The following is a 72,089-nucleotide window of genomic DNA, read 5'->3' as shown; positions in this document are numbered from 1 at the left end:
AGAAAGCTGTGTTTGTGGGAAAAAAAAATGATAAAAGTTTGGTTTGGGTAGAGCGTAGCATGACTAATTGTCATTCAAAGTGTGAGAGCGCTGAAAGCTAAAAATTGGTCTGGTAAGGAAGGGTGTATAAAAGCCTGTATTGAAGTGGTTAATGTGTTCATAAACGACCTGGAGGATGGGGATGTGGTAAACAGTTCAATCTCTGTATTTGCGGAAGATACTAAGCTAAGCAGGGCAATAACTTCTCCGCAGGATGTGGAAACCTTTCAAAAAGATCTGAACAAATTAATGGGGTGGCAACTACATGGCAAATGAGGTTCAATGTAGAAAAATGTAAAATAATGCATTTGGGTGGCATAAATCTGAATGCAATCTATACACTGGGGGGAGAACCTCTGGGGGAATCTAGGATGGAAAAGGACCTGGGGGTCCTAGTAGATGACAGGCTCAGCAAATGGCATGCAATACGAAGCTGCTGCTAACAAAGCACACAGAATATTGGCATTAAAAAGGGGATCAACTCCAGAGATAAAACGATAATTCTCCCGCTCTACAAGACTCTGGTCCGGCTACACCTGGAGTATGTTGGCCAGTTTCTGGGCACCAGTCCTCAGGAAGGATGTACTGGAAATGGAGCAGAGAAGGGCAACAAAGCCAATAAAGGGTCTGGAGGATATTAGTTATGAGGAAAGGTTGCGAGCACTGAACTTATTCTCTCTGGAGAAGAGACGCTTGAGAGATGATATGATTTCAAATACAAATACCGTACTGGTGACCCCACAATAGGGAAAAAAACATTTTTCGCAGAAGGGAGCTTAACAAGACCCGTGGGCCACTCATTTATAATTAGAATAAAAGAGGTTTAACCTTAAACTACGTAGAAGGTTCTTTACTGGATGTGGAATTCCCCTTCCACAGGTAGTGGTCTCAGCGGGGATCATCGATCGTTTCAAGAAACAATTAGATAAGCACCTGAACGTCCGCAACCATACAGGGATATACAATGTAATACTGACATATAATCACACACATAGGTTGTTGATGGACTTTTTTCAACCTCACCTACTATGCAGATTGCAGTTTGCATATTCCAGGTGCATTTTGTGTTTTTCTATACAGGTTTTTGATCCATTGAAGGCTTTGGAACCAAAAACCAGAAAAAAAGGTCCCTAGCCCTTTCCATAAAATGCATTTCTGTAAAACTGAAAATGCATGAAAAAATGCATAGGCGTAAACCAGGCCTTAACCGGATCTATAAACAGTCATATATTTGCGGTCACCAATTGTGAAATATTTGGGCCAAACTTTGCATTTGTAGGATTCCTTCTAGACTAGTTGGAAGATTTGCAGAGACTGTGAAAGAAGGCCATGCCAGCGCTGTAAGCAGGATGACGGAACGCGACCTCTCCACAATCTTTCGGCAATGAATTTGGCAAGTGGTGGTGCCTTCTTCTCCGTTTTGAGATGACCCATAACTTTGCTGCCCACAAAATCATGTTGATCCTTTCCTAAAGAGACATGAGATAGTGTTAATTGCTTTGAACACATTCACGCCTTGAATTAAATTAAAAGTATTTATCATACCCTTCATGGCTGAAGTTGACTAATTATTTGTAGAATGTTGAACTGCTTATAAATTCGTCTGACTCAACATCATGTATTTAATGGCAAATTTGTTACAAAAGCAAAACAACACCTACTTGTGAGCCTGCTGTTCTTATATCACCTAGGAGTACTTATGAAGGTTGACAACAGAAGAAACTAAAATATCATCTTTATTACAGTGGAACTCCAACTAAAACATTGAGTGCCACCATTGAGGTATGGGCAGGGCTGCCATTAGAAACCTTCAGGAGACCTTTCGCCCTTACCGAGACGAACTTATCATGGCTCTCTAGCTATGCACATGCTCAACACGGCTAAACAGTGCATCCCTGTTCACTGGGGCTCATCCAGAGCTCCCTCCATTAAAGAGTGGTTCACCAGAATCAACAAAACAGCTGAAATGGAGGAGCTGATTCATATATCCAGGGATACCCCCTCTAAATTCAGCACAAAATGGGCCTGTTGGAAACACTTCCAGACCACTGCCGATTACTTGGACGCATATAGATAGGGACATTTTGAATTGAAGATTTGCTGCTATGATCTACATACCCTGGTACTCATTGGCATTGGAGATCACCAGACTCGAAAGGCGAACGAGAAGATCAGCTATGTATCAGTTTGCATGCTCCGGGGGGGGGGGGGGGTCCTGGGGAAGGGGACCCCAGACAGCTTCAGTCTCTCCTGTACCTTTGCTTCCCCCATCTGCCTTCCTTCCCTACCGCCCCCCCCCCTCCCTTTCTTTCTTCCTCCTTTTCTCTCTCTTCTCCATCCACCCCCTTATGCCCCTTTCCTTTGACCGATTCCTCATCCCTGACATCCCAGCCTAGGCACATACACATACCACTACATCCCAACGACACAGATTCCCAACAACCCATCACTACCACCATTATCCAAGGCACTCTTTCAGGTAACTACATGACGCGACCTGGAAAATCTGTTACCTAATTTTTCCTATCATTTACCCCTAGACCTCTCTGGAGCGGATCCACCCCCTCGTACTTTTAGCTCCTTCCCTATCCCCCAGATGGACCCCTTATCTGACTGAGATGGATATCTCTATATCTCCATGTTGCGGACCATACCAAGCCCTTCTTAAGCCCTTCTTAATCTCTACTTTCCTTCTCTCTCACTCTTGGTAGTTGACCTGAACCTAGCAGACTGTACCTGTATGTCTCACACACCTTTATGGTCTTGTCAGTTTAAGAATGTTTATATGCACAGCCTCACCAAACTCATTGCATGTTTAATTTGAAATTTTGTTGGCATCTTTCTCCTCCAGTTGTTGGAGATCTCTCTGTACATCTGTACTTGTGTGCCTATTATTTCTTTTCAATAAAAATTGTCTTTAAAAAAAAAAAAAAAAAAAGAAACATTCAGGAGCCCTGTACTGCCTACATGACAGGCCCCCACCCCAATATTTCCATTTGATGAGTCTGGACAGTGACATGGATCTCTGCTTCCCCTCCCCTGGTAGTGCACAGTTGCTGTGCATCAGTCATTGCAGTAATTTATTGTCCTTGCCATGCAGCCCAACCTGAGCAGAAGCTTCAAATTCCACAGTCCTACTTGGTGGCTATGAAAGGTGTGTGGGGGGGGGGGGGGGGTGAGGGCTAGCTGAGGCTTCAGACTGAGCCATTGATGCTTCACTGGGAGCACCCAAATGTAGCCTCTGACTTGCCCAGCTCCCATGTTAACCCAATAGGGACTGGGCCCAGTGTGGAAGTACCAGGGGCGGACTGACCATTGGGCCACTCTGAGTTTTTACATTATACTTAGCGGCGTTCTTCCTTAACTTTTTTTTAAGCAGAGCTCCGAAGAAATCAGAAATGTTCAATGGGTCTGTTTGTATAGATTACATTTTTATGTTTTTACAGCAGAACAAATATTTTATTCATTTCTCTTAGTACATTGTGGGGAAGGGATTTCCGGATAATAGAATTCAGGTAATACTCAGTAGGCTCAGGCCTGATTTAGCGCCTCCAGCCGCAGGTACTTTTAGATGACAGCCCAAGGATGAGACACTCTTGTGGCTGTGGTGACAACCCCTCTTTTCTTGCTGCAGGCTACTATTACAGAGAGAAATCCTCACAGATGGGTGCTGCAGAACAACCCCTACAGTCTGATAGGAAATCCACAAAAGCATCACTTAAAACCAGAAGTGACAGTCCCTGCGGTGTCCAGGGTGAGGAGCTACAGAGTCAACAGAATCAGTGTTGCCAGGCAGCGGCAACACTGATTCCCAACACCGTTCTGGCCCCCAGAGATCCAATCATTCCCAGGTAACAAGAATCGCTCTCCATCTGACCTTATAGTGTTGCTTTCAGTAGCTTTAGAAATACATTGGCCTCTGAGAACACATCTTTTCTCTTAAGGTGCAGCTGAACTAAAAAAAAAAAAAAAAAATCAAGATTTGCTATGTTATAGGGAATATAAAAGTGTTAATTGTGCCTAAGCAGTACCCTGAAAGATACGCTCACCGGTCACTTTATTAGGTACATCTGTTAAATTGCCTGGTAACACAAAGTGATAATCAGCGAATCACATGGCAGCATCTTAATGCATTTGGGCATCTAGACATGGTGAAGACGACTTGCTGAAGTTCAAACGGAGCATCAGAATGGGGAATAAAGGGAATGTGTGGGACTTTGAAAGTGTAGTGGTTGTTGGTGCCAGACGGGCTTGTCTGAGTATTTAAAAAACTGCAGAGTTCAGGAGTGTGCTAGGCACAGAGTACAGGGGTCAGGAGTGTGTTAGGCACAAAGGGCAGGGTTCAGGAGTGAGCTACACACAAAATGCAGGATTCAGGAGTGAGCTACACACAAAGTCCTGGGTTCAGGAAACCACTATGTACAGAATGCAGGGTTCACAAGTGTACTGCACACAAATTGCAGGGTTCAGTTGTGCATTATGCACAGAGTGCAGAGTCAAGAGTATGCTGTGCACAGAGTGCAGGATTCGGGAGTGTGTTATGCACAGGGTGCAGGGTTCAGGATGCACTAATTACAGTGTGCAGGGTTCAGGGTGAACTATTTAAAGCGTGCAGGGTTCAGGAGTGTGCTATGCACAGAGTGCAGGGTTCAGGCAGGCATGTACTGGCCATTGGGACTACCGGGAGTTTCCCGGTGGGCCGATGGCTCAGTGGGCCACTCTGATGTAAGGGGGCTGGTGATGGGACACTCTGATGTAAGGGGTGCTGATGGGACACTCTGATGTAAGGGGGCGCTGATGGGACACTCTGATGTAAGGGGGCGCTGATGGGACACTCTGATGTAAGGGGGCGCTGATGGGACACTGTGATGTAAGGGGGCGCTGATGGGACACTGTGATGTAAGGGGGCGCTGATGGGACACTGTGATGTAAGGGGGCGCTGATGGGACACTCTGATGTAAGGGGGCGCTGATGGGACACTCTGATGTAAGGGGGATGCTGATGGGACACTCTGATGTAAGGGGTCTGGTGATGGGACACTCTGATGTAAGGGGGTGCTGATGGGACACTCTGATGTAAGGGGGATGCTGATGGGACACTCTGATGTAAGGGGGCTGGTGATGGGACACTCTGATGTAAGGGGGCTGGCGATGGGACACTCTGATGTAAGGGGGCTGGTGATGGGACACTCTGATGTAAGGGGGCGCTGATGGGACACTCTGATGTAAGGGAGTGCTGATGGGACACTCAAAATGTAAGTGGGCCAGTCTGGATGAAGTCCAGAGCCAAATTTCTGTCCCAGTCCAGCCCTGGGTTCAGGGGTGCGCTTTGCACAGAGTGCAGGGTTCAGGGGTGCGCTTTACACAGAGTGCAGGGTTCAGGAGTGCGCTATATGCAGGGTTCAGGGGTGCGCTATATGCAGGGTTCAGGGGTGCACTATATGTAGAGTGCAGGGTTCAGGGGTGCGCTACGCGCAGAGTGCAGGGTTCAGGGGTGCGCTACGCGCAGAGTGCAGGGTTCAGGGGTGCGCTACGCGCAGAGTGCAGGGTTCAGGGGTGCGCTACGCGCAGAGTGCAGAGTTCAAGGGTGCACTACGCACAGAGTGCAGGGTCCAGGAGTGCGCTACCCACAGAGTGCAGGGCTCAGGAGTGCGATACGCACAGAGTGCAGGATTCGGGAGTGTGTTATGCGCAGGGTGCAGGGTTCAGGATGCGCTAATTACAGTGCGCAGGGTTCAGGGCGAGGTATTTAAAGCGTGCAGGGTTCTGGAGTGTGCTATGCACAGAGTGCAATGTTCAGGAGTGTGCTATGCACAGAGTGCAATGTTCAGGAGTGTGCTATGCACAGAGTGCAATGTTCAGGAGTGTGCTATGCACAGAGTGCAGGGTTCAGGGGTGCGCTTTGCACAGAGTGCAGGGTTCAGGGGTGCACTATATGCAGGGTTCAGGGGTGCGCTTTGCACAGAGTGCAGGGTTCAGGAGTGCGCTACGCACAGAGTGCAGGGTTCAGGAGTGCGCTATGCACAGAGTGCAGGGTTCAAGATTTTCTGGTGTCCACATAACCTCTTAAAAGTGACGGAAGCTGATAGCAGAGGAAGGAGACAGCAGAAATGACACTTAGTGCTCTGGAGTGAGTCAGGTACACACTATAGAGGGATATGCTTTGTTCATATTTCATATTTGAGGGTTACTGATACATATATCTTTTACCAATACGTGTGCTCAGGGCTCATGTGAAGTGGGACTTTTGATAACTGATTTATGTTCTTTTGTTTTTGGGTCCTCAATGCATCCATTTACATTGCACTGAGTGCCGTTTTTCTTTTTTTCCTTTTCATTTTCAGAGAAGCGAAAAACCTTGAAAATCACAACTTTTATCCAATTTTCTGTTCCTGAGAACACCTGGATTTTCTTTGACTCGCTAATTACGCCGCGCGCACATCTTCCTCCTGCTTCTGAATGATCACATCATGCACAGCTGAAGGTTGAATGGGCGGCTTTTACTCACCTAGTCAGCTCTGTATTTTCACACCAAGGCTGAGCTGATGGATATTTTAAGGTGTAAAGCCATTTTGCCATGCGGTGCCGTTATATTATAAATATAGTAAATATAGGCTTTTTACGGGTTTTTTTTCAAGCTATATATAACAGCGCAATCAAACCGATTTCCAGGCACACAGCTGAATGCGCAGGTGAAATACATCACTTAGAGATGTTTTTTTTTTCTGTCAAAGGATTGTAATCACTGTCCAACCAGTGCTGAAATATACACAGCTCTGCCACACAATACTGGCAGGACAGATGACCTGGTTTTTCTCTGCTGCAGTTCAGTAACACCTACAGGTCTTGTCCCTTCCCTTAGCTTGTGATGGTACAGCGAAAGAAGAAGCAGCAGACTGATTAGATAATTTTTCTGTCGGCCTGCTGTCAGCATGCCCCTTGAGCTGCTTCTCCCTCTGCTTCTCATGGCCAGCATCATTGAAGGAATGAATCAATGAATGATTTGTATAGCGCTGCAAATGTGAACTTAATCGCCTCAAGGCGCTTGGTCCATCCTATGTTGTCCTGCTTCTTAGCCCTTGTACACACGGTCGGAGAATCCGTCGGAATGTGTCCTATCGGACTGTGTTGTCGGATAATCCGACTGTGTGTGGTATGCATCGGACTGATTCCGTCGGAATATCCGACGGACCCAATTTTCCAACTTGTTGGAAATATTTCCCGATCAACTGGTCCGATCGGACATACTCCGATCATGTGTAGAGAATTCCGATCGGACAAAGTGCCACGCATGCTCAGATCAAATTCCTACATCAAAGCTATTGGCTACTAGCCTGAACGTAGTCCCATCGTAACGAAATTCCGTCATCATGTTCTGAATGATCGGATTTTTCGACAACTTAGCCCGACCGTGTGTATGCAACAGTTTCGGACAAAATCCGACGGATTTGGTTGTCGAAATCTCCGACCGTGTGTACAGGGGCTTAGAAGAGGTGGGTCTTGAGTTTTTTTCTGAAGGCACGATGGTTTCCATGCGGATGTTGATGGGTAGAACGTTCCATAGCCGTAGTCCTTGGACTGTGAATCTTCATTCTCCCTTAGATTTGTAGTGGGACTTGGGGATTCAAACCACTTTCTATAAGCACAAGCTGCCATGGACCTGCCCTCAGCCTGGACAGTGAAAGGAGAAGCAGCACCATGAGCTCATGTATCTCACACTTTACTCCCTCCACCTATCAGCATGCTCCTTGAGCTGCTTCCCCCTCTGCTTTTCTTGGCCAGCATTATTCAAACCACTTCTGATAAGCACAGGTTGTCATGGACATGGCCTGACCTGACCTGTAACTGGACAGTGAAAGGAGAAGCAGCAGACTGATTATCTCATCTCTCTGGCATTATGGACCTATCAGTGTCCATCTTGAATTGCCCTCTCCCTTTCTGTTAGCCAGCATCATTCAAACCACTTCCTCTAAGCACAGGTTGTTATGGACCTGCCCTCGGCCTGTGACTGGCCAGTGAAAGAAGCAGCACCATGATGAGCTCATGTCTCTCTCACTCTACTCTCTCCACCTATCAGCATACTTCTTGAGCTGCTCCCCCCTCTGCTTTTCTTGGCTAGCATCATTAAAAACACTTCTTATAAGCACAGGTTGTCATGGACCTGGTCTGACCTGTAACTGGACAGTAAAAGGAGAAGCAGCAGATTTATTAGCTCATCTATCTGGCACTATGCACCTATCAGCATCCAACTTGAGCTGCCCCCCCCCCCCCCCCCTGTTAGCCAGCATCATTCAAGCCACTTCCTGTAAGCACATGTTGTTATGAACCTGTCCTCAGCCTGTGACTGGGCAGTGAAAGGAAAAGCAGCACCATGATGAGCTGATCTCTCTGTCACTCTACTCTCTGCTTCTCATGGCCAGCATAATTCAAACCACTTCCTATAAGCATAGGTTGTTATGGACCTGCTCTCAGCCTGTGACTGGACAGTGAAAGGAAAAGCAGCACCATGATGAGCTGATCTCTCTCTGTCACTCTACTCTCTGCTTCTCGTGGCCAGCATAATTCAAACCACTTCCTATAAGCACAGGTTGTCATGGACCTGGCCTGACCTGACCTGTAACTGGACAGTGAAAGGAGAAGCAGCAGACTGATTAGCTCATCTCTCTGGCACTGTGGACCTATCAGTGTCCATCTTGAACTGCCCCCCCCCTTCTGTTAGCCAGCATCATTCAAACCACTTACTATAAGCACAGGTTGTCATGGACCTGTCCCTGACCTGCAACTGGACAGTTAAAGGTGAAGCAGCAGACTGTTTAGCTCATCTATCTGTCACTCTGCTCTCTACTCCTATCATCATCCACCTTGAGCTGCTTCTCCCTCCCTTTATGTTGGCCTGCATCAGTTAAACCACTTCCAATAAGCACAGGCTGCCATGGACCTTCCCCCCCAGCCTGTGACTAGACAGCAAAAAAAGAAGCAGTACCATGATGCGCTCATGTCGCTGTCATTCTTCTCTCTCCATCTATCAGCAAGCTCCTTGAGCATCTTCTCTTGCTGATTCTTTAATGAGACATCCAGGGTCAGCTCCCCCCTCTACCTGTCAGCACCCACCAAGCCAGTCCCGGGTCTGCAAAATGGAAACCAGATCCCGGGATACATGGTGGGGGCACATGCATGGGGGGGGGGGGGGGACCCAGAGGTCGGACGACTACTTCCATCTAACAGCCAGAAGTCAGCTTGTCAGATATACACGCACTCCCGATGGCTGCAGCCACCAGGAGTGTGTGTAACCCCCTCCACTGTCTGGTCCGTACGGTGCATGAAGTAATTAAGCTCTCCTGGACAAATGCTCTTAAAGCGGGAGTCCGCCGGGACTCCGCGTTTTTTTTTTTTTAAAGCCAGCAGCTACAAATACTGCAGCTGCTGACTTTTAAAATAGTGACACTTACCTGCCCAGCGCGCCTGCGATGTCGGCACCCGAAGCCGATCTCTAGATCGTCTGTCGGGTGCTGCCGCCGCCATCTTGGTATGGGAATCAGGAAATGGAGCCTTTCGGCTTCATTTCCCGGTTCCCTACTGCGCATGCGCGAGCCGCGGTGCGCAATAAGGACGCTCCCCGCTGCCTCTGGGATCTGTGTGTTTCCCCAGCAGGCAGCGGGGCACTTGCGGAAAGGGGCGGGCACTTGCGGAAAGGGGCGTAATCTACGCCCCTTTCCGCAGAGAGCTATCCCGGAAGTGGGTGCAGAATACCTGTACTGTACAGGTATCTGCACCCCCCTCCCCCCTGAAAGGTGCCAATTGTGGCGCCGGAGGGGGGGAGGGTTCCGATGAGCGGAAGGTCCACTTTAGGGTGGATCTCCGCTTTAAGGCTATTTTCTCTTAGGATCGAATGTTAAGGAATGTTGTATTCAACCTGCAAAAGACAACAGGTAGACACTGAAATTTCACACACATTACAAACATTATGGCCATTATTTGTGACTTTTGAGTGAATGCCGAGACATTCACATTACAATTTTTGTTTTTGTTTTGTAGTGATGCTTTCATTGACTTTGTTTACAAGCAATAAAAACCTAGCTGGGGTTCCAACCCTTCTACACACCATCCAAAATCAATAATTGATGGCACAGAAAAAAAAGAAAATCCTTTATTTTAGCCAAACACTGACCATCCTAATGTGTTTTTTGGTGTAGCGTTCTACTTTAAACAAGCCGCCTGGATACTTTTCCCGTTTTAATGAAAGTTTTTTTGTCAAATCAATTTTTGACTTATTATAATTCATATTAGCCAGATAATGTCTTGCTTATCCTTGATACTTCAATTAGTGGCAATGTCGGAGAGGACTCGTTAATTGCAAGTGATGAAGTGCCAGTCAATAAGGAAATATATTGGCAAACGGTGACATAATTCAATAATAAGTATGAGATCCGGAATCTTCCGCTGTCAGATCTGTAATTAAAAACTAGCGGTGGATGCCGGGGATTTCAGTCCGTCCTGCAAATCATTTCACTTTTTATGAACACATCAGTGAGCTCCTAGTTATTAAGGAATATTCCGATGAGTGTTACGGTTGCAGACAAATGGTGAAGCCCCCTAACGTAAGCTCACTATTACCTGACGATCTGCGACAGTTGGGGGACTGAGGTCTAAAGCAGTCTACAAACTCTTGGGTATGAGGGCCACACTGTAAATTTTACAAAAATTTGCAGGCCAAACCCCCCCCCCCCCAAAAAAAACAATTTTAATATGTAAGCCAGGGGTAGGCAACCTCTGCCCTCCAGCTGTGGTGAAACTCAGTGGCGTAACTAGAACCAGGGCCCCGATGCAAGAAACTATGAAGGGCCCCCCTGAACCCCAGCCAGGGCCCTTCCCTCCGAGTCCGGCGGTGGAACTTCAGGGCGTGGTCACAGGTATGACCTTTGTGAGCCCTGTAGTTCCACCACTGGTATCAGTAGTTTTTATTTATTTATTTTTTTACATTTTTAGGTGCCCCATTGGGGGACTGTCCCTAGGCAGGATGGGGTCCCCGTCCCCAGAAGAGATGAGGTCCTTTTCTCCAGGGCAGATGAAGTTACTGCCCCCAGGTGAGAAGGGGTCCCTGTCCCCAGGGGAGGTGGGGGTCCCTGTCCTCACGTGAGAAGGGGTTCCTGTCCCCAGGGGGATATGGAAGGGGTATGTAATAGTGTGTGCTAGCTGCCTATGCTGCTGCCGGCCATATGTAGAGGGGGCTGTATGGGCCCCCTGCATCACAGGGCCCAGTTGCGGTCGCGACTGCTGCACCCCCTATAGTTACGCCCCTGGTGAAACTACAAATACATCATGCCTTTGCCTCTAGGAGTCATGCCTGTGAGTGTCAGGGTCTTGCAACGTCTCATGGGACTTGTAGTTTCAAAACAGCTGGAGGGCTGAGGTTGCCTACCCCTTATGTAAGTTCTTCTTTACATTTAGGAGTGCCAGTCAGAGTCCCCCCTTTTATCTAGTTTAGGAGCACCCATCAAAATACTTCTTAGACCCAGCAATGCCCATCAAAGTCCATTTTACATCCAGGAGAACCTGGTGGCATCCAAGTATATGAAGGTAACCTAGGAATGACAGTTAAGGTGAACAGCTCTTCTTTGTTCTGGTACCTGGTGGCCTCCAAGTATATGAAGTGTATCTGAAAGTGACAGCTAAAAGTGAAGAGCTCTTCTCTGTTCCAGAATCTGGTGGCCCCCAAATTTATAAAGGGTACCTAAAGTGACACCTAAAGCTAAAGAGCTCTTCTTAATCCGAGAATCTGTTGGCCTCCAAGTATATGAAGAGTACCTAAAAGCCGCCACTTAAAGTGAAGAACTCTTCTCTGTTTGAGAACCTGGTGGCCTCCAAGTTTATGAAGGTTACCTATGAGTGATGCCGTGTACACACGATCAGACTATCTGGCGGACTTAGTACGGTGGACCACCCTCCGGGCTTTGCAGCTGAGGTCCGCCGGACTTTCCGAACGAAGGACCTGCCCACACACAACCGGACTTTTCCGGCGGGCTAAGTCCGGCAGACATGACTTTTGAAATGAACGGAGAAAAGTCCGTTCATTTTGAACGCGGCTCCAGGTAGACTGGACTAGCGAAGGAAGTCAATGTCGCCACCGAGTCCGGCGGACAATCAGGCCGTCTATGTGCTAGTCCGCCGGACTTTTGAAATGAACGGACTTGCCCACACATGGAGGAAAGTATGTTCATTTTGAACGCGGCTCCAGGTAGACGGGACTAGCGAAGGAAGTCAATGTCGCCACCTTCGGCAGCAAGAATGACACCTCGCTAGCCCCGTCACCTGGTATGGACTTAAAGGGGAAGCCCTACGGCGAAAAAACGGCGTAGGGACCCCCCAAAGCCCATATCGGACCCTTATCCGAGCACGCAGCCCGGCCGGTCAGGAAAGGGGGTGGGGACGAGCGAGCGTCCCCCCCTCCTGAGCAATACCAGGCCGCCTGCCCTCAACATGGGGGGTGCTTTGGGTAAGGGGGGCCCCCCACCCCAAAGCACCTTATCCCCATGTTGCTGAGGACAAGGACCTCTTCCCGACAGCCCTGGTCGTTGGTTGTCGGGGTCTGTGGGCGGGGGGCTTATTGGATTCCGGGAGACCCCTTTAATAAGGGGGCCCCCAGATACCTGCCCCCCACCCTATGTGAATGAGTATGGGGTACAATGTTCCCCTACCCATTCACCTGGTGAAATTTTTTTTAATAAAACACAACACAAAGTTTTAAAATAATTTATTACACAGCTCCGGGGCTTTTCTTCCGTCTTGGTGGGTCTTCTCTCCGAACTCCTCCACTATCTTCTGCTAGCTCTTTTACTAGCGGAGGAGCCCGGCTTTTTTCTTCTTCGCCGCCACCATCCGGGGGTCTTCTTCCGGCTTCGGGGGTCTTGTCCCCCTCTTCAGTTCTTCTTGCCGGGCCTCCGCTCCTTCTTCCAGCTCTTTTACTAGCGGTGGCCCAGTCTTCTGTTGTCGCCGCCACCACTGCCTTCTCTTCTTATTCTCTTCTTCCTTGAGATGTTGACTCAACGCTGTCTCTGGCCGTAATGACAGGGACGCGTTGTGCAGCGACTTATATAGGGACAATGGGCGGGGTCACCGGGTGATGTCCCCGCCCCTTATGATGTCACTGTCCCAGCATCCTCCAATTTTTGAGTCAAAACTTCTTTCTATGTCCGCCGGAGCCCACACACGGGTGCATTGTCTGGGCCGCCGGACCAAGTCCGCTGGATAGTCTGATCGTGTGTATGCGGCATGACACTAAAGGTGAAAGCTCTTCTCTGTTTGAGAACCTGGTGGCTTTCAGGTATATGAAGGGATCCTAATAGTGAAAGCTAAAGGGGAAGAGCTCTTCTTTGAGAACCTGGTGGCTTCCAAGTGTATGAAGGGTACTGTCAGGAAGGGCATGCCAGCAGACAAGATGACTGTCAGGCAATTTTCTGTTCAGGGCTCTTCACAGGGAAATGTGCACAAGCACAAGGTATGGATATTAAGGGGAACCCCGCGTCAAATAATTTTTTTTTTTTAAGTGGGGGTCCCCCTAAAAATCCATAATCCAAAATCCATCTGGATCAGATCAGCCATCGCTGGACCCCGGAGCGTCGCTGGATAGCAAGAGTGGATTACCACCGCTGGTATCTTTTTTTTTTTTTTTAATAAAGGAATTTTTCAAAAGTGTGTTTGTCTTATTTAACTATTTTTTACACTTTCTTTGTGAAATGGTAGGGGTACTTTTGTACCCCCTTACCATTTCAAACGGGGGGGGCGGGATCTGGGGGTCCCCTTGTTAAAGGGAGCATCCAGATTCAGATAAGCCCCCCGCCCGCAGACCCCCCCAACCACCGGCCAGGGTTGTGGGGATGAGGCCCTTGTCCTCATCAACATGGGGACAAGGTGCTTTGAGGGGTCACAGACCCCCAAAGCATCCTCCCAATGTTGAGGGCATGTGGCCTGGTACAGTTCAGGAGGGAGGGGGGGGCGCTCTCTCTCCCCCCCCTCTTTTCCTGTGGCCTGCCAGGTTGCATGCTCAGATAAAGGGTCTGGTATGGATTTTTAGGGGGACCCCACGTCAATTTTTTTTAATTTGACACGGGGTTCCCCTTAATATCCATACCAGACCTGAAGGGCCTGGTAATTGAATTTGGGGGACCCCCACGTGCTTTATTTTTTTTATTTTTATTAATGACTTTCAATGAGTGTTCTCTGTATTACAGAGCCGACAATTCATAATAGCTGCGAGTGATTTTAAAGGACTTTTTTTCCTGCATAAATGACACTTTGTGCAGGGACAGTTCTAAGCACGGGAAACATGCGCCCCTTCACAGGCATACTATAGACACCCCCCAGGTATGACATTTAAAGGAATATTACACTTTTATTGTTTCACTTTAATCATTATTAAAATCACTGCTCCCGAAAAAATGGCCGTTTTTAAAACTTTTTTTTGCATTGATCCATGTCCCCTGGGGCAGGACACAGGTCCCCAAACACTTTTTACGACAGTACCTTGCATATTAGCCTTTAAAATTAGCACTTTAGATTTTGAACGTTGGAGTCCCATAGACTTTAATAGGGTTCTAAAGTTCACACGAAGTTTGCTATATACTAGCTCAGTCAAATCTTCTTTATACATTCGACAGACACCATAAGCCTTCAAAGACAGGATTTTCGGACGAATGCAATTTTTGAACGAAAAACTAAATAAATAAAAACGAATTTCGGGAGTAACTAAATAAATTAATTTTTCGGACGAAAACGAAATTCCGAAACAAAATATTTTACTCTGCACATGTCTATTACTTCTAAACTCCACCTGCATCGACCCCGGCTTGTCCCTGTCCTTGTTTCTACCTGCGCCTATTACTGCTGCTCTGATGATTTGTTACTGACCTGGCCTGTACCGTGACTTCGCTCCTGCTTCCACATCTGTGACTAATCTGCCTGCCTGGGTATGACCCGGCTCATCTGACCCTAGGTTCCAGTCATTACTGGATTTACAAGCTGCAAGCATCTGTTACCCACTGGTCCCTGTTCCTTATCTGCCTGCTACCTGCCTGTGGTTCACCTGCTTGCTGCCTCCAGTGCCAGCCTGTTCCTTCTTTCTTACTGTTCATGGGCTGCTAACTGGCATTTCTGCTAGCTGACGACCATCTGCTGCTTTACCAGAAGAGCGTATCCAGTGCTGTATCTAGCAAGACCATCAGGCACTCATGCCACTCTGCACTCCTGCATTACCTGTCTACTTTATTAGGAGCCCCGAGTCAGAGGGGTAAGATAGGCCTTTCTCATCATATCAGGCTCTTCTACCAGATACGTGACAGGTACCTAATAGTGACAGCTAAATGTGAAGAGCTCTTCTCTGAGAACATGGTGGCCTCCAAGTATATGAAGGTTACCTAAGAGCGACATCTAAAGGTGAAGAGCTCTTCTTTGTTTGAGCACATGGGCGGCACAGTGGTGTAGTGGTTAGCACTCTCACCTAGCAGTAAGAAGGGTTGCTGGTTCAAATCCCATCCACGACACTACCTGGGAGAAGTTTGCATGTTCTCCCTGTGCCTGTGTGAGTTTCCTCCAGGTACTCCAGTTTCCTCCCACACTCCAAAGACGTAGGTTAATTGGCTTCTGTCCAAAATTGGCCCTAGTATATGAATGGGGACCTTGGATTGTGGGCTCCTTGAGGGTAGGTACTGATGTGAGTGTGCAATGTAAAGGGATAGGGACAATTGTAGACATTCTCTCAGGTTGAACTGGATGGACTGGTGTCTTTATTCAACCTTACTAACTATGAAACTATGAGAACCTGGAGGGCTCCAAGTATATGAAGAGTACATAAAAGCAGTGGCGTAACTAGAACCTTCAGGGCCCCAATGCAAGAAACCATGAAGGGCCCCCCTGAACCCCAGCCAGGGCCCTTCCCTCCGAGTCCGGCGGTGGAACTCCAGGGCGTGGTCACAGGTATGACCTTTGTGAGCCCTGTAGTTCCCCACTGGTATCAGTAGTTTTTTTTTATTATTTTATTTTTTATTTTTAGGTGCCCTATTGGAGGACTGTCCCTAGGCAGGATGGGGTCCCCGTCCCCAGAAGAGATGAGGTCCTTTTCTCCAGGGCAGATGAAGTTACTGCCCCCAGGTGAGTCCTTGTTGGCCTGGGCTCCATCCAGTGTGCTGGACGGGTGATCAGCATATCTCCCAGAAAGACCTTTCATCATCTGTGTATGACGGGGGAGGACGGGGGCTGGCAGACAAGCCTGCAGTGTCCTCCGGGGGGCTCTCATAGGGCTGTACTGCATCTGTGTGCTTAAAGTTTGTTTACCCCGGAGAAGTATGCAGTGCAGTGTGGGCCGGACTCAGGGGAGGCTGGACTCTGGCTGGGGAGAACAGACATCGGACTGAGCGGCAATGCATGGAGCAGGAGAGGGGTACTCTGAGGAGCCGGCCGAGGACACAGGTCATGTGGGGAATGCACAACAAAAGAGCAGCCAGTGCGATAGTCGAGCATGGAGCTCTGCTAGTCACCCTCCACCTCCAGCCACCCGTGTGCATGGTGCACTGGTACCCCTAGCTGCCTATGCTGCTGCCGGCCATATGTAGAGGGGGCTGCATGGGCCCCCTGCGACCCAGGGCCCGGTTGCGGTCGCAACTGCTGCACCCCCTATAGTTACGCCCCTGCATAAAAGGGACAGCTAAAGCTGAAGAGTTCTTCTCTGTTTCAGAACCTGGTGTCCTCCAAGTATATGAGGAGTACCTAAAAGTGACAGCTAAAGCTGAAGAGCTCTACTGTATTCCAGAACTAGACATGTTCAATTAGTTTCATACAAAGCGGAAATTCGTACAAATCCAAAATACAAATTTTTATGAATTCGAATTCTGTGCGAAATACGAAATTTCGTTTACGAATTTCGGATCCAAATTCATAACAAAAATTCGTAATTAACGAACAGTTAGGGCCGGTTCACACAGCAGGCAAGGCGAGGCGTCTCCGACTTGCCTCGCCGCGACCTGCGGCGACCTCAGCGGCGACTTGCAGATGACTTCTGTATAGAAGTCAATGCAAGTCGCCCCGAGGTCGCCCAAAAGTAGTACAGGAACCTTTTTTCTGAGTCGGAGCGACTCGAGTCGCTCCTCTCAGAACGGTTCCATTGTACAGAACGGGGGCGACTTGCGGGAGCGAGGCGAGGCGAGTCGTGTCGCCTCGCATCGCCCGCTGTGTGAACCGGCCCTTAACGAACCTAAAAGTTAAAAACCCAGGAAGTCAGCACAGCACAGGGATGGTGGGAGCCCCTCATAATGATAAATTCATCATAACGAACTTTCGTAATTGTTACGAGAAGTTAATGAACCTAAAAGCCAAAACCCCAGGAAAAGTCAAAACCCCAGGAAGGGATGGTGGGAACCCTATGGGAATTTCTCTGCTTACGAATTTAATACGAAATTTCGTTAATGAATTTCGGAATTTCAAATCCAAGTTAACAGAACAGAAACATGACTGGTGTTTCGTTCACCAATCAGAGGAAGTCAGCACAGCACAGGGATGGTGGGAACCCCTCATAATGGGCACAGCAGGTGTACACTCAGACCCGGAAACTCAGCACAGGGATGGTGGGAGCCCCTCATAATGGACACAGCCGGTGTACAGAGCTGGGAACTCAGCACAGGGATGGTGGGAACCCTATGGGAATTTCTATGCTTACAAATTTCATACAAAATATACGAAATTTCGTTAACGAATTTTGGATCCAAATTAACAGAAACATGCTGGTGTTTTGTTCACCAATCGGAGGAAGTCAGCACCGCAGAGGGATGGTGGGAACCTCTCATAATGATAAATTCATCATAACGAACATTCGTAATTGTTTTACGAAACGTTAACAAACCTAAAATTTAAAAACCCAGGAAGTCAGCACAGCACAGGGATGGTGGGAGCCCCTCATAATGATAAATTCATCATAACGAACTTTCGTAATTGTTACGAGAAGATAATGAACCTAAAAGTCAAAACCCCAGGAAGGGATGGTGGGAACCCTATGGGAATTTCTATGCTTACGAATTTAATACGAAATTTCGTTAATGAATTTCGGAATTTCAAATCCAAGTTAACAGAACAGAAACATGACTGGTGTTTCGTTCACCAATCAGAGGAAGTCAGCACAGCACAGGGATGGTGGGAACCCCTCATAATGGGCACAGCAGGTGTACACTCAGACCCGGAAACTCAGCACAGGGATGGTGGGAGCCCCTCATAATGGACGCAGCAGCTGTACAGAGCTGGGAACTCAGCACAGGGATGGTGGGAACCCTATGGGAATTTCTATGCTTACAAATTTCATACAAAATACGAAATTTCGTTAACGAATTTTGGATCCAAATTAACAGAAACATGCTGGTGTTTTGTTCACCAATCGGAGGAAGTCAGCACCGCAGAGGGATGGTGGGAACCTCTCATAATGATAAATTCATCATAACGAACATTCGTAATTGTTTTACGAAAAGTTAACAAACCTAAAATTTAAAAACCCAGGAAGTCAGCACAGCACAGGGATGGTGGGAGCCCCTCATAATGATAAATTCATCATAACGAACTTTCGTTATTTTAATGAAAAGGTTACGAATCTAACGAAAATTCGTATTTCGTACACAAATTACGAAAAACTATTTTTTTTCCGTACCGAACGAAACAAAACACATTTTTTTTACGGCGCCCATGTCTATCCAGAACCTGGTGGCATCCAAGTATATTAGGAGTGCCTAAAAGGGACCACTAAAGGTGAAGAGCTCTTCTCTGTTCTACAACCTGGTGGACTCCAAGTATATGAAGGTTACATAGGAGTGACAGCTAAAGGTAAAGAGCTCTTCTCTGTTCGAGAACCTGGTGGCTTCCAAGTATATGAAAGGTACCTAAGAGTGACAGCTAAAGGAGAAAAGCTCTTCTCTCTTCCAGAGCCTGATGGCCTCCAAGTATATAAAAATTACCCAAAAGTAAAAGCTAAAGGTGAAGGGCTCTTCTCTGTCCCTGAATCTGGTGGCCTCAAAGTATATGAAGGGTACCTAAGAATGACAGCTAAAGTTTTTAAAAGGTCTTCTCTGTTCCAGAGCCTGATGGCCTCTGAATAATTACAGTGCCATGAAAAAGTTTTCATACCCCTTTAAATTTTCCTCATTTTGTCATGTTACAACCAACAACATGTATTTTATTGGGATTTTATATGATAGAGCACCACAAAGTGGCACATAATTGTGTAGTGGAAGAAAAATGATAAATGGTTTTCACCTAATTAGTAAACAGAGTTCACCTGTGTGTAATTTAATCTTGGTATAAATACAGCTGTTCTGTGAAATGCTCAGAGGTTTGCTAGAGAACCTTAGTGAACAAACAGTATCATGAAGGCCAAGGAACACACCAGGCAGGTCAGGGACAAAGTTGTGAAGACATTTAAAGCAGGGTTAGGTTATAAAAATATATCCTAAACTTTGAACATCTCACAGAGTTCTGTTCAATCCATCATCTGTAAATGGAAAGAGTATGACACAACTGCAAACCTACCAAGACATGGCCGTCCACCTAAACTGACCGGCCAGGCAAGGAGAGCATTCATCAGAGAAGCAGCCAAGAGGGTATCAATGGTAACTCTGGAGGAGCTGCAGAGATCCACAGCTCAGGGGGGAGAATCTGTCCACAGGACAACTATTAGTCGTCTCTCCACAAATCTGCCCTTTTTGGAAGAGTGACAAGAAGAAAGACATTGGTGAAAGAAAGTCATAAGAAGTCCCATTTGCAGTTTTGCAGAAGCCATGTGGGGGACACAGCAAACATGTGGAAGAAGGTGCTCTGATCAGATGAGACCAAAATTTAACATTCTTGGTCTAAAAGCAAAACGGTTTGTGTGGTGGAAAATTAACACTGCACATCACCTTAAACACAACATACACAGCATGAAACACGGTAGTAGCAGCATCATGTTGTGGGGATGCTTTTCTTCAGCAGGGACAGGGAAGCTGGTCAGAGTTTATGGGAAGATGGATAGAGCCAAATACAGGGCAATCTTAAGCCCCATACACACAATCAGATTTTCTGCTGATTTTTGTCTTCAGATTTACCAAAACCATGTAGTAGAAGGGCCTGCCTGTTTGCATACACATTGAAACTCCTAAGGTTTGACCTCATATTATATGGTTTTGTCAAATCTGAAGGAAAAAATCAGCAGAAAATCTGATAGTGTGTATTGGGCTTTAGGCTGGATTCACACCTATGCATTTTTTTTTGTGCATTTTTCAGATTTGCACTACAGAACATGCTCCATAGGGAACCATGTTAAATGGACTGTAGTGCAAATCTGCAAAATGCAAAAAGCACTAAAAATGCATAGGTGTGAATCCAGCCTAATGCCGCGTACACACGGGCGGATTGTATGGCGTACTTAGTCCGTCGAAACACATTTCAGCGGACAGTCCGCTCGTGTGTGGGCTTCAGCGGACTTTTTCAGCGTGCAGTCTGGCGTACTAAGTATTTCGTTTTTTCGAAATTCTGTCCGTCGTACTTTGGTTTCAGTGGACAATACGATCGTCAGTAGGCTAGTTCGACGGACTAAGAATGGCGCATGCCCAGAAAGGATTTACACGGCGGAAGGGTGCTTTGCTGTGTCTTGGACTTCCTATTTCTAGTCCCGTCGTACGTGCTGTACACGTCATCGCGCAAACTTTCGACGGACTGTTTGTGTATCCGTGTGTGGTCAAGTCCGTTCAGTGGAAAGTACAACGGACTGTCCGTCGGATTGTATGACGGACTAAGTACGCCATACAATCCGCTCGTGTGTATGCGGCATTAGAGTATGCAAAAGACTTGAGATGGTGTGGAGGTTCACCTTCCATCAGGGCATTGACCTTAAACATACAGTCAGACTTACAATGGAATGGTTTAGATCAAAGCATATTCATGTGCTAGAATGGCCCAGTCAAAGTCCAGACCTAAAGCCAATTGAGAATCTGTGGCAAATCTAGAAAAAAAAAAAAAAATTAAATATGTCTAATTAAAAAAATTACACACTAACAGCGCTCAAATTATTTCTACTAAGCATACAGGTAGTGTAGACTACTCATACATCTTTCTACATAAGACAGCAACTTAATATTAATGCATTAATTAATACTTAAAAAGGCATCAAAACAAATCCTTAGAATAAAAAACAGTTCAAATGTCCATTCACAGATACATGGCAGCTGCTAATCCATTAATTATTATTATTATTATTATTATACAGGATTTATATAGAGCCGACAGTTTACGCAGCGCTTTACAACATTGGGGCAGACAGTAAAATTACAATACAATTCAATACAGGGGGGAATGAAAGGGCCCTGCTCGTTAGAGCTTACAATCTCATTCCGGCATTAAAGCGGAGGTCCACCCTAAAGTGGACCTTCCGCTCATCAGAACCCTCCCCCCCTCCGGCGCCACAATTGGCACCTTTCAGGGGGGAGGGGGGTGCACATACCTGTACAGTACAGGTATCTGCACCCACTTCCGGGATAGCTCTCTGCGGAAAGGGGCGTAGATTACGCCCCTTTCCGCAAGTGCCCGCCCCTTTCCGCAAGTGCCCCGCTGCCTGCTGGGAAACACACAGATCCCAGAGGCAGCGGGGACCGTCCTTATTGCGCAGCGTGACTCGCGCATGCGCAGTAGGGAACCGGGAAATGAAGCCGAAAGGCTCCATTTCCTGATTCCCATACCCAAGATGGCGGCGGCAGCACCCGAGAGACGATCTAGAGATCGGCTTCGGGTGCCGACATCGCGGGCGCGCTGGGCGGGCAAGTGTCACTATTTTAAAAGTCAGCAGCTGCAGTATTTGTAGCTGCTGGCTTAAAAAAAAAAAAAAACGCGGAGTCCCGGTGGACTCCCGCTTTAAATAAACACCATCACCGTTCAGCCCGATCAGTCCAGAGCACACTAGTGCAGTGAAGTACAATATTTAGCTGTGAGACTCCCCCAGTGATGATATTCACTAGCTCGTCTAATTGCTATGCTTCCACCATTCCACCGCGTGCAGTTCCTCTTTGTGCTTCTGCTTACCGGCAGTTTACATCGAAGGCGCCTTTCGCATGCCTTTCAGCAGGTTTCTGGTCACCGTGAATATTCCACAACTCCGTATCAGTGCCCCGGCAGTGTTATATTAGTTGTAATTAATAGGTAACATGTAGAAATACAAAAGGGATGCTCCACATAGTATAATACCTTTATTGCTTAAAATTCCCTTCCCCCATAAAATACAGCTTACATATATAGAGAAAAAGTCAGCATATTACCGTTAGACGTCCGCTCAACACCAGTCCAAATTCCTCCAATCAGGCTGCCGTGAGTCCCGGGATGGACACCAAGTCGTGTCGCTCAACACCGGTCCAAATTCGTCCAATCACGAAACGCGTCAGGTCATTGACCGCGCGACACGGCATTGACCGCGCGACACGACTTGGCGTCCATCCCGGGACTCACGGCGGCCTGATTGGAGGAATTTGGACTGGTGTTGAACGGACGTCTAAGCCCTTGTACACACGGTCGGAGAATCTGTCGGAATGAGTCTTATCGGACCGCGTTGTCAGATAATCCAACTGTGTGTGGTATGCATCGGACTGATTCCGTCCGAATCTCCGTCCGATCCAAATTTCCAACATGTTGGAAAGATTTCCCGACCAACTGGGCCGGACGGACCTAATCCGATTATGTGTAGAGCATTTTCATCGGACCAAGAGCCACGCATGCTCAGATCAAATTCCTACATCAAAGCTATTGGCTACTAGCCTGAATGTAGTCCCATCGTAACGAAATTACGTCTTCACGTTCTGAAAGATCGGATTTTTCGCCAACTTGGCCCGACCGTGTGTATGCAACAGTTTCGGGCACAATCCGTCGGACTCAATCCGACGGGCAAAATCCGACGGATTTGGTTGCCAAAATCTCCGACCGTGTGTACGTGGGCTAACGGTAATATACTGACTTTTTCTCTATATATGTAAGCTGTATTTTATGGGGGAAGGGAATTTTAAGCAATACAGGTATTATACTATGTGGAGCATTCTCTTTGTATTTCTACATGTTACCCATTAATTACAACTAATATGGTGGGCTCACTTTTTGAATGCTTGTCATTGTATGGGCATGCCTGTTTTTAAATACAAGTTTTTAATATGAATATGTTGTAAACCTGCTTTTATGAATACGTAGATACCTTTACATATGCTTTTATCATTTTTTATGTGAATAAACTGTATACATCTTTTTATCAAAGGGTCAGGCCGCGTACACACGCACGGACTGTTTGCCCAACCTTGTTCGTCAAACAGTTTCGGCAAACAGTCCGCTCAAAATTTGCATGAGCGGACTTGCCCACACACGAGCGGACTGTTTGACGAACAAGGTTGGGCAAACAGTTCGCTCAACTTTTGAAATGAACGGACTCGCCCACGTAAGGAGGAGGCAAATCCGCCCATTTCGAGCGCGTGTACAGGTAGGCGGGGCCCGCGAAGGAGACGTCGCGGGCTCCGCCGCCTGGAATGGGCTTAAAGGGGAACCCCAACGCCGAAAAAAATCGGCGTGGGGGTTCCCCCAAAGTCCACACCAGACCCTTGTCCGAGCACGCTACCCGGCCGGCCAGGAAAGGGGGGCGAGCGAGCGCGCCCCCCCTCCTGAGCCGTACCAGGCCGCGTGCCCTCAACATGGGGGGGTGCCTTGGGGAAGGGGGGGCCGCGCGGCCCCCCCACCCCAAAGCACCTTGTCCCCATGTTGATGAGGACAAGGGCCTCTTCCCGACAACCCTGGCCGTTGGTTGTCGGGGTCTGCGGGCGGGGGGCTTATCGGAATCCGGGAGCCCCCTTTAAGAAGGGGGCCCCCGGATACCGGCCCCCCACCCTATGTGAATGAGTATGGGGTACAATGTACCCCTACCCATTCACCTGTGAAATAAAGTACAAAAAAAAACACAACACAGGGAAAAAATATTTTATTGCACAGCTCCGGGGGGTCTTCCGTCTTCGGGGGTCTTCTCGCCGGACTCCTCCGCTATCTGTGTGTAGCTCTTTTACTAGCGGAGGAGTCCGGCTTTCTTCCTCCCCGCCGCCGGCCTCTTCTCCCGACTTCGGGGGTCTTGTCCCCCTCTTCGGTTCTTCTGCCGGGCCACCGCGCCTTCTTGTAGCTCTTTTACAGGCGGTGGCCCGGTCTTCTGTCGCCGCTGTCGTCGCCGCCGCCGCCTTCCGTTCTTGTTCTTCTTCTTGTTCTTCTTCTTCTTCTTCTCCTGGAGATGTTGACTCGACGAGCTCTCCGGCCGGAATGCCAGGGACACGCTCCGCTGCCACTTATATAGTGACAATGGGGCGGTGTCACATGGTATATGTCACATGGGTTGGTCACATGGTGACCCCGCCCCCTTACGATGTCATAGTCCCCATGTGACATCAACCCATGTGACCAACCCATGTGACATATACCATGTGACACCGCCCCATTGTCACTATATAAGTGACCGCACAGCGCGGCTCTGGCATTCCGGCCGGAGAGCTCGTCGAGTCAACATCTCCAGGAGAAGAAGAAGAAGAAGAAGAACAAGAACGGAAGGCGGCGGCGGCGGCGACGGCGGCGACGACAGCGGCGACAGAAGACCGGGCCACCGCCTGTAAAAGAGCTACAAGAAGGCGCGGTGGCCCGGCAGAAGAACCGAAGGCGGCGACAGAAGACCGGGCCACCGCCTGTAAAAGAGCTACAAGAAGGCGCGGTGGCCCGGCAGAAGAACTGAAGAGGGGGACAAGACCCCCGAAGTCGGGAGAAGAGGCCGGCGGCGGGGAGGAAGAAAGCCGGACTCCTCCGCTAGTAAAAGAGCTACACACAGATAGCGGAGGAGTCCGGCGAAAAGACCCCCGAAGACGGAAGACCCCCGGAGCTGTGCAATAAAATATTTTTTCTCTGTGTTGTGTTTTTTTTTGTACTTTATTTCACAGGTGAATGGGTAGGGGTACATTGTACCCCATACTCATTCACATAGGGTGGGGGGCCGGTATCCGGGGGCCCCCTTCTTAAAGGGGGCTCCCGGATTCCGATAAGCCCCCCGCCCGCAGACCCCGACAACCAACGGCCAGGGTTGTCGGGAAGAGGCCCTTGTCCTCATCAACATGGGGACAAGGTGCTTTGGGGTGGGGGGGCCGCGCGCCCCCCCCTTCCCCAAGGCACCCCCCCATGTTGAGGGCACGCGGCCTGGTACGGCTCAGGAGGGGGGGCGCGCTCGCTCGCCCCCCTTTCCTGGCCGGCCGGGTAGCGTGCTCGGACAAGGGTCTGGTGTGGACTTTGGGGGAACCCCCACGCCGATTTTTTTCGGCGTTGGGGTTCCCCTTTAAGCCCATTCCAGGCGGCGGAGCCCGCGACGTCTCCTTCGCGGGCCCCGCCTACCTGTACACGCGCTCGAAATGGGCGGACTTTCCGAGCGGGAACAGTCCGCTCATTTCGAAAGTACAGCGGACAGGCCCACACACGGGCGGACTGTTCGCTCAAACACAGTTTCAGCGGACAGTTTTTCGGAATTTCCGAAAGACTTTGTCCGTCCAACTGTCCGCTGAAACTGTCCGCTGAAAGCCCACACACGAGCGGACTGTCCGCCCAAACACTGTTCAGCGGACAAGGTTGGGCGAACAGTCCGCCCGTGTGTACGCGGCCTCAGATCACGCGCCTTCTATCTTTTCTCCTTCACCTGGCTCTTTTCGGACCACCCCTTGTAGAGTCTAGGCAGCGGGAGACACACGATCATTTGTTAAATTCACTGCCTTTGAAAGTACTACCACCCTATACCAGCAGTACCTTCACAAATGCAGGAGCAATTCATTCTTTCTTTGTTTATATCAAAAAATTTCACTCTAGATGTGTAAAGCTGGTAGAGATATCCCCAAAAAGACTTGCGGATGTAATTGCAGTGAAAGGTGGTTCTACAAAGTATTGACTTAGGGGGGCGCCATACAAATGCCCCCCACACTTTTCACATATTTATTTGTAAAAAAAAAATGTTTAAAACTATCATTTACCTTCCACTTCACAATTATGAGTCACTTTGTGTTGGTCTATCACATAAAATCCAAATAAAATACATTTGTTTGTATATTTTTGGTTGTAAAATGACAAAATGTGGAAAATTTCAAGGGGTAGGAATACTTTTTCAAGGCACTTGAAAACGATAGCTAAAGTGGAAAAGCTCTTCTTTGGTCCAGAGGCCGATGGCCTCCAAGTATATGAAGGATACCTAAAAGTGACCTCCAAAGGTGAAGGTCTTTTCCCCATTAGCTGTCACTTTTAGGTACCCTTCATACACTTGGAGGTCACCCGGTTCTCAGAGTGGCAGCTAGCCAACGGAAGTCAAGCAAGACACCTATTGGAAGTTCATACAGGCCTAGTTTACCCAGAATGGGCAGAGCAGTAGCAGAAGTTATCATTTCTGATCTACTACCGTAGAAGTCTCTGTATAAAGAAGGTTGTTGGGTGGATAAACCTAAAAGCAAAGTCCAGCTCCAATTACCTAAAAACGATAGCTAAAGTGGAAAAGCTCTTTTTTGGTCCAGAGGCCGATGGCCTCCAAGTAGATGAAGGATACCTAAAAGTGACCTCCAAAGGTGAAGGTCTTTTCCCCATTAGCTGTCACTTTTTAGGTACCCTTCATACACTTGGAGGTCACCCGGTTCTCAGAGTGGCAGCACGCCAATGGAAATCAAGCAAGACACCTATTGGAAGTTCATACAGGCCTACTTTACCCAGAATGGGCAGAGCAGTAGCAGAAGTTATCATTTCTGATCTACTACCGTAGAAGTCTCTGTATAAAAAAGGGTGTTGGGTGGATAAACCTAAAAGCAAAGTCCAGCTCCAATTACCTAAAAACGATAGCTAAAGTGGAAAAGCTCTTCTTTGGTCCAGAGGCCGATGGCCTCCAAGTATATGAAGGATACCTAAAAGTGACCTCCAAAGGTGAAGGTCTTTTCCCCATTAGCTGTCACTTTTTAGGTACCCTTCATACACTTGGAGGTCACCCGGTTCTCAGAGTGGCAGCACGCCAATGGAAGTCAAGCAAGACACCTATTGGAAGTTCATACAGGCCTACTTTACCCAGAATGGGCAGAGCAGTAGCAGAAGTTATCATTTCTGATCTACTACCGTAGAAGTCTCTGTATAAAGAAGGTTGTTGGGTGGATAAACCTAAAAGCAAAGTCCAGCTCCAATTACCTAAAAACGATAGCTAAAGTGGAAAAGCTCTTCTTTGGTCCAGAGGCCGATGGCCTCCAAGTATATGAAGGATACCTAAAAGTGACCTCCAAAGGTGAAGGTCTGTTCACCATCAGCTGTCACTTTTAGGTACCCTTCATACACTTGGAGGTCACCCGGTTCCCAGAGTGGCAGCACACCAACGGAAGTCAAGCAAGACACCTATTGGAAGTTCATACAGGCCTAGTTTGCCCAGAATGGACAGAACAGTAGCAGAAGTTATCATTTCTGATCTACTACCGTAGAAGTCTCTGTATAAAGAAGGTTGTTGGGTGGATAAACCTAAAAGCAAAGTCCAGCTCCAAATTGAATTTCAGTTAATTCAATGTAAATGCCATTGGACGTGCCTTACTTTACAATAATTGCTTATCCTTGCTAGATGCCTTATTTTTTTTTACCTTCCTGCTTCATGCAGCAAATTCATCTTGCTGTGAAATTTTCCTTCCTGTACACATAAGCATAACCGAACCTGCAAATAAAGATCTTCCCTCTTCGGTGATTCACAACAGGCAGCAGTACATCTCACTCTTACTAATGGCAATTTATTATTGGGATCAAAGGCCTTGGATGAAGTGGAGGGACTTTTATGTTACTGTATAATATTCCTGACTATTATTGTTATTATTCTTATTTAGCTCTGGCTTTAATCCAGCTTATGAAGAATTCCGACAAACCCTCCCGATTTTCAGAGGCTCGTGACAACAAGCATTTTTTTTACTCAGAGTAAGAATCTGGCAAAGCAGACATCTAAACATATTGTAATGAATCAGCGCTGTGATAACACGAGTGGCTCTTGGCAAACACTATTTGATACCCAAACCTAAAGACTTCCAATATAGTGTATATTCAAATAAAAAAGATCTTCCACCATGCAGCAGATCCTTATAATGTAACCACCCAGTGGCGGTGCGTCCATAGAAGGTGCAGGAGCACCGCCCCCTCTCTCCTGCACCGCTCTATCACCAATAGATAGATTCATGCATTGCATGAATCTATCTATTGTCACAGCTGCCGCCCCCTATTCAGGTGCCCGGCCCCTTGTCGGGCATCGGGCATCTGAATTACAGCGGAGGGGTTTACTTTGGAAGTGCCTAATAGGCGTCCTGATTAGAGCCGTGGGCTCTAACAGGCTTCCAAAATGGTAAACAGCGGGCACATTGCTGTGCGTTCGCTGTTTACACAGTGTTGTGTTAAAGAAGTGAATACATCTCTTCCCTAACACTGACCTGCCTCTCAGGTTGCCGGGTCTGTGTTACCTGTCACCTTATTGACTGAAATCAGGGCGCTGTGATTGGACGCCTACCAGGTGTCCAATCATTGCAGAAGACGAGAGGAGGAGCACGGGAGAAGACATCATGATCGGATTTGGAGGACACTGGACACGCTCGCCGCCTGCCGCCATCACCCGCTGCACATTAGAGACAAGGTAAGGCCCGGGCAGATGGTGGGTGGGGGGCACAGTGGCAGCACTTAATGGGCACAGTGGCAGCACTTGGGGCACAGTGGCAGCATTTAATGGGCACAGTGGCAGCACTTGGGGCACAGTGGCAGCACTTAGGGCACAGTGGCAGTATTTAATGGGCACAGTGGCAGCAATTGGGGCACAGTGGCAGCGTTTGATGGGTAAAGTGGCTGCGTTTGATGGCACAGTGAGGCTGCAATTGATGTTTTTTTTTTTCTGAATTCTTCAGTTTGTTTGTGCCCCCCCAAAAATTTTGAGCACCAGCCGCCACTGGTGGCACCACCGTAATCAAAAGAACACTCACCAAACTATAGCCAGTTCAGCTCTTTCGACGTACTACGTACATCCAAAAAGTGAACCTTTAATCACAAGTTGATGGCTGCAGTAGCGGGTTTTGTTTACCCGGCTTGAAAGTGAAAGTAATGCGCCCCCCCCATGGCTCCCGGGTCTCTTGCTTTGCAATGCATACTAGCCCATTATGCTTTTAATTTGCTGGGATTACTTCCTCTTTAAGTAAAAACAAATAAAAAATAAAATTATAATAAAATATATAAAAATAATAATAAAAAAGTGCAGAAACCCCAGTTGCCCCACACACCTGAGCAAAGGCAAACTCAAGCCAAGGGCGGGCACATGTATGTAAATCGAGGTTGCGCTGCTCGTGTGAACGCCAGAGTGAGGACAATAATTCTAGCGCAAGAGCTCCTAATCTGATGAGCTGTAAAGGCTTTTAAAGCATTACCTACAGTGATTTTTGGGCACCATTATTTTTGGTAATAACACGGGCGCACGTAAAAGTGTAGCCATGCCCCCTTGGGGGTTGCTGAATGTTGTGCTTCACCTGTCACCCTGCCCAGCCCAACATCCATCTCCCAGACACTCAGAGACACAGACCAGTCCATAAGCTTTGTTTTTTGATTGATGGGATTGAACATGGATAGGAATGGGAAATTATGGGATGCCCAGGAATTCAGCACAACTTGCTCGGGACTTCTATATATACTCTAGTATATACACTCCGGTCTTCTCTCCAGCACAAACTCTTGCTGAATATCATTACTCCTCCAGCACTTCCACTGCTGAAGATTGTTACTCCTCCAGCACTTCACTTGCTGCAGACTGTTACTCCTCCAGACTAGCTAGTTAGGGGATAACAATAACTCAGCTAGGCCTCAATGAACTGCCTTTTGATGGTAGGGACCTCAGGCCCCTGTGGTGTAGAAAGTGTATCCTCTGCACAGCTACCAATCCCAGATAGCTCTCTTCATGCCCTGCCAGCCAGCCTGGCAGCAATGATCTCTCTCCACTGCTCTTCCCACAGTCCTCTCTTCTGGTTCTGCACCAACCTCAAACTGCAATCTCCCAGTTCTCTCAGGCGTCCCTCCCCAGTCCCCCCGACTGTGCTTCACTCACCTGGAGTCTCTTAGAAGTGTTCTCTCCCACTGTCATCTACTTGCTTTCTCATGTGCCTCACCTTCCAGAATCTCTTCACTCCTCCTGGATGCACCCGAGCCCTGGCCCAGGGTCACCACCCCCTAGGCTGGGGAGTTCCCTCACTCTAGCTCTTCCACCTGACAACTCCTCCCCAGCTGGGCTGACCCCAGGTATTTAAGGAGTCCTGCCCCTTGCCAATCCAAGTTGGGGATTGGTCAAGGCTCCTTAGAATACACCAGGAAGCTCCACCTTTCCTCTCCTCCTTTCTTTCTAGCACCATCTAGAAAGAAGAGGGAGATGGCAGTGATGCTACTTGTGAGTCACCCAACCCTGCCCTGAACCACTCCCAGCCCAGAATGAAAACAAACAAGCCTAGCCACCAGCTAGGCCTGCCAAAATCTCCTACTCTGTTAAAATCCTCTCTCTAACGCCTACCTAGCTAGAGGATGTTACATAAGACATGGAATGTTTGGTATCTATTTACTCGATGCAACCTCATCTTTATAGTTTAACCAAAAACGGGTATTATATGGTGTGTTTTTACACTTAAATTCATTTTATTATATTTTGTTTCCTGAAAATTTGTGTTTAATAAACAGTTGCACAAATATCATGACATTTGTATTGTCTGACACTTCCTCCCCCCCCCACCTTTTGCCACATACCCCTCAACTCCCCCCTTTCCTCCAAACCCCCTCACACCCCATTAAACCAGACCAGACTGCGTTTGGAATAAAGGGCCAAAGGCCTTGATTTATTAACCAAAATATGTAAAATATAAAATATAAACTTTCAATAAACAACTTTTAATAATAATAACTTGTAAACTTTTCCTTTAACACTGGAACATGGGTCATTAGCATATCCAAGACCCTTCTGGTCACTGCACCATATATTTGACCTCTTGACCTCCAGACGGCAGACCCTGTCTCGGAGGCTAAACCCAAACGAATGCAGTGACCTACCCCTTTTCTCCTCCGGTTACCCCCTTGTAACCAGGAAGTACATCACCAACCATCCCCATCCCCATGGATGGGTACAACCTAATTACCACCTGCACCACTTACCCTTTTAAACTGACCCCCCAAACAACCAGCACACCCTGCCAACACCCCCTCAAAACAAAATCCTACCAACCACAGGGGAGGGTGGGTGGGAATCTCTTCCTCCTCCGCTCTCCAAGTGACCTAGCTTCCGCTCGGCTTCCCGGCCAAACGTGCTAGCTCCGCCCCCTTAGCTCCGCCTACCTGGCTTCTTAAAGCGGCCAACCTATATTGTCCCTAAAGCGGCGACAGTGCATACAAACAACTGTCATGCCGTCCCTGCGCTTACTCTCTTGTGACATAAATAATTGCAACTATCACCTTTCTATTCTACAGGGCCTCTGCTTTTAGAAAATAAATAATGTTCTGGGGGTTTAAGTCCTTTTATTGCCCAAAACTAAGATTTTTACATGTATGTGAAAATAGTAAATAAAAATTGCCCTGGACCCAGACTGGATAAGCTGTAACAGGTACAGCATACACAGCATTGTTTCTCAGGCATAATTCCTCCCCGGGTGTACATACTTCCACAGCACCCGCTGGGTAATAATGCTCTTTCATAAAAGATTGATCTGCATTTTTGAATGGTTGAAAATATAATGAGAAGGCTCAAAGTGGGGGAGGGGATGCAGAAAGCTGCCAACCTGCAGGAAAATTGCCAGCTAACAAATAGTTGAAACTTTTATATCTGAGCTTACCATCTAACTTTTTGTATTGATATTTTTGTCAGGGCTGGGCTCAGTCCTTCCTTCTCTGAACTGGCCACTCAGCTGTTGGCTAATTGCCAACTCCCATCTCTCTCCACAGTTACTCAGCTGTTGATGATATCCTGCTCATCAATCTTGCCTACTTAAGCCGTCCAGCCCAGCGGATCTCTGCCTTCGCTTGGTCAACATCACAGAGATGCTCTCCTGCATTCCTGTTAACCTCTTGAGATCCAGGCTATAGCCGAATGACGGCTACAGCGCGGACCTCCTTTGCCGCGAGGAGAGAAAAAAAAAGCTGATCACCCGCGGCCGTGATCGGGACATCAGTCCCGATCACGGCCAGTGTATCGGTGCCCAAATGCCCCCTGCCAGTAACCCCCAGAGCATTAAAAAAGTGCCACCCAGCAGTGCCACCCATCAGTGGCCATAATGCCACCCAGCAGGTCCATACATCAGTGCCCACAGTGCCATACATCAGTGCCCACAGTGCCATACATCAGTGCCCACAGTGCCACCTATCAGTGCCCACAATCTGCCTCAACAACATTGCTGCACCTCAGTGCCACATATCCGTGCCCATCAGTGTCATCTACCAGTGCCCATCAGTGCCGCCCATCAGTGCCCAGCAGAGCCACCTATCAGAGCCACCTATCAGTGCCCATCAGTCCCATCTATCAGTGGTACCTATCAGTGCCCCTTAGTGCCACCCATCCGTGCCACCTATCAGTCCCCATCAGTGCCACCTTATCTGTGCCCATCAGTACTGCCTTATCTGTGCCTATCGGTGCCACCTTATCTGTGCCTATTAGTGTCGCCTTAACTGTGCCTATTAGTGCCCACCAGTGCCGCCCATCAGTGCCCACCAGTGCCGCCTCATCAGCTCATTTCAATGAAGGAGAAAAATGCCCCGTTTGCAAAATGTTATAACAAACTATTAAACATGATTTAAAATTTTTTTTTATTTTGCATCTTTTTTTGTTTGTTTAGCAAAAAATAAAACTCCCAGCTGTAATTAAATACCACCAAAATAAAGCTCTATTTGTGGGAAAAAAATGATAAAAATTTCATTTGGGTACAGTGTTGTATGCCCGCGCAATTGTCATTCAAAGTGCATCAGCGCTGAAAGCTGAAAATTGGTCTGGGCAGGAGGGGGGTTTAAGTGCCCAGTAAGCAAGTGGTTAAAAGACTTGGTTGGCTGACATCCCTTTTGGCTCTAGAATCCTGCTTGCTGTTTTACTGTGCTCATCTCCGGCTCCCTGGCGTTTGGCTTGTCTGACTATCCGTTCCGGTTGAACATTATGTGTGGCCCCTTGGTGATGTCAAGGCCCCCTTTGAAGCCCTCTTTAGCTCATACGTTGACAACCACTTATATAACCAGTGATGCGACGGGTCCTCAGGTAATACACAGAAATGGAACAAATCATCCTACATAAGTTGTATCTGTTTATCTCCCCTACAGCCATTCAATGTTCAGAATCTAGACAGAATTTCCCAGCTACAGAAGCCAGGGGGTGGGCATCTGATGTCAAACACTGAACAGCATAGAGCAGGGAGCTGAGTGTAATCTGAGACCTGAGTGGAAGGAATAGACACATCACCTTCTACACAGCCTCACAGGGTAACATGCACAGCTGAGGCTGTCATTCATAGACTGTGTGCTGTAAACGCTCAACTGGTTAGGGTTAGGGTTATACTGAATTAACCTTCATGCCCTGTACACACGGTCAGACTTTCCGTCGGAAAATGTGCGATCGGAGCATGTTGACAGAAATTTCCGATCGTGTGTAGGCTCCATCTGACTTTTTCCATCGGAATTTCCGACACACAAAGTTTGAGAGCTGGATTTAAAATTTTCCGACAACAAAATCCGATCGTTTAAATTCCGATCGCGCGTAGACAATTCCGACGCACAAAGTGCCACGCATGCTCAGAATAAATTACGGGAGGAAATCTATTGGCTACTGGCCCGTTTATAGTTCCAACTTACGTGTTGTACGTCACCTCGTTCCGACAACTTTGTGCGACCGTGTGTATGCAAGACAAGTTTGGGCCAAAATCCGCGTGTACAGGGCATAAGTCAGCATAACTTTTCAGAAGAGACTCATGCAGAGGACTGACAGAACAGACAAAAAAAAAAAACACACTAAGAGCTTTGGATTGAGGCAAGTACAAACTATAGAAGGATTTGCTTTGCTCATTTTTTTTTTTTTTTCATTTCAGAAGTTTACAACCACTTTAACTACACTTTTAGATAAAGTAAAAAAAATTAAATAAAAATATTGGTCTCTTTAAGAAGCTAGAGGAGAAAAACAAATGGGCCGAGGCTGATAGTTATAAACATTTTAAGATGCAAATTATTCAGGTTAGACACAAAGTCTGCCTCTCATTAAACTGTCTGCGCATCACAACCTGCTTTAAATTCAGGTAACGACTCTGATTAATAAATTACCGTAACTTATTTATTCATGGGTAAATCAATTCCAAATTTTGCCTCCCTGAAGTATCCTGCCAGGGGGTATTTTAAGCAATAATCAAATATATTTTAAGCTGTTACACTCGAATATTAATAGGAGTGGCTCTGACCACTCTGCTCCTACTTTACTTGAAAAACTAGCAGAAAAAAAATAATAATAATTAATTGTTGGAGTAGAAGGCACTTCAAGGTGATGGAGGAAAATCGCGCGTCTTATGCCGCGTATACACAATCGGACTTTCCGGCAGAAAAGATCCGACGGACTTCCTGATGGACTTCCAACCGAACTGACTTGCCCACACACGGAAGGACCAAAGTCCGTTCGTTTTGAACGTGATGACGTATGACGGGACTATAAAAGGAAGTTCAATAGCCAGTAGCCAATAGCTGCCCTTGCGTGGTATTTGGTCCGTCGGACTAGAATACAGACAAACGGTTTTCCCGATAGAAATTGAGTCTGTCGGACAGATTTGAAACAAGTTCTATTTCTAAGTCAGTTGGAATTTTTTTAAGAAAAAAAAAGTCAGATGAAACCCACACACGATCATAATATACAACGGAATTAAATTCCGTCTGACCTTTTCTGCCAGAAAAAGTCCGGTTGTATGTACGCAGCATTGGTATACACGAGAATTGAGTTAAACTTCGGTTAAAAAATTTTTTTTTTAAAGTGGTTGTAAACCTTTACAAACCACTTTGACCTACAGGTAAGCCTAGATTAAGGCTCACCTGTAGGTCCAAGAAATATCTCCTAAACCTATACAGTTTAGGAGATATTTGCCCCCAAAACAGGCACCGTAGACAGCGGCGCGCAGGCGCACTGAGCGCGGCATTCTCAACGACGGAGCTGCCGCGCGTGTCGGCTCCCGTGCGCATGCGCGGGAGTGACGTCATCGCGGCTTCGCCGAATGACAGCGGCGGAGCTGCGAGACCCCACCAAGAAGATGGATGCGGCGGACTACAGGGGACAGCGGTGACTTCGCTGGCTCCTGTGTCAGGTAAGTGACACATAATGGACTACTATGCGATGCGATGCGATGTATAGTAGTCCATTATGCTTTGCCTTTGCAGTGAATGAAAGAGGAAGTAAACTCATCAGGGTTTACTTCCTCTTTAAAGAGGGATTCCGCCCAAAAAAATAATATTAAAAGCCAGCAGCTATAAATACTACAGCTGCTGACTTTTAATAAATGGACACTCACCTGTCCCGGGTTCCAGCGATGCCGAGGCCGATCGATCATTCTAGGTGAGGGAATCAGGAAGTGAAGCAAATCGGCTTCACTTCCCAGTTTCCTACTGCGCATGCGCGAGCCGCGCAGCGCAATAGGAATTCTCCGCGCTGTCACTGGGACCCGTGTGTGTCCCAGCAGACAGCGCGGCAGGGCAGGAAATGGCATAGACTCCCATGGGAGTCTATGCCCGGAAGTGGGTGAAAATACCTGTTTTTGACAGGTATCTCCACCCCCCTCCCCCCTGAAAGATGTCAATTGTGACACCGGAGGGGGGGAGGGGGGGTTCCGATCAGCGGAGGTTCCACTTTAGGGTGGAATCCCGCTTTAAGTACATTCAATGGCCTCTTTAGCAAAGCCAGGCTACTGTTGTTTTGACTCACTGATTTCCAATGTGTAGCATCCTTATAGATAGATGCTAGATCAGGTAAATTTAGTTCTGGCTCACTGTAATCAGTTGAGCTGCATGTGATTGTTTTGGTCTGTTCTCTATTTCTTTGTCTGCAGGGTTAACTGCTTCCCCCCCCCCCCCCCCCCCCCCCGTTTGTCTGGAAAGGTTCTGGAAGCTAGTGGGTTGGGAGAGTCAAATATGCAGCCCTGGCTAATCCCTGGGGAGAGGTGCCTAGACGGTGGCTAGGAGTATTCATAAATACTCTGAGACTTGGAGCAGAGGGGTTCAGAGAAGACACAGGCATGGCCGCATAGTGGTAGGCGAGCGGCGGGCGGTGCCTGTGTTAACCCTGTTCGGACTGCGGTCACCTCTTACCTCTCGCTGTGCGGCCAACAACATGCCAAGGAGCGGGCGGCCCTGGCCCACCGGGAAAATGCCCGGTTTGCCCTATGTCCAGTTCGGGCCTGACTATAGGCTTACCTGTAGACAAAAGTGATTATAAAGGGTTTACAACCACTTTAACAACTGATGATTCCCTGCTGACAGCTGAATGTAAAAAAAAAAAAAAAAAAAAAAAAAAACTGCAGCCAAAGAAAAATAATAAGAAAAATAAACAGTGTTGCCCCCCCTCCCCAAACCATACCAGGTCATCAACATTTAAGCGCTTGGCGACCAGGTTGGCACGGCTGCGCGAATCACCGTAGCTGTACGGCTGTTTTAAGAGCTCTAGGGGGCATGGCCGGTGGCTGCGATGTCCGCCGGCAACCCATGATCGCTCCACAGAGCCAGAATGGGGATCTATCAATGTAAACAGACAGATCTCCGTTCTGTAAGGGAAGTAGAGAGAGATCTGCTGTTTCCTAGTGATCAGGAACAGCGATCTCTCTCTACTCCCTGTCAGTCCCCTCCCCCCCACAGTTAAAAGTCCTACGGAACAGTTAACCCCTTTATTGCCCCCTAGTGTTAACCCCTTCCCTGCCAGTGTCATTTATACAGTAATCAGTGGCTATTTTTTAGCTCTGATCACTGTATCAATGAAAAGTATTGGTACTTGTAAAAAAAAAAAAATGGCATCGGAGCATGCCTTTGATAAATGTTTGCTTTTGGGTTTAACCAGATGTGGACCGTCCCACGTACATTCACTGCGTCGGGGGGCGACCGCTCTGTGCAAGTTCACATACCTGTACGTGATTCTGCACTCCTGGGTCTGGGGCGCACATGCGTGCCGCCAGCGATTGGACACAGCAGGAGCCAATCAGCCGGTCAAAGAGCAGGCAGAACGGCGATCTGTAAACAAGGCAGATCGCTGTTCTGTGACAAGGTATGGCTGTGATCGTGTCTTTCTGCTAAGAAACACAGATCTTTGCATTTCCACAAGCACCTCACTCCCTCCCCCCCCCCCCCCCCCCACAGTTAGCAAGTTCTCCTTAGGCACACAGTTAGCCCTTTGATAACCCCTTCCCAGCCAGTGTCATTAGTACAGTGACAGTGTATATTTTTTAGCACTGATCACTGTATTAGTGTCACAGGTCCCCGAAAAAGTGTCAAAAGTTTCAGTTAGGTGTCCGAATCGTCCGACGCAATATCACAGTCCCGCTATAAATCACTGATCGCCGCCATTACTAGGAAAAATAAATAAATATTCCTAAATATATCCCATAGCTTGTAAACGCTATACCTTTTGCGAAAACCAACCAATATACGCTTATTGGGATTTTTTTTCTTTTTTTTTTTTTTTTTTTTTACCAAAAACATGAAGCAGAATACATATTGGCCTAAATTTATGAAGACATTTTATTTTTTATTTTTCAATATGTTTTATAGCAGAAAGTAAAAATATATATACATTTTTAAAATGTATTGCTCTGTTTTTGTTTATAGCACAAAAAATAAAAACGTCAGATGTAATTAAATACCACCAAAATAAAGTTCTATTTGTGGGAAAAATAGGGCGTTAATTTTGGTACAGCGTCACTCGACCGCGCAATTGTCAGTTAAATCATTGCAGTGCTGTATCGCAAAAAATAACCTGGTCATTGAAGGGGGGGGTAAATCTTCTGAAGCTGAAGTGGTTAATACCCTGATGTATAAGAACGTACCTGGATATGAGATAGTACATACAGCAATAGCTATTTCTGGGCAATATGTGGGTATAACTTCTGCGACTCCCCTGTGCAATATAATCACATTGGGCACAGAGTCGGCACATTCATTGAAAAGCTTTTACCCTCCGGGTCAAATACTACATTTTTCAATTTTTCTGGATGGTGCCTTTTAATTTTTCTAAACTGCAATTCTGAGCATCGTCCTACCAGATAGACAATCATTTAATAAAATATTTAAACAAAACGAAAATCCAAATGAGACACCGGGGGTGGGGTGTCGTCTCCCGGACGAGAGCTCCAGCAGTTGCAGCGAACACAAGCGGCGTTATATTATGGCTTTATTAACAGAAGAGCCGGGAGTAGGAGAAGTCATTGACCCAAGGACAGGAGACGCAGGGAGAGGGTGACACCGATTCTTGCTTACGACCCACACTGAGTAATAATAAATGATCTAATAGGTAGTTGTGGCATTAAGGCGTTCCACCTCAATGAAAACATATCCATTTAATAACGAGGGAGTAGAGCGGCTCTGTTGACAATGCTTAGGAAAATCTGCCGCGCAAGCTGCCGACTTTTAAGCGGCCAAGGACACGTTCTGTGGTGACTGCGGCCTCCGGAGTCTGATCGATCTGGGAACTGCCGTTGTCTACATTGTAATCTGTATACAATGTATACAGCAATTATTAATGTTTATAACTGTATAACTTTTGGTTTGCAGACATTTTGACCCCGTTCATTATTATTATTATTATACAGTTTACGTAGCGATTTACAACATGAGGGTAGACAGTACAAATACAATACACTTTAACCACTCTCTGAACGTCCTTCAGAAGGAGAGGGGATCGTGCGCACGCGTGCCCGCACAGCGGCGCGATCACGATGTACTCGTGTCACCCTGACACGGCGCATCTCGGATCGGCAGGAGGGCTCTGTGATTGGCCCTCCTGATCACATGATGACCGTGTCCAATCACGGCCGTCATGTGATGTAAACAAACAGCCGGTTGCTAGGCAATCGGCTCCTCCTCTCCTCACACAGAAGTCATCGCTGAGGAGAGGAGAGCAGATCGCTGCAGCTGGCTGATGATCAGTGAGTATGAGCTGTTTTTACAGCTTTTTACTAAGGCCCCTTTCACACTGGGGCGGTTTTCAGGCGTTACAGCGCTAAAAATAGCGCCTGTGTAGCGCCTGAAAAAAAACGCCCCCTTTCACTCCAGTGTAAAAGCCGGAGGGCTTTCACACTGGTGCGGTGCGCTGGCAGGACAGTGAAAAAAGTCCTGCTAGCCGCATCTTTGGTGCGGTGAAGGAGCGGTGTATTCACCGCTCCTAAACCGCTCCTACCCATTGAAATCAATGGGACAGCGCGGCAATACCGCCGGCAAAGCGCCGCTGCAGCGGCGCTTTGCGGGCGGTTTTAACCCTTTTTCGGCCGCTAGCGGGGGTTAAAACCACCCCGCTAGCGCCCACAGACCGCCGCTAAACGACGGCGGCGCTTTACCGCCGACACCCGCACCGCCACAGTGTGAAAGGGGCCTAACTGATCACCAGTCTAGTGTAAACACACAACACACCAGACAGTGTAAACACACATGTCACCACAATACACATGTCGCCACACATGTCCCCAAAACACACATGTCCCCAAATAATAAAAAGACATGTCCCCAAATAAAAAAAAACACATGTCCCCCACATATGTCCCACTAAAATCACATGTTCCAATGATTATCTGCACACATATGTACGTGATCACCTGCACACATCTGTACATGATCATTTGCGTACATATGTCCGTGATCACACAAACCAATTATTATACACTTAACGGAATTTTTTTTACCAAAAACATGTAGCGTCAGTTTGTAAGGTGGATGAGTCTGGCAGCAGTGTCCATGATGGACTGAAGTGGGGATAGTCTATTTAGAGGTGAGCCAATGAGGAGGGAGTTGCAGTAGTCGCGGCGAAAGATGACCAGGGAGTGGATTAGAAGCTTTGTGGTGACATTGGTTAGGAAGGGGCATATCTTGGAGATGTTGCTGAGATTGAGGCGGCAAATTTTGGATAGTGATAGGATGTGGGGCTGAAAGGTTAGTTCAGAGTCCAGGATTACACCGAAGATCTTGGTGTGGGGGGACAAGTTGATAGCTGAGCCATTGATATTGACAGAGAAATCAGGGGAAGCGGCACCTGGGGGAGGAAACACCATGAGCTCGGTTTTGGATAGGTTGAGATGGAGGAAGGGATGCCACATCCAGGCTGATACAGAGTTTAACGACAATACGATATACATATATGTACACCTTTTTCAGATATAGTGTCAACCCCTATTGGATGTTTCAGTTAACTGCTTATACTGTCACACTATAGAAGATGGAACTTGGACAGCCTAAACGCTATTCTAGGAAGGGAGAGCGGGTTTAGGAAGGAGTAATATAGGGGCCTTTCTGTAAGTGATGGCAATAAAGTCCTCATGACAGATCTGATGCTCTTCACCGGCTAGTTGGAGCTCGTTAACTGTAATCTGTTTGGGTATAATGAAAATTGTGGATTCCTTGCAATAAAGAAAGCTAAAGGTGTCTGAGCACAGTGTTCAAGTAATGCAATAAAGTGTTCTTGAAGCAAAGATGTCTGTGCAAAGTGTCTCAATATGATGGTGTAAAGAATGGATAAAGCTCGAGCAATTTGCCCTCTCACCAAAGACCAGACCGTTCTGATGTCCTCCAAACAGGAACTAGCGTAGCCACAGACGTGCAGTGGATCCTTTGTCTCGATCTCCTGACGTGGAGCTGCCACACACACCCAACAGGCAGGCGACCGGAGTGGTGCTGGAAAGGATGTCCGACAGCAGACAACAGAGCTAGACCCCTCAGGCCAGGGCTTGACAAATTTGCTTGGAATCTAGGAGCCAGCTAAAAAAGTTAGGAGCCGGGTCGGTAACCGCAATCCGGACCTGCCCCTGGCCTGACATGGAGACGAGTGAGGGGAAGTCTGCAAGTCATTGCCCATAGCTCTTAAAGGGACATTTTTATTTATTTATTTTTTTTTTTCAAATGACAATTTAAAAAAAAAAATTTAAATTGCATTTTAGTGTAAATATGAGATGTGAGGTCTCTCTGACCCCAGATCTCATATATAAGAGGACCTGTCATGCTTTTTTCTTTTACAAGGGATTTTGACATTCCTTGTAATAGGAATAAAAGTGACAATTTTTTTTTTTAAAGAACCGTGAAAAAATAAAAAGTTAAAATAAGAAAAAAAAAATGTTTTAAATGCGCCCTGTCCCGCCAAGCTTACGTGTAGATGCGAACGTGAGTAGCGCCCGCATAGGAAAGCGGTGTTCAAACCACACATGTGAGGTATCGCTGCGTTTGGTAGAGCGAGAGCAATAATTCTAGCCCCAGACCTCCTCTGTAACCCTAAACGTGCAATCTGTAGAATATTTTAAACGTCGCCTATGGAGATTTTAAAGGCTAAAAGTTTGTCGTCATTCCACGAGCGGACGCAATTTTGAAGCGTGACATGTTGGGTATCAATTTACTCGGCGTAACATTATTTTTCACAATGTAAAAAAAACTGGGCTAACTTTACTGTTGTCTTATTTTTTTAATGAAATAAATATTTTTTCCCCAAAAATGCGCTTGTAAGTCCGCTGCACAAATACGGTGTGACAGACAGTATTGCAACGACCACCATTTTATTAGGTTGTTAGAACTCCTAAACATTATATATATTTTTTTATTCTAAGTAAAGGTGAGGAGATGGGCGGACAGTGAAAGCTCCATTAACATTGCTGGCTGTCATACCAACAGCCACCACTAGATGGCGCCAGATTACAGAAGGAAACATAGGACCGCAGAAGGCCTCAAAGCCGCGGCCTCAATTACCGGCCGGCGGCGGCGCGGCCCGACGCGATCACGCCGGGGGGGGGGGTGAAGGAGACAGGATAACCCCCGCTGTGCTGCCCCAGGCTCGAGGTCGCTAATTCTAGTCGCAAATGCGACCTGGCGCCTGGGGTTTGTCGAGCCCTGCCTCAGGCCATGGGTTGGAAGTGCGGCTCTGCATGGTAGGCCGTGACCTCTCTCTCTTTTGCACAGAGAGATCCATCTTGCGTCAGGCCCAGGAGGAAGAGAGTGCCCATGCGGGCTTTAGTTGCTTTTATAAGTTCTCCCAGCAATCTTCAGATGGAAGCAAAGAACTCTGGGATATGTAGTCCTGGCACACAATCATGCAGAGAAATTATCTGATGGCGGAACTATTCGTCCCACAATCCTTTTATTGGTCACACAAGTATAATGTCACTGGATACATTGAGCACTAGAGGGACAGGCAATACCCAGCAATGCTAGAAGGTACGGTGCTTTATGTTTGTAGTCCATACTGCTACATCTACAGTGGTGTGAAAAAGTGTTTGCCCCCTTCCTCATTTCCTGTTCCTTTGCATGTTTGTCACACTTAAGTGTTTCGGAACATCAAACCAATTTAAACAATAGTCAAGGACAACACAAGTAAACACAAAATGCAATTTGTAAATGAAGGTGTTTATTATTAAAGGTGAAAAAAAATCCAAACCATCATGGCCCTGTGTGAAAAAGTGATTGCCCCCTAAACCTAATAACTGGTTGGGCCACCCTTAGCAGCAACAACTGCAACCAAGCGTTTGCGATAACGTGCAATGAGGCTTTTACAGCGTCCTGGAGGAATTTTGGCCCACTCATCTTTGCAGAATTGTCCTAATTCAGTTACATTAGAGGGTTTTCGAGCATGAACGGCCTTTTTAAGGTCATACCACAACATCTCAATAGGATTCAGGTCAGGACTTTGGCTAGGCCACTCCAAAGTCTTCATTTTGTTTTTCTTCAGCCATTCGGTGGTGGACTTGCTGGTGTGTTTAGGATCATTGTCCTGCTGCAGAACCCAAGTTCGTTTCAGCTTGAGTACACGAACAGATGGTCGGACATTCTCCTTCAGGATCTCTTGGTAGACAGCAGAATTCCTAGTTCCTTTTATCACGGCAAGTCTTCCAGGTCCTGAAGCAGCAAAACAGCCCCAGACCATCACACTACCACCACCATATTTTACTGTTGGTATAATGTTCTTTTTATGAAATGCAGTGTTCCTTCTACGCCAGATATACTTGGACACACACCTTCCAAAGAGTTCCACTTTTGTCTCATCGGTCCACAGAATGTTGTCCCAAAAGTCTTGGGGATCATCAAGATGTGTTGTGGAGAAATTGAGACGAGCTTTGATGTTCTTTTTGCTCAGCAGTGGTTTTCTCCTTGGAACTCTGCCATGCAGGCCATTTTTGCCCAGTCTTTTCCTGATGGTGGAGGCATGAACGCTGACCTTAACTGAGGCAAGTGAGGCCTGCAGTTCCTTGGACGTTGTTGTGGGGTCTTTTGTGACCTCTTGGGTGAGTCGTCGCTGCGCTCTTGGGGTAATTTTGGGCGGCCGGCCACTCCTGGGAAGGTTCACCACTGTTCCATGTCTTCGCCATTTGTGGATAATGGCTCTCACTGTGGTTCGCTGGATTCCCAAAGCTTTGGAAATGGCTTTATAACCCTTTCCAGACTGATAGATCTCAATTACTTTCTTTCTCAATTGTTCCTGAATTTCTTTGGGTCTCGGCATGATGTGTAGCTTTTAAGGATCTTCTGGTGGACCTTACTGTGTCAAGCAGCTCCTATTTAAGTGATGCCTTGATTGTGAACAGGTGTGGCAATAATCAGGCCTGGGTGTGGCTAGAGAAATTGAACTCAGGTGTGGACAACCACAGTTATAGTTTTAACAAGGGGGGTAATCACTTTTTCACACAGGGCCATGATGGTTTGGATTTTTTTTCACCTTTAATAATAAACACCTTCATTTACAAATTACATTTTGTGTTTACTTGTGTTGTCCTTGACTATTGTTTAAATTGGTTTGATGTTCCGAAACACTTAAGTGTGACAAACATGCAAAGGAACAGGAAATGAGGAAGGGGGCAAACACTTTTTCACACCACTGTATATATTATAAAATCATCATTACCCTGTTTCTGTTTCCCTGAGCTTCTCCTGTTACATGGAGGAGTTCAGCCTCGGCTTCGCCATCCACTGGTGAAATAACACATCAGTCCTAATTATTACATCCCGAACCCTTCCTTTCCATATTTTTCTTGTGCATTTCCCGTTTATCTTGCTACGTTTAGAATGATTTTGAACGCTGCGATGGGATTCTCATTTGGCATGGAGTTTCGAAAGCCAATAAACAGATGTTCACTTCTTCAACTAAATACGAGAGGAAGATCGTTAGCTGTGGAAATTTCACCCGACTATGAAGGCAAGGTCAACAAATTATTCAAAGAGGAAAAAAAAATATATGGTTGATAAAGCAGCTATGAGGAGCTTATTCATTGGGGCATAAGTTCATAATGTGTGCTCCGTAATGATGACGGCAAAATGGCGATGCCAAATTAAAGCTACCTAACAACAGACTATGTGCCATCAACATCGCTGCGCCATCTGTCACCTATCCATAGCGCTCGTTTTTTTATTTCTAAAACAACCATTGTCTATCGCTTAACATTTATAGGAGAACTCAACGCAGCTGTTACTATTCCATTTACTAAAAAACATGCAAACATGAAAGCCTCAAAGTGGAGCTCTCACCGAGTTTGTCTCGTCTTGTGACATTCATTTTTTTTTTTTTGGCAGTTGAGTCCCGTTAAATTGGAAACTAGCTCCGCGGTTTGTGTTTTTCCACTTGGATTGTAGGGTGTGAGTCTTCGGTCCGACCCTGAAGTCTAGAGCAGTGGACTCCAAACTGCAGCTGGATGTGGCCCTTTGCTTGCTTTTATCTGCCCTTTGGCGCATTATTCCACCCCACTGTAACAACAGTGGAGCATAGTTCCTGCCACTCTGTTCCACCCACTGACACCAATGATAGCGCACTATTCCTCCCACTGACACCAATGATGGGCCACTATTCCTCCCACTGACACCAATGATGGGGCACTATTCCTCCCACTGACACCAATGATGGGCCACTATTCCTCCCACTGATACCAATGATGGGGCACTATTCCTCCCACTGACACCAATGATGGGCCACTATTCCTCCCACTGACACCAATGATGGGGCACTATTCCTCCCACTGACACCAATGATGGGCCACTATTCCTCCCACTGACACCAATGATGGGGCACTATTCCTCCCACTGACTCCAACAATGGTACACTATTCCTCCCACTAACACCTTCTATGGCAGTGGTTCTCAACTCCTGTCTTCAGGAGCAACTAGCAGGCCAGGTTTGCAAAATAACTGAAATACATCACAGTAGTTAGCTGCTAATTAGCTGCACACTAACTAGCTGCTCAGTGATTGCAGTATTCTAGTCTGCATCTCCCCCAAGGTAATACTTAAAATCTGGCCTGTTAGTGGGTCCTGGGGACAGGAGTTGAGAACCACTGGTATATGGGGCATTGTTCCTTCCACTGACACCAACGATGACGTGCTATTCCTTTTACAGACATTTTCTCTGGGACACAATTCCTCCTACTGACACCAACAATTACATGCTATTCTTCTCACTGACACCAACAATGGCCCACTATTCCTCACACTGACACCAATTATGGGGCACTATTCCTAACACTAATGATGGGGCACTATTCACTCCCACTGACACCAATGATGGGGCAATATTCCTCCCACTGACACTAACGATGGGGCGCTATTCCTTCCACTGACACCAGTTATGGGGCACTATTCCTCCCACTAACACTAATGATGGGACACTATTCACTCCCACTGACACCAATGATGGGGCACTATTCACTCCCACTGACACCAATGATGGGGCACTATTCCTTTCACTGACACTAACGATGGGGCACTATTCCTTTCACTGACACTAACGATGGGACACTATTCACTCCCACTGACACCAATGATGGGGCACTATTCCTTTCACTGACACTAACGATGGGGCACTATTCCTTCCACTGACACCAATGATGGGGCACTATTTCTTTCACTGGCACCAATGATAGGGCACTATTCCGCCGCCTAATACCAAAGACGGGGCACTGTTTACTCTCACTGACACCAGGACGTTTTCTACTCCCACTGGCCCCCTAATGTTTGAAGGACAGTACTGGCCCTTTGTTTAGAAAGTTTGGAGTACCCTGGTAAAGAGATAGAATGTGTGGCTCTTAGGTTTCTTCCTACACCGGGCTACAAGACTCCTGACTGGAGCAAGGCACATTCAGGTCCACATAACCATAAGGGCTGGCAGACTCCACTCCTCATGATCAGCCAAAGCCAACCAATGAGTACTAGATGATGGTCTTTCTCGAAGAGAGTACTCACCTAGTACTCGTTGGTTGGCTTTGGCTGATCATGAAGAGTGGAGCCTGCTGGGCCTTATGGCTAGGTGGACCTGAAGGTGCCTTGCTCCCGTCAAGTATCTTGCCTTCCTTACATAGTTAGATAGTTACATAGTAGGTGAAGTTGAAAAAAGACACAAGTCCATCAAGTCCAACCTATGTGTGTGATTATATGTCAGTATTACATTGTATATCCCTGTATGATGTGGTCGTTCAGGTGCTTATCTAATAGTTTACGATGCTCCCCGCTGAGACCACCGCCTGTGGAAGGGAATTCCACATACTTGCCGCTCTTACAGTAAAGAACCCTCTGTGTAGTTTAAGGTTAAACCTCTTTTCTCCTAATTTTAATGAGTGGCCACGAGTCTTATTAAACTCCCTTCCGCTGAAAAGTTTTATCTATTGTGGGGTCACCAGTACGGAATTTGTAAACTGTAAATTGAAATCATATCCCCTCTCAAGTGTCTCCTCTCTCTTTGTGAAGGGACCAATTGACACACCTTAAGTGCACCTTTTTGGTTCACTTTTGGAAAAAAAATTTAGCGCAGCGGTCTGTGCTCTTCAACACAGATACTTAGCATGTACCTGAACGTATGGAAGGCGAGCCCAAAAAAGACAAGCAGGGGCAACGCATTCCCCACAGCTGATATTTTCCCCATGCCTTGCTCTACGTCTCTGTGTAGAGGCCGCCATCTTTGTTAAGGTAACCTCAAATCATATCAAAACTGTCCCCCTGATGACTGGGATCACGTGATGTCATTGACCACATATGGTATTCTCCACTGTGCTGTAGTGTGGTATTCCAGCTGCAAGGTGGACTAGCTACAGATCTACTGAATTTGGATACAAGCCAATTAAGGAAGTGGGCAAAAACTATTACTAATGGTCCAACCCATCTGGGTTATAGTGTGTTTGCCCCATTGCCATTAAGTGAAAGATATAGAGAGTCCCGGAGCAGAAGGAGAGAAAAGGATAAGCGTAGGGACGGCATGACAGGTGTGGACAGCACAGTCATGCTTGTAGGGAAAACAATTTGTCTCCTTTAAGAAAAGGGGAGTGGCCGGAGCAGGGGAGGCGCTCGGGTTAGAAAACTAGTAGGAAGGAGGGGGAGTGACGTCAGTAGTGAGCGGCTTAGGAAAAAATTCCCACCCACCCTCCCGAGTATGGTTAATTATAATAGGGACTGTAAGGACAGCCCATGGCAGTGGTTGGATCTTTGAAGGAGGAGAATATGGATGATATATGCATATATAACCTGGTTGGTACCGGGGGTTAGCATGGTTGGTACCCATCTGTGGTATGGGGGTTAGCATGGTTGGTACCCATCTGTGGTATGCGGTTAACATGGTTGGTACCCATCTGTGGTATGGGGTTAACATGGTTGGTACCCATCTGTGGTATGGGGTTTAACATGGTTGGTACCCATCTGTGGTATGGGGTTTAACATGGTTGGTACCCATCTGTGGTATGGGGTTAACATGGTTGGTACCCATCTGTGGTATGGGGTTAACATGGTTGGTACCCATCTGTGGTATGGGGTTTAACATGGTTGGTACCCATCTGTGGTATGCGGTTAACATGGTTGGTACCCATCTGTGGTATGGGGTTTAACATGGTTGGTACCCATCTGTGGTATGCGGTTAACATGGTTGGTACCCATCTGTGGTATGCGGTTAACATGGTTGGTACCCATCTGTGGTATGGGGTTTAACATGGTTGGTACCCATCTGTGGTATGCTGTTAACATGGTTGGTACCCATCTGTGGTATGGGGTTAACATGGTTGGTACCCATCTGTGGTATGGGGTTTAACATGGTTGGTACCCATCTGTGGTATGGGGTTTAACATGGTTGGTACCCATCTGTGGTATGGGGTTTAACATGGTTGGTACCCATCTGTGGTATGCAGTTAACATGGTTGGTACCCATCTGTGGTATGGGGTTAACATGGTTGGTACCCATCTGTGGTATGGGGTTAACATGGTTGGTACCCATCTGTGGTATGGGGTTTAACATGGTTGGTACCCATCTGTGGTATGGGGTTAACATGGTTGGTACCCATCTGTGGTATGGGGTTTAACATGGTTGGTACCCATCTGTGGTATGCGGTTAACATGGTTGGTACCCATCTGTGGTATGGGGTTTAACATGGTTGGTACCCATCTGTGGTATGCGGTTAACATGGTTGGTACCCATCTGTGGTATGGGGTTAACATGGTTGGTACCCATCTGTGGTATGGGGTTTAACATGGTTGGTACCCATCTGTGGTATGGGGTTTAACATGGTTGGTACCCATCTGTGGTATGCGGTTAACATGGTTGGTACCCATCTGTGGTATGGGGTTTAACATGGTTGGTACCCATCTGTGGTATGGGGTTTAACATGGTTGGTACCCATCTGTGGTATGGGGTTTAACATGGTCGGTACCCATCTGTGGTATGGGGTTTAGCATTGTTGGTACCCATCTGTGGTATGGGGTTAACATGGTCGGTACCCATCTGTGGTATGGGGTTTAACATGGTTGGTACCCATCTGTGGTATGCGGTTAACATAGTTGGTACCCATCTGTGGTATGGGGTTAACATGGTTGGTACCCATCTGTGGTATGGGGTTATCAGGCACCTTCTATTTAACAGGGGGTTAACCTGGAAGGGGTAAAAGGTGGGTCACTGCAAAAGTTGAATACTGTCTCCGGGTCCGGGGGCTTGCGACTGGAGGCCTAAAGTAAAAAGAAGTTTGTCGCAGTGGCCAGTGGTGTGGGTTCCCCTCAAAGACCCCAAAAGTACATAAAAGTTGGTTAAGAGTTATTTAAAATGTTGTTTATTTAATCTCAAAGTAATTGTTAATAAAAGGCCATCAAGGCCATTTAATTGAAAAATCTTGTCATGTCATTTGTGGGGGGATTTGGAGGGGTTCGATATCATGGTTAACGGGTGGCTGAAGTGACTGTGGGTTAGGTCCTTCATATGTCAAGTACAATTAAAGTGCATGCTAATCATTTAGTATCATTTTTTCCCTAGGCCTGTATTGTTTATGAACCCACTGAGATTCAGGGTTTTTATATGAAATTCTTAATTTTTTTTTAAAACCACTTTGCATATTATTTTATATATACTGTGATTCTGTACTTGCCAAATATGCTGCAGAAATCTCCCTCCGCTGAGTCTGGCTGCAGCCATCTTAACTGTGGGCAGCTGAAGCTGCTGCCTATTCACTTCCTGGATTTACATGGGCACACAGAGGCACACCTTCAGTTCTGCAGCTCTCATTGGTTCTCTTATGACTCATCCCCCCCTCCCTTCCTGGCAAACTCTCAGGAGAGTGAGTGAGAAACCTGCGCATGATGTCCTAAGCCTAGGCCTTTTACCAGACAAGAAATAGGTAGGTATTTACTGACAGACAAAAAATGTTTTACTATCCAAAGTTAAAACAACAGCAAGGGCAGAAGATTTAATAGATGGAAAGATGAAAAAAATGACTGAAGGTCGGCTTTAAGGAAGGATATGTGGGCATGTAAGCGGGTGCTTCCAAGAGGGTTCTGAAGGATTAGCAGTTTTCCTATTGCTGCGTTCATGCTCTCAGGTTAGCTAAGTCAACAATCTGCAAATTGTTACAATGTCTAAGCCCTTGTACACACAGTCAGACATTCCGACAACCAAATCCGTCGGATTTTGTCCGAAACTGGTGTTGCATACACACAGTCAGACAAAGTTGTTGGAAAATCCGATCGTTCAGAACGTGATGACGTTATTTCATTACGACGGGGCTACGTTCAGGCTAGGAGCCAATAGCTTTGGTGTAGGAATTTGATCTGAGGATGCGTGGCACTTTGTCCGATCGGAATTCTCTACAAACGATCGGACAAAGTCCGATCGGATCATGTTGTCGGAAAATCTTATAGCCCAGCTCTAAAACTTTGTCGGTCGGATATTCCGACGGAAACAATCTGATGGAGCCCACATACGGCCGTATTATCCGACAACGCGGTCCGATCGGACATTTTCCGTCTGAATGTTCGACCGAGTGTACAAGGGCTAAGGCTGCTTTTACACAGCAGCGCATTAGCTTTTACTGTACATAGCAGTCGGATTACCATAGGTCCTATTGGAGCTGCAGTCCCATAGTGCATTATGAGCGCCTACCCTACTAAGACTACCAAAAGGCACCCTCTCTCTCTCACTCCTCCCTCTCTCTCTCACCCCCTCCCTCTCTCTCTCACCCCCTCCCTCTCTCTCTCACCCCCTCCCTCTCTCTCTCACCCCCTCCCTCTCTCTCTCACTCCTCCCTCTCTCTCTCACCCCCTCCCTCTCTCTCACCCTCTCCTCTCTCTCACTCCTCCCTCTCTCTCTCACCCCCTCCCTCTCTCTCACCCTCTCCTCTCTCTCACCCCCTCCCTCTCTCTCTCACCCTCTCCCTCACCCCTTCCCCATCTCTCTCTCTCACCCCCTCCCTCTCTCACCCTCTCTCTCTCTCACCCCCTCCCTCTCTCACCCTCTCTCTCTCTCTCACCCCCTCCCTCTCTCACCCTCTCTCTCTCTCACCCCCTCCCTCTCTCTCACCCCCTCCCTCTCTCTCTCACCCCTCCCCCCTCCCCCCTCTCTCTCTCTCCCTCACCCCCTCCCTCTCTCTCACCCCTTCCCCATCTCTCTTTCACCCCCTCCCTCTCTCACCCCTTCCCTCACTCTCACCCCCTCCATCTCTCTCACCCTCTCCTCTCTCTCACTCCTCCCTCTCTCTCTCACCCCCTCCCTCTCTCTCTCACCCCTCCCCCTCTCTCTCCCTCACCCCCTCCCTCTCTCTCACCCCTTCCCCATCTCTCTCCCCTTTCCTCACTCTCACCCCCTCCCCCTCTCTCTCACTCCTTCCTCTCTCTCTCACTCCTTCCTCTCTCTCTTACCCCCTCCCTCTCTCTCACCCCCTCCCTCTCTCACCCCCTCCCTCTCTCACCCTCTCCCTCACCCCTTCCCCATCTCTCTCTCTAACCCTTTCCCTCTCTCACCCTCTCTCTCTCTCTCTCACCCCCTCCCTCTCTCTCACCCCCTCCCTCTCTCTCTCACCCCCTCCCCCCTCTCCCTCACCCCCTCCCCCCTCTCCCTCACCCCCTCCCCCCTCTCCCTCACCCCCTCCCTCTCTCTCACTCCTTCCCCATCTCTCTCTCTCACCCCCTCCCTCTCTCACCCCTTCCCTCACTCTCACCCCTCTCTCTCTCTCACCCCCTCCCTCTTTTTCTCTAAACCCCTTCCTCTCCTTCTAACCCCCCTCTCTCCCTTTTACCTCTCCCCCTCTCACCCCCTCCCTCTCTTTCTCACCCCCATCTGGGTTCTCCCCAGGATTCAGCATCCCTCCTGGGGCAGAGAAGTAAGTCTAGCCCCCGGTCTATGGAAGTACACGAGCCAAGGAACCAGCAACCTCACACCTCGCTGTTATACAAAAAAGTAAAAGGTGCAAAAACTAGAACAGTATATATCCTATATGCATATGGTTAATGTGCCGGATGCAAATAGTATTTCATGCATCAAAAATAAATAAATGATAATAAAAGAAAGGAGTCCACAGTCTCTATGATTGTTATGAAGAAAGTCCACAAAAGTTATAAAATGATTGGAATGGGCATTTGGAAAAAGGAGGGGGAGGGGAGAAAAGAATGGGGGTGATCCGCTATCAGGGCTTCCATCACAGAGGAACAGAGACCATGTTCCCAAAAACTGAAAAGACAAGAAGAGGGAGAAGAGGCGCCTCAGTAAAATTATTCACAATGCACTCACACCTTTGGAGTTAAAAAAAAAGTCCTAGTGTATCCCAAATAGGGCTGTCCTCGATGTAGTCAGACCCTTCTTCTCTCCTGTCTGTGTGCGTCCTTCACACGAGACTTGGGGCGCATGGAAGTCCAGGCGGAGAGTGATGATGTCACCGGAATGTGATGCGTTTTATGAGCGTTCAGGCTGTGGATAGTGTGAACAGCTTGAGAAAGGATCACTTCTGCTCATGCGTCACACCATCATTCTCACCATCCCTGTATCCTGGGTCTGTACACCCGCTGTGCCCATTATGAGGGCTTTCCACCATTCCTCTGCTGAGTTCCCAGGTCTGTACACCTGCTGTGTCCATTATGAAGAGTTCCCGGGTCTGTACACCCGCTGTGTCCATTATGAGGGGTTCCCACCATCCCTGTGCTGAGTTCCCAGGTCTGTACACCCGCTGTGCCCATTATGAGGGGTTCCCACCATCCCTGTGCTGAGTTCCTGGGTCTGTACACCTGCTGTGCCCATTATGAGGGGTTCCCACCATCCCTGTGCTGAGTTCCTGGGTCTGTACACCTGCTGTGCCCATTATGAGGGGTTCCCACCATCCCTGTGCTGAGTTCCCAGGTCTGTACACCTGCTGTGACCATTAGGAGGGGTTCCCACCATCCCTATGCTGAGTTCTCAGGTCTGTACACCTGCCGTGCCCATTATGAGGGCTTTCCACCATTCCTGTGCTGAGTTCCCGGATCTGTACACTGCTGTGTCTATTATGAAGAGTCCCTGGGTCTGTACACCTGCTGTGCCCATTATGAGAGGTTCCCACCATCCCTGTGCTGAGTTCCTGGGTCTGTACACCTGCTGTGACCATTAGGAGGGGTTAATTTTGTTTATTGAAAATCTTACAAACAACAACTTATATACAATAAAACCATAATAAATAAATAAAACATATTTACAAAATAATTGAATATGACTATACAAAACAAGAACATAATAAATGGTGCAAACCAAAAAGCATACAACATAATCCTTATGGGAGAGCCAGACTAAGGAACATCACCGTCACCATGCATGGAACCTTCTATAGAAACGGAGTGGGAACTGCCATTAGGGTAGTTGAGGCAGACGCTTCTTAGCCTGACTACTCCCTCTGCCGGGAGAACCAGCACGCTTCGCTGCACCCTGACACTCATCATCCATAGAGGACGCTGAACTGAACGAGTCCCACTCATCATCATCATCTGACAGGACCCCAAACTTATTTTCTACATGCAAAACCTCAGGACTTAAGGTAACTGCACCTCTTTTCTTCCCCTTCCTTTTATCCTCCAACCACTCCATATCATCCTTGGACAAATCAGAGTCAACAACCTCCCCACACCTATCCTCCCCCCCACTCTCCCTTCCCTTATCTACCACCAGGCCAGCCTCTTCACCATCCACCCCACTCCTCTGCACCCCATGACCCTTAACAGAGACCCTGCAGCGTCGGGGGAGGGGGACTGGCACCGCACTTGATGCATCAGCCTCAGCACCTCTTGCTGTCTCTGCAATTTTAGAAGACACAGAAGGATAAGACACAGAAGGATTGGACACATTCTTGGCAACTGAAACCTTACCCACAGACTGGGGAGACACAGACACATTGGGTATGGGCACAGACTGGGGAGACACATTGGGTATTGGCACAGACTGGGGAGACACAGACACATTGGGTATGGGCACAGACTGGGGAGACACATTGGGTATTGGCACAGACTGGGGAGACGCAGACACATTGGGTATGGGCACAGACTGGGGAGACACATTGGGTATGGGCACAGACTGGGGAGACACATTGGGTACGGGCACAGACTGGGGAGACACAGACACATTGGGTACGGGCACAGACTGGGGAGACACAGACACATTGGGTATGGGCACAGACTCAGATGGGATCACAGGCCCTCCAGCTGCTGAGCTCTGAGCATACTCCATGTCCAGACGGAAAAACTCTCTCATGAGCTTAGGCTTGTTGTGCATTGCCTCAGGACACTGACTATAAGGATGTCCCACTGCATTGCACAGATTACACCTGATAATATTACAGTCCTTTGCCAAATGCCCTATACCCTGACACAGGGAGCACTTCATCACTGGACAGGAGGATGCAAGATGCCCTTTATCTCCACATTTATTGCAGAGCTTTGGCTGGCCCGGGTAGAAGATGGTCAGCCTGTCCCTCCCCAGGAAAGCTGAGGATGGCAAATGCTGCACAACATTATCAATGACTTTTAATTTCAGCTGCACAGACCATCCCCCTGTCCATATTCCCCGATCGTCCAAAATCTTTCTTAGGGGGCTCAGGACGTCCCCATACCTCCTCAACCATACAGTCAGATCCCCTTGTGGTATGGATTCATTGCGTACCAGAACTGTCACCATCTTAATGAGGGGCTGGCGCGAAATAAATTTGGGGATGAGCCCTTTCCAGTCCGGCAGGCCCCTACACACATGTTCAGACCTCTCCCAAAATATGTCCAAATACTCCGGACGGATAAAGGACAAATCATATTCATAGGAACCTGCCGGACTGATCAGGGCGAAGATATCTGCAGACCTAAACCCCATCTGCAGGATTTTATCCACCACTGTCCTCCTATGTGGGGGGTTTCCATCACCTTCCCATTTTAATTGTACAACATTCCTCCTTTTAAACAGGGAGGAAGATAGAACGTCCCCATGCTCCTTCCCTGCTTGCTCCCCCTTCCCAGAACCTGTGGCAGCAACACCAGCATAAGTTTTTCTTCCACCACCAGCATTTGCAGTCTTGTCCTCAGATACATTCAAACCTGCTGCCAGAGAGTCTGAATCAGCTGGGATAGCAGTCTTCTGATTAGCAGGACCCACCCCCTCCCCCGAACACTCTGCTTCAATCCTGGGAGCCATCACAGTCTTGGCTGCTGTAGACTCCGGGAGAGTTGTAGCACTACTACACCCAGCATCTCCTCCACCATTCACAGGAACAGTCGCTGTGCCTGGTCCAGGCAAAGTCTCTGTATTGTCCATGGACCTCTCTGCAGACTGAAGCTGACAGTTATTTATTGCTTGCAGTACATTGTCTATGGGTCTGGGCTGACTGTCTGAAGCACTACAACCCTCAGCAGGCCCATTGTTATTAAAGTTCCCACCATCCTGCACACACACAGTACCTGCACCTGCTCTCTCCACAGGTCTTTCTTCCACAGGACTAGGAATGGTGTCCATCTTCTCCTCACCATCCTGGGGAGCTGAATCTGGACTGGTCTCCAGTTTGTTGATCGCATCCAGCATGTCAGAACCTTCATCCTCCTGCTCAGATGTTCCACATTGCTGGGGAGGGAAGGGGACAGAGGCCTCCGCCATTGAGGGCTCAGCAGGTGTCTGAGGTGTTGAAACACTGGGCTCATCCTCCGGGCCCACTTTCTCACTCTCTGCTGACTCCGACTTTACTTGCATCTCCTCACTGGTTGGATCACCTTCCATGCAGGACGCGGCTCTTCTCCTCATGCGATTAAATCACTCCTCATTCTTATATTTCTCTTTAAAAATGCCACTGTTCTCCTTCAGAGAGCTCACCAGCTCTTTCTGCCTCTTAACAGCTTGCTCCAAGTCCTTCAACTCAGGCCTCAGAGCTGACCTCCTCTTGCTGTACAATTTGGCACAAACTTGCTTTTTCTTCCGAAATTCAGTCATCAACATCAACAATCTCTCCTCTTCTTCCTTAATCTGCTTCAGCTTCCCAACAATCCTCTGTCTAAAGGCAGACAGGGACTCCTCACTCCTTTGGCCAGGCCCAGAATCTTCCACAGGCCTAGCCAGGGGGCCCCCGCCGGGGTCCTCCCCAGGATCCAGCATCCCTCCTGGGGCAGAGAAGCAACTCTAGCCCCTGGTCTCTGGAAGCACAGGAGCAAAGGAACTAGCAACCTCACACCTCGCTGTCAAGGAGAGGAATGGCAGTTTCCCACCATCCCTGTGCTGAGTTCCCGGGTCTGTACACCTGCTGTGCCCATTATGAGGGGTTCCCTCCATCCCTATGCTGAGTTCCCAGGTCTGTACACCTGCTGTGACCATTAGGAGGGGTTCCCACCATCCCTGTGCTGAGTTCCCAGGTCTGTACACCTGCTGTGACCATTAGGAGGGGTTCCCACCATCCCTGTGCTGAGTTCCCAGGTCTGTACACCTGCTGTGACCATTAGGAGGGGTTCCCACCATCCCTGTGCTGAGTTCCCAGGTCTGTACACCTGCTGTGACCATTAGGAGGGGTTCCCACCATCCCTGTGCTGAGTTCCCAGGTCTGTACACCTGCTGTGACCATTAGGAGGGGTTCCCACCATCCCTGTGCTGAGTTCCCAGGTCTGTACACCTGCTGTGACCATTAGGAGGGGTTCCCACCATCCCTGTGCTGAGTTCCCAGGTCTGTACACCTGCTGTGACCATTAGGAGGGGTTCCCACCATCCCTGTGCTGAGTTCCCAGGTCTGTACACCTGCTGTGCCCATTATGAGGGGTTCCCTCCATCCCTGTGCTGAGTTCCCAGGTCTGTACACCTGCTGTGACCATTAGGAGGGGTTCCCACCATCCCTATGCTGAGTTCCTGGGTCTGTACACCCGCTGTCACCATTAGGAGGGGTTCCCACCATCCCTGTGCTGAGTTCCCAGGTCTGTACACCTGCTGTGCCCATTATGAGGGGTTCCCTCCATCCCTATGCTGAGTTCCCAGGTCTGTACACCTGCTGTGCCCATTATGAGGGGTTCCCTCCATCCCTATGCTGAGTTCCCAGGTCTGTACACCTGCTGTGACCATTAGGAGGGGTTCCCTCCATCCTGTGCTGAGTTCCCGGGTCTGTACACCTGCTGTGCCCATTATGAGGGGTTCCCACCATCCCTGTGCTGAGTTCCCAGGTCTGTACACCTGCTGTGACTGTAAGGATTAAGGTATGTCTAAACAAAATGGTTGACAATATGTCTTACTAAATACATGTCTTTCTCTATCCTTCTCAGTAAAATAAGGACTCGTCATCTTTAGTCACGTACGCATAAGAGGCCGCATCAGCCCTAAAAAGCAGTCTACGCCCAGAAGATTGTCTTATCAGCTGATAACACCCGGAGAATTGTCTTTTCTTTGCAAAAATGTTGTTTTTTTACATTGCTGATGTCTGCCCTTTTCTGTCTATAAAAGATGTAATAAAGAAGCCTCAGAGTCAGAGAGAGTCAGAGTTAAGAACGGACTTCTGAGCAGAAATACTGAATACCTCCGTGTCTCTTTGCTTAGATAAGAACTCTAACTAACAATTGGGAAACGGTAACATAACCTGACAAATAGGTGACTTGTTGAGGTCACACCTAACATTTCTGGCGCTGCCGAACAGGGATCCGCAGAAAGAAACTACAAGAGGCGAACGAACATAAGGACGGAACAAAAAGGCCGGGCACATCAAGAACCACAGACAAATCCTGCGCAGGTAAGAAAAGCTTTATTTTCTTATAAACTCTGTGCTTCTTAGATTTGTGCCCACCTGATCTGTCTGAATTGTTCTTCAGGTGTGAATTGAAACATATATCATCCCAATGGGTAACGGAATGCGCCCTTAACTCGTAAGAGTACTTTGGGGGTCCGACACTTAAGTTTGATATACGCTTTTTGATTTATGAGCCTAAAAACGGGTTGAAAGTATAAGTCCTGACTGCCTCAATAAAGCAGGAATAAGAAACGATTGCTGAGAGATTCCATGGTAATGGGAAGGGAATAAAGGTCTCCACAAAGTCCCGGAGACCTAGTCATATGTGTTTGGCCACCAAAAGGGAATGCTTGTATATGTTGTAGCTGTCAGTCTGGTCATAATATTTGTCAGTTGGCTAGCATATAAAGTAATTCGATTTCAGAAATCTCATCTAGGAGAGGTTTTTAGTATTTTGGCACCCTAGGAGGAGAAGGCAACGAGACACTTAGTAAGTGATCCAAACGCCACCTAGGCAGGACTGTCAAAATGGGCCAGACACATGGTAAACCCCAGGAGGAATCTCAGAAATGTTATGCTGTTAAAGACATAATTACAATGTTGTATGGGAAGGATAAGGCACAGGGCACGAATAGGGTTCTCAAGAAATTTGGAATGGATGGAGAAAATGGGCTAAGTGTAGAAGGTTGGGAGAATATAAAGAGAGACAGACAGGGGGAGGTCCTGCAGAACAGATGGGTATCACAAATACAATGTTTAATTAAGGTTTCCAACAGGGCTGAAGAGGAGGGATGGGAGTATTGTCAGGAAAAGGGTGGATGGGATATGAAGGTCCGACACAAAAGTCTTCCTTCTGCTCCCGGCGATAGGGTAAATACGGGAGATACTCCACCTCCTTATAACACCACCACACCAGGTAATGAAAGACCAAAACTTTATCCTTCCTTAAGAGGAAGAGGGTGGGTATGCCGAGTATGCGGTACCCAGAACCCAGACTGGGCACAGGAATGTGTGCATTGCGGCGCTCAAAGACCAGAGCCCGTAGCTCCAGTCCATAGTCGGACTAGGGTAATACAAGTAAATAATCCAAATGCGGGTCAAGCAGGACAGCCACCTACAGTGACCCGACAAGTCGTTCTGAGGACATGGACACCTTGGTCGGCTGACACTCTTATGGCATTAATACAGAATGCTCCTGATCCCGTAGCAAAACCTGCCGCATTCTGTAGATTCGTGACACAATTACTAGACACACATGAAGCAACTTGGCAAGATGGGGAAGATTTGTGTAGACATAAAATGACACTAACGATGTTTAATCAATTTATGAATGAAATTGCTCCACATAGACCACAAGGGGATCCAGCGGCAGATCCACCAGGAATACACCCCCGTCATATAGACTCTAGACCCCTGTTTATTGCTCAGTTACGAGAATTTTGCCAAGGGAAACAGCAGGAAAGGGGTTCGACAGCGCCCATAAAACAGGCCCCAGGTCAGACTGTTACAGAATTTTACCTCAACATGGAAAGCATGATGGCTGACGAAGGTCTAGATTTAGCCTTACCCGTCACCATTAGGGCTTTCAATCGACAGTTTATGGAAGGACTAGTACCCCAAATAGGTGACAAACTGAAGGCATGTACTCCCGAATGGAGAGCCATACGGGACAGAGGAACATTGTTGCAGAAAGCACAAGGCATAGAGGCTGATTTAGCAGAAACTAAACCCAGAAGGACACCGGGAGTTAACACTGTTGCCCGGGTCAATGAAGGAGGGAATTCCTCCCGTAAACCTCTTACCTGTTATTACTGCAACAAGGTGGGACATATAAAAAGAGACTGTAGGAAAAGGATAAAAGACGAACAGGAAGGAAACACGGACAGAGACACGAGGGACTACAGACAGAGGCGTACCAATGATAGGGACGATCCGACCGCATGACTTGCCCCAGTCCTAGCTGAATCAGAGAACAAAATGCTCCACATGTTGATGAAGGTGGAAGGTAAACATATTCCTTGTTTGGTTGACACAGGAGCGTCACGCAGTCTGTTGTCTGATTCAGTAGTCCCTCCACACATGACATCCCGTGACACCATACCCATAAGTGGTTATGACGGTCTTTTGTCCGATGCCCCACTGACTAAACCTTAAAAAGTAAAAATAGGGGGAATGGCTACCGCCTGACACTTGTGTATTGTTGCAATATGTAGATGACCTATTGTTATGTTGTCCGGATAACGATACTTGTTTAAAAGCCACTCTATCATTGTTACAATTCCTGGCTGAAAAAGGGTGCAAGGTGAATAGAACTAAGTTACAGGTATGTCAGAAAAAGGTTGTCTTTTTGGGCCACTGTATATCCCAGGGTACTCGACACCTCACTGAAGACCGAGTCCAGGCCATAAGACAAATGAATGTCCCACGCAACTTTAAGCAACTTCGTATGTTTCTGGGAATGGTGTCATATTGTAGACAATGGATACCACATGCCAGTTCTCTGATGCAGCCATTATATGATTGCTTGAAAATAGTACCCTATGTACTCACAGAAGCAGGTCATGAATCTTTTAGCACCTTAAAAAGGTTACTAATTTCGGCACCTGCGATCGGGATCCCTGATTATACCAAAACATTTCATTTGTACATTGCTGAAATCACGGGACACGCAACAGGGGTGTTGACACAACAACACATCAAACAAAGGCCGGTAGCATACTTCTCGGCGGCTCTCGATCCTGTCTCTAGAGGATCACCGTCCTGTGTACGAGCAGTTGCAGCAGTGTCAATTATCATTGACAAATCCTCAGAAATTGTCTTAGACAATCCTGTAGTGGTACATACCACACATGACATACACGCCATCTTGTCACAGGTCCAGCCAAAACACATATCAATGGCAAGGCAGCTGCGTCTACAATGCACTTTGCTCCTACCCCCCAATGTTACCTTTCAGCGATGCACTTCTTTTAACTTAGCACAGCTTTTACCATTACAGACAGATTTGACAGGGGGGGAGTAATGATGATAATGGTGTAGACACAGCACAAGATACTCAGGATTCTGACACACTTTCCTTTCAGGACATAACATCTGATGAACACGATTGTTTTCAACTTATGGAACAAGAAACCACGGGGTTCCCACATGTCACAGACATACCCATTGCAAATGCAGAACACACACTGTACATAGATGGTAGTAGATTTGCCGATGACAAAGGTAAATATCACACAGGTTATGCTGTGGTAACGGACACACAGGTAATTGAGGCAAAGTCACTACCAGCACACATGTCGGCACAAGAAGCGGAACTAACCGCTCTAGAGAAAGCCCTAGAACACTTGGAGGGACAAGAAGAGAACATTTACACTGATTCCGCATACGCCTACGGTGTTGCACATGATTATGGCCACATATGGAAAGCTAGAGGTTACCTTACAGCAGCAGGCACACCTGTTAAACATGGTGAAGGAATCAAAAGAGTCCTGAACAATCTTCAAAAGGTTATAAGAGTAGCCATCATGAAGATAGCGGCACACACGAGCGCAAAAACAACTGAGGCAAAAGGAAACGCATTTGCAGATTTAACTGCAAAGAAGGCAGCTCTAGGGGAAGTAAGCCCTGAGACCTTAGCCACGGTACAGGTGAGTATGCCCGAAACCACATGGCAGCAGCTAATCGAACTACAGGAACAAGCAGGGGCTATTGAGAAGGACCGTTGGGTTAAGGAGGGAGCTGCACCAGGCCTTGACAATGTATGGAGAGAAGGAGACAAAATATGTCTACCCGCTTCTCTATACCCCGCAATGGCAGCGGCTGTCCACTTACCCACTCATGTCAGCTCCAATTCTATGTATAGGATTGTAAGCCAAGGATGGCTAGCCCCTGGATTCAGTAGTACTGCAAGGAACTACTGTGCTGCATGCCAAATCTGTCTGATTAATAACCCAGGACAGAGAGTGAAAACCCCACGTAAACATCAGGTCCGGGCCCAATATCCCTTTCAGAGACTGCAGATTGACTACATACAAATGCCTAAGAGCGGCCCCTTTGAATTTGTTCTCGTGTGCATCTGCCTATTTTCAGGCTGGCCCGAAAGTTATCCTGTGAAATCAGCTACGGCAAAAGCCACCGCCAAGAAACTGATTACTGAGCTGATACCTAGGTTTGGTCTCCCAGAAACAATAGAATCAGATAGGGGGACACATTTCACGGGAGAAATAATGCAAAATGTGATGGCAATGTTAGGGGTTCAACAAAGTTTTCATACTCCTTACCACCCACAGAGTTCAGGATCAGTAGAAAGAGTAAATGGTACAATCAAGCTGAAAATACAAAAGGCAATGCAGGAGTTGAACAAACCATGGCCTGAGTGCCTACCCTTAGCTTTGTTCTCTATTAGGTACACCCCAACAGGAAAAACCGGGTTATCCCCATATGAAATACTGTTTGGAAGTGCACCTAGATTAGGTTTATATTTTCCTCAAAGTATGCAATTGCAATGTGATAGGTTAACTACGTATGTAATACAGTTGCAACAGCGTCTGACTAAAATCCACAAGAGTGTGTATTCTTCTCTTCCAGACCCTAATTCTGTCACAGGTACACACGATCTACAACCAGGAGACTATGTGTATGTAAAGAAACATACCAGAAAGACACTGGAACCAAGGTTTGAAGGTCCTTTCCAGGTGCTATTGATTACAGCAACCTCAGTGAAATTGGAAGGGAAACCTACCTGGATCCACGCTTCTCACTGTAAAAAGGAGCCAGTTGGCAAATGACAACATGTATCTTTTTTTTGTTTCAGTAATCCTGGCTAATAGTTTGGTTACCTCACAGAATAAAATACACAAGGATGAAGGATTTTCTAAAAAAATGTTATTACTGAAGTTTAAATATGCTTATGCCCAGAAGTCAGGATATGAGAAATGTTGGATTTGTAGCAAATTACACCCCAGCACAGCAAGTATACCACTGATGGCAGTTCCTATAAACTATACTGATCTTGCTAACAGTAGCATTAACATAATTAGAACAAATACCAGCGAGACAGTAATGTTTAAGTCAAATGGTCTCGCCTTTTCCCCTGATTGGTGTTTCAACCTAGGGAAAACAACGGGAGGAAATAGAGAATGCCAAGACAGTAAATTTAACTTGTCCATTTTCATACCAAAAGCTACTCCTGGGAAAAACACGGTCTTCTACCCTAGTATAACCCACACACACCAATCGTTAGCTGAGTTCCTCGGTAATATTTCAGACAACAACACCAGGTGGTTAGTGAGTAACCTATCTCTTTATGGATACACCTCCCTTTATAGAAATAATATCGGTAATAGATCAGTAGCACTGGGAAATAATATATATATCTGTTGTGAGGATAAATGTTATACTTGGATACCTAGAAGAGCTCAGGGATGGTGCTACCTCGCAAGTTTAGTACCAGTAATGGGAGTAGTAGGTGATGAACGAGGTGATCACCTATTAGAAGCTAGCATGCACCCTAGATATCCCCTCAGGTATCGTAGTAAAAGAGAAATATTCCTGAAGAAGGATATGGCATGGGTTTGGTTCCCGTCCTGGACAGGATGGGGTATAGACTTAATGAAACGACTAAATAACTATACAGGAATTATTAATGATGTTTTGGAGAAAAACTCTGATGACATTACTAAGTTAAATCTGGAGACCAGAGCCATCAGACAACAATTAGAATTACATGAATTAGCAATTGAAAGTATGAGTGCAGCACTGACAGGACTCTGTGAAACTACTGAGGACTATGAGTGCTGTACTTGGATACATAACACCAGCATTGAGGTACCTGACTATTATGACATCATTGCACAACACCGTACGGAAGTAAAGAATTTACAAGAGAAGGCCCGAAATATTGGTCGCGACTGGGATCCGTTTGGTGGAACTTTTAGTTTCTCAGGGTTATTCTCTTGGGTTAAGAAGGCAGCAATGACGATTATAGTGGTGCTCTTATTCGTATTTTTCTTTTATGCATGCTTTAAACTGCTCATGTGCTTTTGCAAGAAAGCCAAGGTAAATGATGCGGAAAAGATGGAACTTTTGTGAAGATAGGTGGATTTAGTTTCTTGACATCACCCATCTGTCAGAAAAGCCACTCTTCCTGAATTTTAGATGTTGGTACTGTCCAGGGGGATGGGTGTATACCCCTCTGACAACTCGCGGTCAGGGAGAGTACTCTGGATATAGGCCGACTAGAACTTGTTCAGGTGGACCCAGGGCAAGAGGGAGGGGTGATGTCAAAGGGGGAAATGTAAGGATTAAGGTATGTCTAAACAAAATGGTTGACAATATGTCTTACTAAATACATGTCTTTCTCTATCCTTCTCAGTAAAATAAGGACTCGTCATCTTTAGTCACGTACGCATAAGAGGCCGCATCAGCCCTAAAAAGCAGTCTACGCCCAGAAGATTGTCTTATCAGCTGATAACACCCGGAGAATTGTCTTTTCTTTGCAAAAATGTTGTTTTTTTACATTGCTGATGTCTGCCCTTTTCTGTCTATAAAAGATGTAATAAAGAAGCCTCAGAGTCAGAGAGAGTCAGAGTTAAGAACGGACTTCTGAGCAGAAATACTGAATACCTCCGTGTCTCTTTGCTTAGATAAGAACTCTAACTAACAATTGGGAAACGGTAACATAACCTGACAAATAGGTGACTTGTTGAGGTCACACCTAACATGACCATTAGGAGGGGTTCCCACCATCCCTATGCTGAGTTCTCAGGTCTGTACACCTGCTGTGCCCATTATGAGGGGTTCCCACCATCCCTGTGCTGAGTTCCTGGGTCTGTACACCTGCTGTGACCATTAGGAGGGGTTAATTTTGTTTATTGAAAATCTTACAAACAACAACTTATATACAATAAAACCATAATAAATAAATAAAACATATTTACAAAATAATTGAATATGACTATACAAAACAAGAACATAATAAATGGTGCAAACCAAAAAGCATACAACATAATCCTTATGGGAGAGCCAGACTAAGGAACATCACCGTCACCATGCATGGAACCTTCTATAGAAACGGAGTGGGAACTGCCATTAGGGTAGTTGAGGCAGACGCTTCTTAGCCTGACTACTCCCTCTGCCTGGAGAACCAGCACGCTTCGCTGCACCCTGACACTCATCATCCATAGAGGACACTGAACTGAACGAGTCCCACTCATCATCATCATCATCATCTGACAGGACCCCCAAACTTATTTTCTACATGCAAAACCTCAGGACTTAAGGTAACTGCACCTCTTTTCTTCCCCTTCCTTTTGCCCCTCTTCCTTTTATCCTCCAACCACTCCATATCATCCTTGGACAAATCAGAGTCAACAACCTCCCCACACCTATCCTCCCCCCCACTCTCCCTTCCCTTATCTACCACCAGGCCAGCCTCTTCACCATCCACCCCACTCCTCTGCACCCCATGACCCTTAACAGAGACCCTGCAGCGTCGGGGGAGGGGGACTGGCACCGCACTTGATGCATCAGCCTCAGCACCTCTTGCTGTCTCTGCAATTTTAGAAGACACAGAAGGATAAGACACAGAAGGATTGGACACATTCTTGGCAACTGAAACCTTACCCACAGACTGGGGAGACACAGACACATTGGGTATGGGCACAGACTGGGGAGACACATTGGGTATTGGCACAGACTGGGGAGACGCAGACACATTGGGTATGGGCACAGACTGGGGAGACACATTGGGTATGGGCACAGACTGGGGAGACACATTGGGTATTGGCACAGACTGGGGAGACACAGACACATTGGGTACGGGCACAGACTGGGGAGACACAGACACATTGGGTATGGGCACAGACTCAGATGGGATCACAGGCCCTCCAGCTGCTGAGCTCTGAGCATACTCCATGTCCAGACGGAAAAACTCTCTCATGAGCTCAGGCTTGTTGTGCATTGCCTCAGGACACTGACTATAAGGATGTCCCACTGCATTGCACAGATTACACCTGATAATATTACAGTCCTTTGCCAAATGCCCTATACCCTGACACAGAGAGAACTTCATTACTGGACAGGAGGATGCAAGATGCCCTTTATCTCCACATTTATTGCAGAGCTTTGGCTGGCCCGGGTAGAAGATGGTCAGCCTGTCCCTCCCCAGGAAAGCTGAGGATGGCAAATGCTGCACAACATTATCAATGACTTTTAATTTCAGCTGCACAGACCATCCCCCTGTCCATATTTCCCGATCGTCCAAAATCTTTCTTAGGGGGCTCAGGACGTCCCCATACCTCCTCAACCATACAGTCAGATCCCCTTGTGGTATGGATTCATTGCGTACCAGAACTGTCACCATCTTAATGAGGGGCTGGCGCGAAATAAGTTTGGGGATGAGCCATTTCCAGTCCGGCAGGCCCCTACACACATGTTCAGACCTCTCCCAAAATATGTCCAAATACTCCGGACGGATAAAGGACAAATCATACTCATAGGAACCTGCCGGACTGATCAGGGTGAAGATATCTGCAGACCTAAACCCCATCTGCAGGATTTTATCCACCACTGTCCTATGTGGGGGGTTTCCATCACCTTCCCATTTCAATTGTACAACATTCCTCCTTTTAAACAGGGAGGAAGATAGAACGTCCCCATGCTCCTTCCCTGCTTGCTCCCCCTTCCCAGAACCTGTGGCAGCAACACCAGCATAAGTTTTTCTTCCACCACCAGCATTTGCAGTCTTGTCCTCAGATACATTCAAACCTGCTGCCAGAGAGTCTGAATCAGCTGGGATAGCAGTCTTCTGATTAGCAGGACCCACCCCCTCCCCCGAACACTCTGCTTCAATCCTGGGAGCCATCACAGTCTTGGCTGCTGTAGACTCCGGGAGAGTTGTAGCACTACTACACCCAGCATCTCCTCCACCATTCACAGGAACAGTCGCTGTGCCTGGTCCAGGCAAAGTCTCTGTATTGTCCATGGACCTCTCTGCAGACTGAAGCTGACAGTTATTTATTGCTTGCAGTACATTGTCTATGGGTCTGGGCTGACTGTCTGAAGCACTACAACCCTCAGCAGGCCCATTGTTATTAAAGTTCCCACCATCCTGCACACACACAGTACCTGCACCTGCTCTCTCCACAGGTCTTTCTTCCACAGGACTAGGAATGGTGTCCATCTTCTCCTCACCATCCTGGGGAGCTGAATCTGGACTGGTCTCCAGTTTGTTGATCGCATCCAGCATGTCAGAACCTTCATCCTCCTGCTGGGATGTTCCACATTGCTGGGGAGGGAAGGGGACAGAGGCCTCCGCCATTGAGGGCTCAGCAGGTGTCTGAGGTGTTGAAACACTGGGCTCATCCTCCGGGCCCACTTTCTCACTCTCTGCTGACTCCGACTTTACTTGCATCTCCTCACTGGTTGGATCACCTTCCATGCAGGACGCGGCTCTTCTCCTCATGCGATTAAATCGCTCCTCATTCTTATATTTCTCTTTAAAAATGCCACTGTTCTCCTTCAGAGAGCTCACCAGCTCTTTCTGCCTCTTAACAGCTTGCTCCAAGTCCTTCAACTCAGGCCTCAGAGCTGACCTCCTCTTGCTGTACAATTTGGCACAAACTTGCTTTTTCTTCCGAAATTCAGTCATCAACATCAACAATCTCTCCTCTTCTTCCTTAATCTGCTTCAGCTTCCCAACAATCCTCTGTCTAAAGGCATACAGGGACTCATCACTCCTTTGGCCAGGCCCAGAATCTTCCACAGGCCTAGCCAGGGGGCCCCCGCCGGGGTCCTCCCCAGGATCCAGCATCCCTCCTGGGGCAGAGAAGCAACTCTAGCCCCTGGTCTCTGGAAGCACAGGAGCAAAGGAACTAGCAACCTCACACCTCGCTGTCAAGGAGAGGAATGGCAGTTTCCCACCATCCCTGTGCTGAGTTCCCGGGTCTGTACACCTGCTGTGCCCATTATGAGGGGTTCCCTCCATCCCTATGCTGAGTTCCCAGGTCTGTACACCTGCTGTGACCATTAGGAGGGGTTCCCACCATCCCTGTGCTGAGTTCCCAGGTCTGTACACCTGCTGTGACCATTAGGAGGGGTTCCCACCATCCCTGTGCTGAGTTCCCAGGTCTGTACACCTGCTGTGACCATTAGGAGGGGTTCCCTCCATCCCTGTGCTGAGTTCCCAGGTCTGTACACCTGCTGTGACCATTAGGAGGGGTTCCCACCATCCCTGTGCTGAGTTCCCAGGTCTGTACACCTGCTGTGACCATTAGGAGGGGTTCCCACCATCCCTGTGCTGAGTTCCCAGGTCTGTACACCTGCTGTGACCATTAGGAGGGGTTCCCACCATCCCTGTGCTGAGTTCCCGGGTCTGTACACCCGCTGTGCCCATTAGGAGGGGTTCCCACCATCCCTGTGCTGAGTTCCCAGGTCTGTACACCTGCTGTGACCATTATGAGGGGTTCCCTCCATCCCTATGCTGAGTTCCCAGGTCTGTACACCTGCTGTGACCATTATGAGGGGTTCCCTCCATCCCTGTGCTGAGTTCCTGGGTCTGTACACCTGCTGTGACCATTAGGAGGGGTTCCCACCATCCCTATGCTGAATTCCTGGGTCTGTACACCTGCTGTGACCATTAGGAGGGGTTCCCACCATCCCTGTGCTGAGTTCCCGGGTCTGTACACCTGCTGTGCCCATTATGAGGGGTTCCCTCCATCCCTATGCTGAGTTCCCAGGTCTGTACACCTGCTGTGCCCATTATGAGGGGTTCCCACCATCCCTGTGCTGAGTTCCCGGATCTGTACACCTGCTGTGCCCATTAGGAGGGGTTCCCACCATCCTTGTGCTGAGTTCCCGGGTCTGTACACCTGCTGTGCCCATTATGAGGAGTTCCCACCATGCCTGTGCTGAGTTCCCAGATCTGTACACCTGCTGTGCCCATTAGGAGGGGTTCCCACCATCCTTGTGCTGAGTTCCCAGGTCTGTACACCTGCTGTGCCCATTATGAGGGGTTCCCACCATCTCTACATAGAGTGCTGTGTGGCTGAGCTGTGTAAATCGTCGGACTGGATGGATGGTAATACAAATCATTTGGCGGGTACAACGGCTCCTGTATATGTATTTCATCCGTGTATTCAGCTGTTTGTCTACCGTCAGCTTTAAGAATTACACGGTAACCCAGATAAGCAATGATATTTTCATACTTATATTGGATGCAGTTAAAAGAAAATCACACATTTTCCTTTTAACACGCAGATATATAAGAACCTTTAAATAAAATAAATAAAATCTCTCTCAAACAGCAGAAAAATGCAATACTGTATAATATTTAAGAATAACTGCATTTTATATGACGGCTAAATTGAAAAATTTGATGCATTGTTTTTATAGCCGCCATTTATAAAAAAAGCCGGAAACCTTGGAGGGGCTCCATCATCCCTTCCTGATGCTGCGCCACCGTCCTTCCCGACAAACCTCCAATCCGGGGCTGATTTCATTTCCAAGGCTGAAGTCGCAGATTTCCGCTGACAGCCGTCATAGCTCTCCGCTAATAGTCTGAATTATCTTGTCCTGTTCCCAGCTTGGTGATTTAATAAGAAGAACAAAGTTAATTACACTGGAAATGAATGAGGTCTGCCACGTGCGCGGAAGCCGCTCAGATCCGCTCTGCGCCTTTCTATTTTGTATACAAAACACGAAAACAGCGATAATTCTTATCGAAGATTCTTCGCCAGGTACCCCAAATATTCCCTTCATTTAAATTGGAAATGAACCATTTCCTGACAAAGGAAAACAAAAACAAAAAAAATCCCAGCTCCTGAGCACAGTTCTGCAACTTTGACATGTGTTAGTAACACTGTACATACCATCAGAGCATACGTACACGGGTGAATTATACTGCGATTGTTTTTTTTTTCACTAAAAATTGGGCTTTTATTTGGTGGTAAATAGTAATGGGCATCTCCTCATTTTTTATTGCCAAAAGATAACTGACAGTAAAAAAAAAACAAAAAAAAACAAAAAAAACAAAAAAAAAAAAACTTTTTTAACCACTTGCTTCCCAGCGTATAGAAACATCCTGGGCAGCAGCAGTCATACCAGTATCATGGCTGCAAAAATAAATGTAAATAAATTAAATAAATAATATATAATAAAAATCAAAATAAATAAATATAACATAAAATAAATACAACAAATAAATAATAATAATAATAATAAAAAACAATTGCATCGGTCCACACATCCCAGGGTAGCTGGGAGCCTGGTCAGATCCTTAATTCGACCTTAATTTTAGAGGGAATTACAAGGGGGTATACTCCATCGGAGAGGAACCTGAGGCGGAAGCACGGGTGAATCTCGGGGGAGCCCTATACTCATTAGGAGATGTTAAAGTTACATTGGGGTTTTGTAATTCCTTTGCTTGTTGGATCTGTGTATCTCAGTGGGCTCTATATCACCGCTTGTTTAATCTGTTACATGTTGCACTTTTGGTTACTCAATGTTTTTATATTGTTCTTACTCAATGTGCCTTTGTATGATGCTCACTACATAATAATAATAAAATATTTTGGGAAAAAAAAAAAAAAAAAAACAATTGCATCTAATAAACTAAAGCACTTGCTTCCCAGCGTACAAATTTAAATGTCCTGGGCTGCAAGTAGTTATACCAGGATCATAGCTGCAGCTGCCAAACGTAAGTTTAAAAAAAATAAAAATAAAAATAAAATAAATAAAATATAAAATAAATATAAAAAATAAAACATAAATGATAAAAAAAAAAAAAATTGAATTTGCATCCAATCAATTAAACCGTTGCTTCCCAGCAGACAAACATAAATGTCCTGGGCAGCAAGTGGTTATATTCAGCTTTGTATATCATGCTATTACCATAACCTACCACCAGGGGACAACTGAAAACAATTTATTCTTCTCCTGACGATCACAACAATACCATAGAGCAGTGATGGCGAACCTTGGCACCCCAGATGTTTTGGAACTACATTTCCCATGATGCTCCACTACACTGCAGAGTGGCTGAGCATCATGGGAAATGTAGTTCCAAAACATCTGGAGTGCCAAGGTTCGCCATCACTGCCATAGATGAATACTGAAAAAGTATTCATACCCCTTGACGTTGTCCACATTTTGTCATGTTACTACCAAAATCACCAATGCATTTTATTGGATAAAGTGGGAAATTTGGGACTCTAAATGAGGTCTATGGACAAGGTGGTGGCTAATAGAATAGAAGTACATATATATTGGTCATAAAGAACTGTATCAAGCATATCAATAACAGAAACCACATGAAGAAAAAAACGTTGTAATAAGTGTCATTCCATGAATATTCACACACACACGTATGTGCGCATGCAATATAGGCATCAAAAACACATCAAAATATATATATATATATATAAACTAGACGCCACATAGTGGTCTCAAGTGATTGGTTAATACATTCAATAAATACATTATATATATATATATATATATATATATATATATATATATATACACACACACACACACACACATATACGTGGGATAAGAATTGTGTAAAACAATAAAACCATTTGATTGGTGGAAGATGTTCTGAGTTGATGATTTGATGTAAGCATATATCTGCATCACAAATTGTCCGACGCGTTTCGTGTAAACCACTCATCAGGGGAGGATGTTCAGAAATATCTATAAAGTGTAGTAAAATATAATTAATCTGGCTGTAACTAATTGTCACAGGGAGAGGTAAGTATGCCTCATTTAAAGTCCCAAACCCCCCCCCCCCCCTTATTTGTATGTATTTTATTGGGATTTTATTTGATAGACCAACACAAAGTGGCACATAATTGTGAAGTTGAAGGAAATTTATAAATGGTTTTCAATTTTTTTTTACAAATAAATATGTGAAAAATGTGGGGGGCATTTGTATTCAGCCCCCCTGAGTCAATACTCTGTAGAACCTCCTTTCTCTCAAATTACAGCTGTAAGTCTTTTTGGGGATGTCTCTACCAGTTTTGCACAGAGAGGAACATTTTTGGCCATTCTTCTATGCAAAATTTCTCAAGCTCTGTCAGATTGGATGGAGAGCGTCTGTGAACAGAAATTTTCAAGTCTTGCCACAGATTCTCAATTGGATTTAGGTCTGCACTTTGACTGGGCCATTCTGACACATGAATATGCTTTGATCTAAACCATTCCATTGTAGCTCTGGCTGTATGTTTAGGGTTGTTGTCCTGCTGGAAGGTGAACCTCCACCCCAGTCTCAAGTCTTTTTCAGACTCTAACAGGTTTTCTTCTAATGTTGTCCAGTATTTGGCTC

Source organism: Lithobates pipiens, unplaced genomic scaffold (assembly GCF_037356315.1).
Source record: "Lithobates pipiens isolate NorthernLeopardFrog02 unplaced genomic scaffold, aLitPip1_a1.2 Scaffold_37, whole genome shotgun sequence".
In the NCBI taxonomy this organism is placed as follows: Eukaryota; Metazoa; Chordata; class Amphibia; order Anura; family Ranidae; genus Lithobates; species Lithobates pipiens.
The sequence above is the reverse complement of the archived record's forward strand: the minus strand, read 5'-3'. Positions refer to the sequence as shown.